The sequence below is a fragment of the Lactuca virosa genome, chromosome 3 (assembly GCF_052849685.1).
Source record: "Lactuca virosa cultivar CGN04683 chromosome 3, Lactuca_virosa_CGN04683_v6, whole genome shotgun sequence".
In the NCBI taxonomy this organism is placed as follows: Eukaryota; Viridiplantae; Streptophyta; class Magnoliopsida; order Asterales; family Asteraceae; genus Lactuca; species Lactuca virosa.
In genome coordinates this window covers 59,036,836-59,108,924 of record NC_136428.1, presented here as the reverse complement: position 1 = coordinate 59,108,924, position 72,089 = coordinate 59,036,836, and the positions used below count along the sequence as shown (strand labels likewise).

Genomic DNA, 72,089 nt, shown 5'->3' with positions numbered 1-72,089 from the left:
TACAAACCGACTGTCTTCCCTTCAAGATCGGTGATATTTACCTTTTTGCCATTGGCTGAGATGACATAGTCACGTGAGGGAGACGCAAGGATGGACCTTAAAGATTGATTCTTTCTAGCTTCTTCTTCTTCATCTTCAATCTCCTTGAACCGTTCTGGTGTAAAGGGGTACACTTCTGCCCCGTATTCCCCAATGATTTCAACCCCACGATAAGTCAAAAGTTTCCCGTTTTCATCAAAGAACGCGAGATGAGGGATTCCGTCGACTTCAAGAGATCCATCTAGACATGCTCGTGTTTTGAAATCAGAGAATGGAACTGCAAGCCATGGCATTTTGGAGAAATACCCATTGAAGGATTCAAGATCTTCATCAGATGAGATGAATATGATCTCTAAATCAACTTTTGGAAGAAGTTCGTTGTATACTTCGACTAGGTTTGGGGTAAACCTTTGACATGGGCCGCACCAGGATGCAGAATAATATAAGCCCAGCTTTTTACCATTCAAGGTGTCGAATGCAACCTGAAAAATCCAAGATAGTTTTGTGTAATTGCTTCAAACGGACATCTCAATCCAAGTATAATGAGGTGTAAGGGAGCAATAACCTAAAGTCCCAATTTTCGTGTTAATAGTTGTAACAAGCAATACAGATCCATAAACACAATCCATTTAAAGTCTATAGGGATGAAAGTGGGTCCGAACATGGCTCGATCGGAGCCGTACCCGGAAAACCCAAAAACCAAAATTGAAGGATTACAAGACCCGAGAACTGGACCAGGGAATCAGTTTCGGTTTGTAAAGTGGGTATGAAACCAGTTGATACCAGAAATTGTTAACTGGAATTAGACCCGTATGAACCCGGAAATATAAATGCAAAAAAACCAGTTGCGATCCAGATAACTGATAAAAGGAATAAAGGACTGAACTACAAGGTGGAAGAAAACTGGATACCTGATCACCGTTGTTGCGAACAAGATAATTTGTTCCGGTAGAAGTAAGGATCGACTTAATATCGTGAACAACTTCAACACTATCCGACATTGTTCAAGCACCAAAGAGATCGGATTGTAGTGAAGGCGTTAATAATGGGAGCTTTTTTAACAAGTATTCGGTGGTTCTAGAAATTCTTGGAGACGAAGTAAATAAATTATGAACGAGAGTGCGTCGCATATTCCTTGCTTCCGGGACACGCTATTGATGGTATTGGTCGAATTGGAATGTCATATTCCTTTTTTCATTTGCTATTGTATTTTAAATATATTTTTTTGGATAATAAATGTATAATCATAAAATCCTACTCAATTTCATTATTTTTGTTGGTTTTAGGGGAAATGACACAAATGCCTTTTTTAAGGATTGGTCAATTTAATCCCGCAATTTTTTTGGTGGCTTTATAGAGGGACAAAATTGTTTTTGTCGGGTCCAAATGGTCATTTTGGAAGATCTGAAGGGGTAAACCGGTAACAATTTTGCCAGCTCACCCCGTATATGTTGACTATCACGTTGATCGATAATTTCTTTGTTGAAATCTTAATTAACCCATACTCACTTACATGCAACCGCATGTGTCCAAAATCCAAAGAGCTTTCATTTGATTTAAGTATTGAACCCTACAGTTTTATTTCAATCCATTAACCAAAATTGTCATCTCGATCGATTCTTTGCTTAAATTGAAGGGTTGAGTGTGAAATGGGGGACAATGGCGACACATAAGATGGATCCGAAAACGGTAGTTCATACGTTGAAAGACAGAAAGATTACTAAAGTGAAGTTGTTTGATGTCGAGTAATCGACGATGAGTGCACTTGTCGGCTACGACATCGAAGTTATGTTTGCAATTCTGAACTATCAACTCACCGCCATGAACGATTATAGTTGATTTCATTTGATGTTGTACCTTGTGCCTTACTTGTTGTACTGTATGCATTATATGTTACATGCTCTACTTAAAATTTTCATTTATTGATACCGACTGCTAGTTATGAACATGATTTTCTAAAAACCTATGGATTTACTTCACTTATATTGAAGTTTTGTATATTATTTTATGTAATTTCATGAGGCATCTGCTTAATCTTAATTAGTTAAGAAGGAAGAAGACCTTTGGAATTATCTCAAAAATAAACTGAGATCTTCATCTTCAATGTATGCTTCAAGCTCGAAAGTAAGTAGGGAGAAAAAAACAAATATCTAGGTTGTAAGTCGAGGACCGGAAACCTTCTTTAAGCTTAATCCACGAGTTGATCAAACTCTCTGAGGCAAAGAATCAAACATGTGGCGGACAAGTCACATATCCCAGAGTAGAGATGTGTAAAATGAGGAAACCTAAGTGGATCACAATCAGAATCAACAAAGATGGTGATAGGAGAAGAAGAAGCAGGCTGTGAAGATGAAGAAGACAAAACAGGTTGTTAAGAGTAAGAAGACGAAGCAACAGGATAAGAAATGATTTATTTTGGTTTCTCTGTGATTTTGGAATAGTCAAGTAAGTTGGTTGCCATGTCATGGATGTTGTGGCAAATAGTGTGGATGTGACACTCCAAACTGGGTAAAACAAGTCCAGGAGACTAAAAAACAGGTTGTCTATGAGTTTGTTTCCTCATAAAGCAACAAAAATAGTTTAGAGACTAAATAGACCAACCCTAGAAACTTCGTAGGCCATTTGGTCATTTCCCCTTTGTTTGAACTAATAAGTGAAATCAGTTTCGTTACAAGTTAACAAATTTCTAATTACGTTACACTTGTAGTTAGAAGATTAACAGCCCCGGTGATTAATGCAAACTGATCTTTGAGCAACAACTTTTTACATGTTGTGGATTTGATGAAGTCTCAGTGACGAGTCTAAAATAGAAAATCATATCATTCATTAATTTTTTTTATATCATTAATTTTTTTTATAAAAAAATTCTATATAAATTCAAAGATTTTATGGATAACAAAAGTCTTTAATTTTTTTTTAACAAAATTACAAAAATGGTTCCTGTGGTTTTTTAAAAGTCACAAAGTCAGTCTCTGCTAAGTTTTTTTGATGCAAATGGTCCTTGTGGTTTGCAAAACTTGCACAGATGACCCTTTTTACTAACTCCGTTAGAATTCAGCCGTTAGGGTAAGGGCATTTTCGTCTTTTTAGGTATAAAGAGACTAAATTCGTGATATATGGTAAACCATAGGAACTATTTTTGAATTTTTTTTGAAAAAGTTAATTTTTTGGCTGAATGAAGGGACTAAATTCGTGATATATGGTAAACCACAGGGACTATTTTTGAAATTTGTTTGAAAAAGTTAATTTATTGGTTGAATGAAAGGGAAAGGGCTCAAACTCGTAACCTCCACCCCTTAAATAATCAAATCCTTAACCAGTTGAGCCGTATTCACATTTGGTTTATACTTTCCAAATACTAATTTATACAATAACGAAAACGTTAAAACATAAACAAATAAATTACAAAAAACATTTTTTACATAAACTTTTTTTAAATAAAACATAATGTATTTTAGTTGTATTATAAAAAAATTTATAAACAATTTGTATGTATTTTTATATATTTATTTACATAAAATGTATTTTTTATGTCTTTAAAAAATACGGTTTCATATAAAAAATACGTTTTCGTAAAATATTTTTTTTATATCTTTAAAAAATACGTTTTCATTTGAGAAAAAGAAAGAAAATGGGGGGGGGGGGGGGAGGGTAGAGAGAGAGAGAGAGAAATGGTTCAATTGAGAAAAAAAGTTAAGAATTCACTCATTTTGAATTTGTCGTCTAAATGTTCCAGCGTACCGGACCGACGGAACATATCATATTCATATATAAATACATATATTCATATATGAATAACTATACACATAGTTGTCAACTCATGACTCGAAATAGTAAATTTTCTATTCGTGACTTGACTCGTAAGAGTCAAGATATTAAAAAATAATATATATATATATATATATATATATATATATATATATATATATATATATATATATATATATATATATATATATTGTATTTTGGGAAATTATATATACTAGTAAAGAAGTCCCGGCTCCGCCGCTTTTGGGGTAATATGGGGAAAATCGGCAAACTTTAAAACATATGTGCTGAAAGTGTAAATCACCACAAATATGAGAGAAAGTCGACAACCCCTAAAATTAAATATCAAAAGTGTACAACCAAAAGAAGGGACACTGGTGGAGAAAATCCAAAAATGTTGTGGCAATAATGTGAAAGTTGCCAAAGTTGGGAAAATATGGTGGCAAAATTCTAAATGAGGTTTTTTGTGTTTTTTTATGTCAAAATGTAAAAGATTTGACTACAAGGACAAAAAGTGTCAAATTTGTTAAAAATTTATGGCAAAAACACCAAAATATAAAACTTTTCAATGCAAGGACGAAAAGTGTCAAAGTTACTAAGATTTGTGGCAAAAACCTAAAGGCACAAAAACTTAATCAAAACACAAAAAAATAAAAGTTTTGACTTTAAGGACTAAAAATGTTTTTGTGGAAAAAACACCAAAATATAAAACTTTTCATTGCAACGACGAAAAGTGTCAAAGTTACTAAAAATTTGTGGCAAAAACCTAAAGGCACAAAAACTTATTCAAAACACAAAAATGTAAAAGTTTTGACTTTAAGGACTAAAAGTGTCAAATTGACTAAACATTTCTTGCAAATACCTAAAGTTATAAAAGTTACTATTGCTAACTTCCTTTAGATTATATATATATATATATATATATATATATATATATATATATATATATATATATATATATATATATAATGAATGGGGACCAAAGTGTACAAAAGTTTGAAGTATTGGGCTTGAATGTAAAATCTGGTTGAGTAGAGGCTAGATTGAACAAAAGATGAAAGAGCTATATTGTAATATATTGCAAAGCTCAAAGCTAGGATGCTTTTATATATATATTGTAATATATTGTAAAGGTGAAAGCTAGGATGCTTTTATATATATATATATATATATATATATATATATATATATATATATATATATATATATATATGGGATAATACCGGTTATAGTAAAAAAAATGTGGGTAATTTCAAAATTTAGACATGAAAAATTATAATTTCGGATATACACATGCATTCCGCGGGGGACTCTTTGCGGACCTCCGCGGAACTATGAATACTCCGCGTAGAGGTTAAATGCTGTACTTTTTTATTAAATTAATATTGGTCCGCATAGATATCTCCGCGGAGACATTAAGCCCTCCGCGGAGGGATTGGTTTGGATGTTGATTAAAGCCTCCACAGAGGAGGTGACTAGGTGCTCCGCGGAGGCCTTAAAGTCTCCACGGAATGGGTGGTTGCAAGGCTTTTAGCGACGGTTTTTTATGATATAAACGGTTTTTTTTTTCATTTTTTTAGATCTATTTGCAATATTAGATCAGTTTTAGTGTTAGAAATTTGTTTTCAAAGAAAGTATGAGTTTTGTTATTTTATGTACAGGGGGTTTTGACAGATAAGTAATGAGATTAACACTTACGTTAGACCAAAGTTTTACAACTTAGGTTTACTGCTTCCGCCAAATTTTGATCGTCGAATATTGTTTGATTTGGTCAAAAGTAAAGCTAATGCGTTCAATAGTAATATATCATTGTCATTTCAACACCCGGTTCATGGGTATGTTATGAATATTGTAGACGAAGCAGATGTTCATCAACTCAGAAATGTAATTTCTGAAACGAAGGAGATTGTGCATTTGTATTTGTAGGTGTTTGAGAGAATGGTCGAACAAACAGAAGTTGTTGACAAGATTGTACCATACAATGTTGAAAACATTGTATCTGATAATGTTGAAGAGTGTCCACAAGAAGAAACCATGACAGTGAATACAGTGGAAGAAAAAAATTTATATGAGTTTGGAAGACTGCGTGACAAAACTTTGTCAGACAATGAAGAGTCAAATGAAGGTTGGTCAGAAGATGAGTTCACACACGGAAAAAAAGCTTCAGCCATCTTTTACGGTATGCCTCCCATACTTGATTTTCCTGATCCTTTTGTTGAACCTGGACCATTTCACTATTTAGGTCCAAATGATGATATGTTTGTTCGTCAAACGTATGATAACAAACAACAACTAATATTTTCTTTGAGTCTTAAAGCAACCAGAGAAAAGTTTCAGTTTAAGACCAAACATTCTAACAAAAACCGTTATGAGGTATATTGTGAAATTGAGAACTATACTTGGCGTTTATAAGCAAAACACATTGATCACACTGATGAATTTGAAATTAGGACTTTCAACAACGTGCACACATGTTCGTCATTACAGATACACCTAAATCATAAGCACACAGATAAAAAAGTCATGGGTACTATATTGCATGAGATTATGGGAAAAACTCGTTCCAAGGTTTGGAGGCCTAATGAAATATCAAGGGATTTGAATGCTTTGCTGGAAATCAATGTAAGTTACAAACAAGTTTGGTGTGCAAAACAATATGCTATGGAACTGTTGTTGGGATCTTCTGAAGAATGTTTTTCCAAACTTCCTATTTATTTTAAAATTTTGAAGATGCATAATCCCGGTACAGTGGCCTATATACAAACAGATTCTGAAGATTGTTTCGAGTGTTGTTTTTATGCCATTGGGAGCACAGTAAATACAAAAAACTTGTTATTTAATATATAATTATTTGTAAAAAAATTTATAGTGTTTATGTGTTCCATTTTAATGTATTGCAGATACGAGCGTTCAAACATTTTTGTCGTAAAGTTATAATTATGGATGGTGCCCATTTGAAGGGTGATTTTAAGGGAACCATATTGCATGCAATAGCTATGGATGGGAACAAACAGATAGTGCCCCTTGCGCATGGAATATGCAAAAAAGAGAGTGGTCTTACTTGGACATGGTTTCTTGAAAAGTTGTATGAATGCGTTGGTGATTGTCACGATTTGACGTTTGTAACTAATAGGGACGATGCAATTCGGGTTAGTATTGAAAATGTTTTCCCACATGCTCATCATGGCGTATGTGCTTTTCATCTACTAGGAAACATAGTACACAGGTTTGGGAAAAATGATAAAACAAAAGTGTTGTTTTGGAGGCTTGTGAGAGCTTACAAAAGAAATGTTTTTGAAGATTTGTGGTATAGATTTAGTACTACTAGGCCGCAAGTAGCGGCGTATCTAAGTGAAATTCCACATGCTAAATGGACTAGAGCATATTCCCCGTCGACACGGTACGATTACATGACCTCGAACAGTGTAGAGTCCATGAATGCTTTATCTGTAGATGCAAGGAAGATGCCTATAGTACCCCTTCTTGAGTTCTTCTGTCGTCTTTCACAGGAATGGTGTAACAAGCATCGCATCGATGGATGTATGACTTTAATTTGGACTTTAATTATGTCGAATAATAAGTTAATTATATATATGTTCTTTATAGGGAAACATTCAACAGTGCTAACGGAGTGGGCTGAAAAAGTAGTTAGGAAAAATGAAGAGCGTACGACAGGATGGTCCGTTTCTGGTGTTTCGGTTGCAATATATCAAGTGCATGATTTCAAACATGGTGGCATAGTTGATCTGAGGCAAGTGACTTGTACATGAAAATATTGGGAAGGAACTGGGTTGCCTTGTGGTCATGTCATAATGGTCTTAAAGCACTTGAAAAAAACTAACTTTGGACATCTGGCTATAGATGCTTACAAAATGGAAACTTACCGAAGTATGTATGAGGAGGCTGTTTACCCCCTTCCAGAACCGTGTGATTGGGAGATTCCTGCTGAGATGATGGTTGTTAAACCCCCGATAATGGATACACGTCAAGCTGGTAGACCGAAAAACTGAAATCTTATCCCGTCACAAGGTGAGGAAACTATAGTAAGAAGGTGCAGTAGATGTGATAGTACAACACATAATGCAGCGACTTGTCCGACATTGGTCCCAATGAAGCAAAATAAGGCTAGAAAAAGTAACGCGACATCAGGTAGTAACACAAAAGGGAAAGGGAAAGGGACGCAAGGGACTCACGAGACGCTAGAGACGGACGGGACACAAGAGACGCGCATGACGCAATGGACGCAAAGAGAAGACTATTGTTCAACGTTTGATTTAAATGATTGGTGTTGTATTTATAATTAATTATGTTATGTTTTGGAAGACGTTGATTGTGTACTTTGAAATGGTGTGGTTACTTTAAAGTAGGGATGAGCATTAGAACCGCCGGAACCGGAACCGAACTGGAACCGGCCCGGAACCGGAACGGAACCGGAACCGGAATTGGTAATAAGGTCCGGTTATCGGTTCTCTATTTTTATGAAAACCGGTCCCGGTTCTAAAAACCAGAACCGGTTTGACATTTTTCACGTTTTTTAAAATGTGCATAAGTCACTCATATGAAGTCAGAATTACTTGATTTTTTTTCCAACATGTTATTTGGAGCTTGTAGTTCTATTTTGACTGTACAAACGTATATTTTGGTTAGATATTGAATCAGAAACATGCCCCGAAAGAAAGAATATTTATGCTACGTTTTTTATATTTCAGCACTTTTTTTGTTTTTCTAAATCTGTCCCGGTTTTTTAAATGTGCATAACTCATTCATATGACGTCGGAATTACTTCATTTTTTTCCAGCATGTAATTTGGTGTTTGTACTTCATTTTAGACTGTACAAACACATATTTTGGTTAGATATTGAATCAGTTATAGACCTCGGAAGACAACATATCAATGTTGCGTATTTTCTGTTTCAGCATTTTGTTTTTATTTTTTGGAATCTGTCCTGCTTTTAAAATGCGCATAACTCACTCATATGAAGTCAGAATTACTTGATTCTTTTTTCATCATGTAATTTAGTGTTTGTACTTCAATTTAGAATGTAAAAAGTTATAATTTGGTTAAATATTGAATCATTTATAGGTTCCGAAAGATAACATATCATCTATAAATTTTAACCGGTTCTAGTTTGAAAAATAACCGAAAAACCGGGACCGGAACCGGAACCGGTGCTAGAACCGGCAGTCCGGTTCCCGGTTCTTATAATATATGGAAACCGGTTCCGGTTCCGAACCAGTCCGGTTCTAAAGCTCATCCCTACTTTAAAGATTATGGGTAATATTATGATTATATTAGTGCATCATTACTAGTAGAATAATAACTAAAACTCGAAGATAATATACACAACAAACCAAAAACACATAATAAACGTACAACAACAGTAATTAACTTAAGGGAATTGCAATGGATATTTTTCTTTCTCCATTGTTATATAGCCGTCCCTAATTCTTATTTTATCTTCAAAACGGTCCTTTTGCCGCCCAAGATCTATCTTTTCTGCATCCTTCTCAGCAAGCCATTTTTCATTCAGTTTGATAGTTTTCTTCGTCTTTTTTATCCATTCCTCATGATCTTTGATTTTTTTATTAATCTGCATCCTTTCCTCAACCTCTTTGCACTCTGCCACAATGAGGTCACGACGTTCTGTGAGAGCCCGAGATGACTCTTTATCTTTTTTTTGTTGTTCTTCAGCCCATTGTAATTGTTGCAAAGTATCATCAGTCATATTCGACTCTCTTATGTTTGGTGATGGGGCAAGAAAATGGTCGATTGGATCACAATAGAAACAATCAAGTTCGTTGCACGAGCACATATACAAATTTGAAGATGAACTCATATTAAATTTCAAAATAATTTGTAACTCTTTACCAAAAATTCAACGATCATCCATGACAATATATTGACCCTTCAACTCCGCAGAGAGTTGTTTGTCAGTCCGCGGAGTTGTTTATCAGTCCGCAGAGCTGTTTGTCAATTTGCATAGTTATGTGTCAAGTCGTTGTCATCCATACATTACAATTATGGGAATACAATTATTTATTAAAAGGTAAACATTATTTATTAAAAACTAAACAACCCCAACAGACCAAAAGTAAGGTTAACATAGAACTGAATACAAACTAATATTCGTTGTGATCCATACATTACAATTCAACTGAATTGTCGTGGAGGTAAGACGACAACACTTTCAACTGTTATTTCCCAATGCCTAAGGGTTGGAATAGGATTGACCATCTCAGTTTGAAAACCATTTCGATACACCGCGGTAGTTAACATTAAACTTATCATTTGCTGGATTTCTACAATTTCAAGCCTTTGTAGTGAAGCTATAGCATGCTCACAAGGTATACCGCATTTTTGCCATTTACCGCATGTGACATCCCCATTTTCACGGCCAGAAAAGACCGATTTTGTTTATGCTTTATAAAAATCAGAGTACCTTTTTTAATAAAAATGTTGCGGAGTTTGTTCCCAGAAAAACATGATAAATACGTTATCAAAGCATTTCCGAAGAAATGTATTTTTATTCATTTTAAAACATTGGGATGTCATCGTCAATACAGAAACATAAGCATAAACAGAACTTACATTCATTATCACTAGTAATCTACACCTCTTTAATCTCTCAGTGTAATGTAACTTCGTATCGGCACCTGTGATTCAAATAAGCTTGAGTGGGTCAGGTTGGGAAACCTGGTGAGTACATAGGGTTTTCAACCCACAATAATATAATTATTATGTTTAAACATCAAAAAATCAACCCAATTACCCATCCCCATTATTTTCTTTACTCTTAAGGATCTACCCTACGAATCAACTATTCCTCGTTCATTCATTCCTAAGGATTATCCTAAGGAATAGGCACGAAATCCATCATTGCTATTGACACATCTGTCAAGCACAACTGCTAATATTATCACTTAGGCGCATCTGCCAGAATTGTGACATTCTTTATGAGGCGCATCTGCCGGTATAGTCCTTTAGGCGCATCTGCCGGGGTTATAAGGTTCTCTATTAGGCGCTTATGCCGGTAGAGTCCTTTAGGCGCATCTGCCAGGGTTATCTCGTTTATTGACAATATCATTTTCGAGAGTTCACTCGCAATACATGTCAATGGGTTTTAGAGTACACCGGTGAACACATCGTTCACAACACCTACAGGTTGCGAGCCTGCTAGTGTTCCACCGGACTGTCTAGAATAGTCCGTGGTTGTCATCCATACTCTGCTAGATGACGGGGCCATCATTTGGGTAAAAGGCTTCTCACATCGTCCACCTCTCACCCTCACCTCATGGTCTATTTCACCTCTCACCTCATCATCCGACTCATATTTCATCTACCCATGTTTTACCCAACATATTTTGTAGATATAATATATATATATATATATATATATATATATATATATATATATATATATATATACAGTTTAAATCATTTAAAACATGTATAAAATCATTCCTTCGGCATAGATAGCAAGTATACAGATAATATGCACACGTAGCACGTAATTTATATAAAATAGGATTGACCATCTCAGTTTGAAAACCATTTCGATACACCGCGGTAGTTAACATTAAACTTATCATTTGCTGGATTTCTACAATTTCAAGCCTTTGTAGTGAAGCTATAGCATGCTCACAAGGTATACCGCATTTTTGCCATTTACCGCATGTGACATCCCCATTTTCACGGCCAGAAAAGACCGATTTTGTTTATGCTTTATAAAAATCAGAGTACCTTTTTTAATAAAAATGTTGCGGAATTTGTTACCAGAAAAACATGATAAATACGTTATCAAAGCATTTCCGAAGAAATGTATTTTTATTCATTTTAAAACATTGGGATGTCATCGTCAATACAGAAACATAAGCATAAACAGAACTTACATTCATTATCACTAGTGATCTACACCTCTTTAATCTCTCAGTGTAATGTAACTTCGTATCGGCACCTGTGATTCAAATAAGCTTGAGTGGGTCAGGTTGGGAAACCTGGTGAGTACATAGGGTTTTCAACCCACAATAATATAATTATTATGTTTAAACATCAAAAAATCAACCCAATTACCCATCCTCATTATTTTCTTTACTCTTAAGGATCTACCCTACGAATCAACTATTCCTCGTTCATTCATTCCTAAGGATTATCCTAAGGAATAGGCACGAAATCCATCATTGCTATTGACACATCTGTCAAGCACAACTGCTAATATTATCACTTAGGCGCATCTGCCAGAATTGTGACATTCTTTATGGGGCGCATCTGCTGGTATAGTCCTTTAGGCGCATCTGCCGGGGTTATAAGGTTCTCTATTAGGCGCTTATGCCGGTAGAGTCCTTTAGGCGCATCTGCCAGGGTTATCTCGTTTATTGACAATATCATTTTCGAGAGTTCACTCGCAATACATGTCAATGGGTTTTAGAGTACACCGGTGAACACATCGTTCACAACACCTACAGGTTGCGAGCCTGCTAGTGTTCCACCGGACTGTCTAGAATAGTCCGTGGTTGTCATCCATACTCTGCTAGATGACGGGGCCATCATTTGGGTAAAAGGCTTCTCACATCGTCCACCTCTCACCCTCACCTCATGGTCTATTTCACCTCTCACCTCATCATCCGACTCATATTTCATCTACCCATGTTTTACCCAACATATTTTGTAGATAATATATATATATATATATATATATATATATATATATATATATATATATATATATATATACAGTTTAAATCATTTAAAACATGTATAAAATCATTCATTCGGCATAGATAGCAAGTATACAGATAATATGCACACGTAGCACGTAATTTATATAAAATACTTCATATCTATGTGTAAGATGAAAGTAACTATGCACTCACCTGGTAAGGTGGTGACTCGGTACTCGGACAACACTTCGTTATCTCAAAACAATTTTCTCTTGACAAAACCTAGTATCAATACCATTAGGGTTTAGTCTAACGTTAACCGCGACAAATTAATAGTCTAGCTATTATTACTATTATATAAGCGTTAAGCAACACTCTTATATAACTCATAATAATAGCCCAAATAATTATTTTAAGGTCCTAATAATGTTACCATAATTAATTAGAAGCTATATTAAAAATAGTGTAGACCTAGCTCAGTTACAACAGGTTTTCTCGAAAAACCGGGCTCCACCGGAGCAGAGTTTCTGAGCCGAAAGGCTCTTTTCTCGGGGCTTCGGGAGCATCGGGGATTCCTTCGGGTGCTAGGGGGTTTACCTAGATTGTATGGGGGGGGGGGGGTTAGGGAGCTTAGAGAGAGAGTATAGAGAGAGAAAGAAGAGGGTTGAGGGGTGAGGAAATGAGGGAACCCGACACTCTTATTTTTAGTCTGAATTCCTGATGGACCCGCCGAGTCGGGTCACTGACTCGCCGAGTCAGTGCCATGTGTCATCACCTGATGGCTTTTCTTGGGGAGAAAGCCTTGGCCCATATTCAGCCACGTCACCCGATTTCGCACATCACCCTGCCGACTTCTAGACCCCGTAACTTTCGCATATGAGCTCCGTTTTCGACGTTTAGTATATCCACGCGTAGGTAAAAACAATATCTACAACTTTCATTTAGACTCCATCGGCTAATTCTTGACCGATCTCAAATTTAACAGTAGGAGGAGATTAGACTGTTAAATGACCGCGAAAAATTCGTAACTCCTTCATACGGATTCCGTTTTCGTCTGTCTTTTCATCGTTGAGTTCCTATTAATGAGATCTTCAACTCTCATTTAGGTTGCATATGCCAAAAACCGCTCGAACTAAAATTCGAGTTTCGGGCCGTGCACCGCTATACCAAATCTTAGAAAATTCATAACTTCCTCATACGAAGTCAGATTTGGGCGTTCTTTTTTTGTATGTTCTCGGTTTAACGTATACTACAACTTTTGTTTAGATCACTAAGGCTAAAAAGTCCTCTATCGTAAATTCACTATTTACGTCTCCCGGTGCCGTGCCGGTTTTGCCGAAAAACTTCGGCGGGTCATAACTTCTTCGTTATAACTCGGATTTCGGCGTTCTTTATATGTACGGAACCCTTGAGACATATTCTACAACCTTTTTAAGATTATTTATTCTAAATAATCTTTTGTTGAAAAGTCGTGTTCGACCCCTATTATCTCTAAATTGACTAGCCCGGATCTACGGGCGTTACAATTATCTCCCCCTTAGGATGATTACGTCTCGGAATCATCAACGAAACAGGGCTCACATGATGACTCCATACGTTATCTCTTCATCCTAAGTAATAACCGTAACTTTGATGTTTCTTTGAACGTGTATCTAACTCTAAGACTTCCTGACTGCAGGTGGTGTCCGATCTTGGACCCGCTCTCTATCTCATGTTAGAATTTCAAATCATGATCTTCATGTTACGATCTCGATCTTTATTGGAGACTCCTTCTTTAACAAACTTGAGATAATTTTTTTCCTTCGATTATCATAATAGACCGATGGGTCATGTTCTAATGACCTCTCATCGTATGATGCATTTCTTGGAATTAGGTATTTTAGAGTCAAATTGTAGAATAGACTATACCTTCCGTCATGTTCTAATCACATCTTAAAAGGTAGCATTTCTAGCTACAAGCAACTATCGCGATACCTCTATTGATCGCTTTAATTAATTCTTCCGGCTTAAGTCTGGTGCTACATCGAACTTGGTTCTCGGAACTACGTAACATACTCGTCGTAGTCGGACTCAATTTGATATGACCACTAGGGTTGAAATGACAATCATCTTCTTAATCATTACCGAAACAATGGTAACGACATACTTGAATAAAACGAAATCAATTACTAGCTTCTTGGTAACCTTGTGACTTTCCCTGATCCAAGTGTGAGTCCTGTGCTTCCGGTAGTATAGGCCTCTACTACCATTCACACCTACGCATACTCGTCCCAAGTATTGTCTCGCAGCTTTCCAAGTCACCATACAAGAAAATCACACAACAACTTAACACATCAGATAGCAAAACGAAGGTTTTATATATTATTCCTTGCATATATTACATAGGCGTTCAAGTTCACCCTAGACTATGCCTCTAATAGGCTACTCCTACGATACTATGGCTACTTCATAACTCGATCTTCGGATATCAATCCTCACTTTTCATTGCGTTGTCAGCTGCTTCGTTAGGGATGCCTCTTGGCTTTGGAGGTGCATCCGCTCTTGCTGCTTTACTTTTCTTCGGGCAATCCTTTGTTATATGCCCCTTGTCCCTGCATCCGTAACAAAACCTCTTGCTGGATGTACAGACATTGGCGTAATGTCCATTCTTCCCACACTTGAAACAAGTCACTTTTTCGTAGTATCTCCCATGGTGTTTCAGCGGTACACTTGGCATTGTAGCTCTCATCAGACATTCTTGCTTGAAGTGTCCCTCTTTACTACACTTAAATCAAACTTCTTCCTCGATTGGGCATTCGTGGGCATAGTGACTAGTCTTCCCGCATTTGAAGCAGGTCACTTCCTTAGGGCATCTCCCGTTGTGTTTTATTCCATACTTGTCACATCATTTTGCTTCACTTACTCCTCCAGACTTTGAGAACATGTTGTTCTTGTCAGACCTTGAAGACCCCTCAAATTTCCTCTTCTTGCCAACATCAACCTTGTTGGCGATACTACCTTTGATCACTTCTTCGACAGACTTAGCAACCCAGATGGTCGCCTCAAGAGTGGGTGTGTGGCGTACTGGCACAGTAAGTTCGTCCTTACTTTGTTGAAGTAAACGCCTTGTTTCTTCCATCTGTTGATCCAACATTATCCGCACCATTGCCTGTACCCATGCCATTGTGATTGGCTCAGGTGCAGCTGCTACTTCTGGTGAATTCTCAATCATTTGTGGTTCGGGCTGCGGGTTTCCACTTCCAAATCCGCTTCGTGTGCTCACCATGTCGATTTATACACCAAGTCAGACGTTTGGTGTGTAGTGACGAGAATTTAGATAGAGAAGATTTTATTTACGATCGACGTGTAATTCTTCTTATCACTCCAAAAAGTTATATGTCAGTTCTAATACCGTAATTAAACGTTTAGAAACCTGAACACATAAAGTTTCCAGATCCGGTCGGCAACAGACCATAGATCCGATCATATAACGCATCTCATAAATCATTTAGCACATAAAGGCATGTTAGGAATTTTCCCTAAATAAGCTAGTTCTTGTGTCTATTCAGGTGCATTACCTAAATTTTATTAGACGTACTCCTCACGATCATCTCCTAGCATTCTAAGTTTAAGTCTAGAAATAAATCCATATTCCTAGTTCGCTTAAACTAATGCTCTGATACCAACTGTGACATCCCCATTTTCACGGCCAGAAAAGACCGATTTTGTTTATGCTTTATAAAAATCAGAATACCTCTTTTAATAAAAATGTTGCGGAATTTGTTCCCAGAAAGACATAATAAATACGTTATCAAAGCATTTCCGAAGAAATGTATTTTTATTCATTTTAAAACATTGGGATGTCATCGTCAATACAGAAACATAAGCATAAACAAAACTTACATTCATTATCACTAGTGATCTACACCTCTTTAATCTCTCAGTGTAATATAACTTCGTATCGGCACCTGTGATTTAAATAAGCTTGAGTGGGTCAGGTTGGGAAACCTGGTGAGTACATAGGGTTTTCAACCCACAATAATATAATTATTATGTTTAAACATCAAACAATCAACCCAATTACCCATCCCCATTATCTTCTTTACTCTTAAGGATCTACCCTAAGAATCAGCTATTCCTCGTTCATTCATTCCTAAGGATTATCCTAAGGAATAGGCACGAAATCCATCGTTGCTATTGACACATCTGTCAAGCACAACTGCTAATATTATCACTTAGGCGCATCTGCCAAAATTGTGACATTCTTTATGGGGCGCATCTGCCGGTATAGTCCTTTAGGCGCATTTGCCGGGGTTATGAGGTTCTCTATTAGGCGCTTATGCCGGTAGAGTCCTTTAGGCGCATCTGCCAGGGTTATCTCGTTTATTGACAGTATCATTTTCGAGAGTTCACTCGCAATACATGTCAATGGGTTTTAGAGTACACCGGTGAACACATCGTTCACAACACCTACAGGTTGCGAGCCTGGTAGTGTTCCACTGGACCGTCTAGAATAGTCCGTGGTTGTCGTCCATACTCTGCTAGATGACGGGGCCAACATTTGGGTAAAAGGCTTCTCACATCGTCCACCTCTCACCCTCACCTCATGGTCTATTTCACCTCTCACCTCATCATCCGACTCATATTTCATCTACCCATGTTTTACCCAACATATTTTGTAGATATAAAATATATATACAGTTTAAATCATTTAAAACATGTATAAAATCATTCCTCCGGCATATATAGTAAGTATACAGATAATATGCACACGTAGCACGTAATTTATATAAAATACTTCATATCTATGTATAAGATGAAAGTAACTATGCACTCACCTGGTAAGGTGGTGACTCGGTACTCGGACAACACTTCGTTATCTCAAAACAATTTTCTCTTGACAAAACCTAGTATCAATACCACTAGGGTTTAGTCTAACGTTAATCGCGACTAATTAATAGTCTAGCTATTATTACTATTATATAAGCGTTAAGCAAAACTCTTATATAACTCATAATAATAGCCCAAATAATTATTTTAAGGTCCTAATAATGTTACTATAATTAATTAGAAGCTATATTAAAAATAGCGTAGGTGTAGCTCACTTAGAACGGGTTTTCTCGAAAAACCGGGCTCCGCCGGAGCAGAGTTTCTGAGCCGAAAGGCTCTTTTCTTGGGGCTTTGGGAGCCTCGGGGATTCCTTCGGGTGCTAGGGGGTTTACCTAGACTTTAGGGGTGGTTAGGGAGCTTAAAGAGAGAGTATAGAGAGAGAAAGAAGAGGGTTGAGGGGTGAGGAAATGAGGGAACCCGACACTCTTATTTATAGGCTGAATTCCTGATGGACTCGCCGATTTGGGTCACTGACTCGCCGATTCAGTGCCATGTGTCATCACCTGATGGCTTTTCTTGGGGGAGAAAGCCTTGGCCCATATTCAGCCACGTCACCCGATTTCGCACATCACCCTGCCGACTTCTAGACCCCGTAACTTTCGCATATGAGCTCCGTTTTCGACGTTTAGTATAACCACGCGTAGGTAAAAACACGATCTACGACTTTGATTTAGACTCCATTGGCTAATTATCGACCGATCTCAAATTTAACAGTAGGAGGAGATTAGACTGTTAAATGACCGCGAAAAATTCGTAACTCCTTCATACGGACTCCGTTTTCGTCTATCTTTTTATCGTTGAGTTCCTATTAAGGAGATATTCAACTCTCATTTAGGTTGTGTAGGCCAAAAACCACTCGAACTAAAATTCGAGTTTCGGGTCGTGCACCGCTATGTCAAATCTTAGAAAATTCATAACTTCCTCATACGAAGTCAGATTTGGGCGTTCTTTTTTTGTATGTTCTCGGTTTAACGTATACTACAACTTTTGTTTAGATCACTAAGGCTAAAAAGTCATCTATCGTAAATTCACTATTTATGTCTCCCGGTGTCGTGTCGGTTTTGCCGAAAAACTTCGGCGTGTCATAACTTCTTCGTTATAACTCGGATTTTGGTGTTCTTTATATGTACGGAACCGTTGAGACATAGTCTAAAATTTCTTTAAGATTATTTATTCTAAATAATCTTTTGTCGAAAATTCGTTTTCGACCCCTATTATCTCTAAATTGACTAGCCCGGATCTACGGGCGTTACACCGCAACTACAAATACCATGGTCTAATTGCACGGATTCGATGGTTGAATACTTACTCACTTCATATCTGTCGCCAACAATATGCCTACTCCTACAACCATCGGAGTGGATAAATCTTTTATGAAGCACCTTAAGTGCATAAGGGGTTAGAAGACCATGAAAATCCCCTGTGAAATGAACTGAATGATAAAACAAAAATTATGATGTCATAATGTATAATAACATATCATTTGACCATTTAAGTTATGTCATAACTTATAATTACCTCTGAATGCAGCACGTTGAACATACATTGCTTGCATCGAGTCATGGACCATTTCAATGATTGTTGTTATTGGAAACTCATGCCTGTTTGTTCTTATCCAATTGACATCATCGGAAATTTCAATGAATTTAACATTGAAACGTACTTTATGGAAAAAAGCCCATACCCATTTTTGCAATGGGAATATTGTCAAGCCAATCAAGATCATTCCCATTCACCTCATTTTGTAAGTTGTTAAAACATGCATGAAAATCAGACATATTATACGCTTTACAAGTCCTCCAGAACAACTGCTCTACAACTGTATTGCTTCCGGTGGAAGCGCGTATTTTCTCAGCTATATTTTTACAACAATAGTCATGATATGAATAAGGGTAGACTCTTTGAACTGCAAAGTCTATGGAATCAGGCATATGGCTTATGAAACCAATTTCCGTATTGTTACCTAAACATTCTTTAAGCCTCCTCATAAACCATAACCATGAATCGTCACAGTTTATGGTTCCCAAAGAAAACCCTATGAGAGGGGTTCATGATTTCCATCTAAAGCAACCGCAATGTACATGGATGTTACGTACGTCCCAATTAGAGGTAATTGACTAACGAATATGATTGGTATCATAGTCATGAGAAACGTACGGATCTTCAAGTGAAGATAAGAATATTAGCCATATAACAACTTCAGATAAGTAAATATTTACTATAAGGGATTACATACCACGCATCCCAATGCCACAAAACAAATTTTGAAACGATTGTACTGATCTTTCGTAATGCACGTGAATGTGTTAGGATTGGTTCTTTGCAGATTATGGAAAAAACTCGGTAGGTTGGAGAAACTTTTTCTTAATACCTGATTAACTGAACTCATTTTCACAACTTTCGACACCTTGTAAAAATGAAAATGGTTGTCCAATTTAAAAGGAATCAGTATACATTATTCCGCAGAACTGAGTTGATAGTCCGCATAACTGACTTGTCAGTCCGCGTAACTAATTTTTCAGTCCGTGTATCCTATCTTTTTATATATAGTAAACCTTGTCATTCCGTGTTACTGACTTGACAGTCCACATGACTGACTTTTCAGTTCGTATAACTGACTTTTCAGTCCGCGTAACTAATTTGGCAGTCTGCGTAACTAACTTGGCAGTCCGCATAACTAACTTGGCAGTCCGCATAACTGACTTTTCAGTCCGCGTAACTGACTTGACAGTCCGCATAACTGACTTGTCAGTCCGTATAACTGAATTCTCAGTCCGCGTAACCGATTTGGCAATCTGTGTTACTGACTTCACAGTCCGCATAACTGACTTGGCAGTCTGCATATCTGACTTGTCAGTCCGCGTAACTGACTTGAAAGTCCGCATAACTGACTTGTCAGTCCATATAACTGACTTCTCAGTCCGCGTAACTGATTTGGCAGTCCGCGTTACTGACTTCACAGTCCGCATAACTGACTTGGCAGTCCGCGTAACCTATCTTTTTATATATAGTAAACCTTTTATCTATATGAAATTCACATCTTTAATTGACAATAGAGATCATTTCACAAAATGGCGTCCAATGTACCAACTTCTTCAAATGCAGCAAATCCGTCAAATGCGTCAGCTCCAACAAATGGTACATCTCCATGGACGACAACAAAGGTGTTGGTCTTAACACGATGCTGGATTACCGTTTATGAGGGTCTACCAGTAATGACCCCCCTTAATTGCCTTGTTGGTGATGAATGGTCCCGCCTAATAGCTTTGTTCAACTATGAGGTGGGACAAGGACAAGAACGACTAAAACCCGATATTGTTAGTAAATGGATGGATTTAAAGAATAAAGTCACATGGTTCAGTCGATGCTAAAATTATGAGAAAATGCGACGCTCTCATGCAGACGATGAAGAACTTCTTGAAGACGTGAACGGATATTACCTGTGCAAGTTTGATGAAACTGATTTCGAGTATACGTACGTTTGGAATCTAGTTAAAAATAAACCTTTTTTTATGTACGCGACTTTTTTATTTGTAATGTTTTATGTAATGTTTGTTAGTCGTACATCTTATTCGTAATGTTAATTTTTCTGTTTTTTTAATGTTATATTATTTGTAATGTTTATTTTGTTTGAGTGTATCGTATCGTAATATTTGTTGGTGCATTATGTTTCAAAAAATAAAGGATAAATAACATAATAAACACGCAAATAAAAACTCAACCATATTACATATAAATAAAGCAATACAAGAACAATACAAAACGCAATACTAGTTAAAAATACGAGAGATTTTTCATAATATTCCAAGGGGCTTCATAGTCGAAACTCTCTCCGTTGCTAATAGATTTGTATTCTTCTTTAGCCGCCCCCAAGATGTCTTCTTCAGTATCATTCACACGTCCGTATTCAATCTTCTTATAAAGATCGTTGAATAACACAACTTCTGTTTTTCAATTCATACCATTTTGCTGCTATATCAAGCGTGTTGTGATGGTTTTCTATGGTGTTTTCAGCGTCAGTGTTGAAGGTATTGGTTAAAAGGAGCCAAAACATTCTATCATTCAATCTGCTGTTCTCGTAGACATTAATATATGCATGAGTTAGAAGCAAATACTCCTTAGCGGTCCATGGTTTTGAACCCATTGTAAAATTTACAAACTAGATGAAGTGAAATAGATTAGATGAACTGATACACATTTTTGAGTCGTTTTATATAGACATGACAGTCCGCGGAAGTGACTTGGCAGTCCATGAAACAAATATAATAACAAAAATAAATAAAAATAAAACACATATTTGTATTAAACAAAATTACTAAAAACAAGTATTTCATATTAATATATACAAAGTTCCTAAAACCAAGTTATATAGTATCCCAAATAATATTTGACATCCTATTTCTATAGAGAAATCCCGCATCTCTACGTGGCTTATCAATCTTCACCGGTACCCCCGAAATAATCATTTCCATAAACATGCATATGAATACTCCATAATCCCCTCTATCAAGAATATATTCCTGTTGTGGCGCGTCTACAATATCAATAAACTCCACCCTTGCTATGTCTTTGTGTCCATCGGGGAAATCGTTCCAGTACTCAATGACATCTAGCTCTGAGATAATACTATCTCCAAAACTTGTGAATTCTCCACCAGTGAAGTACTTTGAGAAGAAATTCATAGATCATGTTGAATCATAAATATCTACTTTCCAGGTATCTAAATGTAGCACTGCCATAAACCAATGGACACCAATAACATTTATGGGGAATAGAACCTGCAAACAAAAAATAAATTAAATAGTCGTAAATTCAGTAATATTATATATATAAATAAATAATTATTAAATTTAACTAACCATATCCACATCCTTCCATTTAGGACGGCCTCCAACACCATTTGCTACATTCCTAAAAAGAAATGATTTTCCGGGTTGCAAATTGAGTTCTTGAGGATATATCGTCCACCTTGCGTTCGTCGGCCGTCTTTCCATGAGCAAGGCACTCCATATCGCAATATGCTGTTCATTTTAAGATAAAAATGTTACAATTATTTATATAAATTATCGTCTAAAAAAGTAGTTAAAATTTAAATTTAACGAATGTTACCGAAGAAATTAACCACCCAGAGTCAGTAACTGCAAGTAACCTCGACCAAAAATCCACGTCCAGTAGGAGTATATACAGCCTATGTTTAGTGTTGAGTTTGGAAGAGATCATACTTCATTCTTTTGAAAAACTCAACGTACTAGCAACATAAACACTGTCCAACAAGAGATGATTTGAAACATCATTACTCTCTTCATTCACAATGTCTTCATTTGCTTTTTCAGGACTCAGCACTGCTTTTTTTTCCTTGTTTTGGTGATTTTCTTCAATTTTGGTGTGGATTGCATCTAAAAGATTAACATGTTAAATTATTATCAATAATGTAATATTTTATAAATATACCAAATTTAAAATGTGAGTTTTGTACCACTGTGAACGGAGTCCGCCACAACGCCTAGTAGACGCTTCACTAATGCCTTTGTGCTCGTCTTCTTCTTCTTTACCAACCTTGTTGATGTGTCGCTTGCCATATAAGTTCTTTCTATTTCAGGATGTTGCGAGGAAGAAGCATTTGTGGCAGATTCAGTTGAAGTTGTTTCCGACTTGTACATCTTTCCTCGAGGAGGCGAGGCAACAACAAGTGGGCTATTTCAGACCAGACTATGTTGCGGTGGGGGAGATTCTGGACTATTTCGGACCGGAGTATGTTGTCGTGGGGGAGACTCTTGATGGTTAAGAGTCCAATTCACGTAGCGAACATAAAATGACAACATCAACTCCGTCAGGTTTGCCACGACAGAAATAGGTTGGTTGTTAGGCTGCAAAAATCAGATTGTTAGTTTAACATGAAAAACCATTGGAATTTGTAAATATATATAATCCTTAATATTAAAAGCATAACACAAAGACGTTGATTATTCGACGACGTTGAAGCCAAGTTAACGGTGTTTTACTTCTCCACGACCTCATCCGTGGCAATTCTGTCGACGTGTGTATATAAAACTGGGTTGCCTCGGGGAACGTCTCCAAAATCCATATCTATGGAAAAAAATGTAAGTATCATGCTATTATAGTATACAAATCAAAATACAACGGTATTATATACTACAAACCAAAGTTCAATGTTTTTATCGTATAAAAAACAAAACTATGATAAATATTTAAATGCATTAGAAACTAACCTTAAACGGAAGCATAAAACCGGCAACGGTATACTTGTGTACTTTCTTGGATTCGGGATTGGCCTGCTTGAATAGTATAAATTCTTCTATTTTCTTAAACATTCCACGCATCAAGCGCGAAGTATAGGTCCAGAAATACGTACCCCATGCAAACCTGCAATTTTCAATTTATTTTTTATAATTATTATTATTGTATTTATACACTATCTTTAAATGTAATACCTGTTCCAATCATCTATATTATCAGAAAGCTTGTATACTGCCGCGGGAATGTCCGTTTTAACGTCCCGTCCGTGGAGACCTTTCAACATAAAAACAAGTTGGATAAGCATTATAGCATATTCATCATGAAGTGACAAATAATTCGGAGACATACTGTAGTCTTCTAAATCTTTCAGCCGCAAACGTGCATAAGAAATGTCTAGGAACAACCGATCATGAAGATTTGAATTTGACCGGCCTTTTCGTCATGGAGTAAATCCACATAAGGACCAACTTTTAAACCACAAATGAGAATATATTCAGTTTCACCAAAATCCAACTGCATCCCCTGTCATGGTTGTAGAACTCGCTACTCGGTACCTGTTCGGCTGACTACCGAGTAGCGAGTACTCAGGAGTACTCGGGGAGTACTCGAATTCGGTAATTCATGTAGAAATATTTTTAGGGAAATTATATATGTCAAAATCATAAGTTAAAACCATAAGTAGATTGAAATATATAACCAAATTAGATACATGTGAATACACAAAAACGGAAAAACACACAATGGTCCCACTTCATGAATAATTATTGAAAATTTAAGATATATATGTAGTAATAATCACATGTGTGTGTGTTAAATAATAAATCAATAATTATATTATACATACTAATCACCGAGTTGGCCGAGTTTTACAACACTGCTCGCTTCAATAAGGGGCCGACCGGGGAGTACTCGGATTCTGTAACTCGCATCGGTAAGGGGCCGAGTAGCGAGTACTCGGAAGAGTAATCGGCCAACTCAGTGAGTTTTACAACACTATCCCCTGTATATCAAAAAGATACCTCCCCATTTCAAATACTTGTTGAGACCTTACTTCGTGCAACGTCATCAAATGCACAAGTAAGGGATCACCATGTGGGATATGCATTCCTAAGAATATTCCAAACGGCGAAGCTTCGAATAATAGTCGTTGTGATTGTGTTAGACGCGAAAAATAGTCTTTAATGATAGTACCCACCACGACTTTTAAAGTTAAATCCGCTTTTTGATTGAGATCATCGTGCTACAAAACTTAACATTTAATTTCATATAAAACGTTAGTAATTGAAAATAAAAAAAGGTTTCAAAATTACTTTTCTAATTCGGTTTATGAAATAAATATCAACATACTTTTTATATATAACTAAATACCTCATATAAAGGGATATAAAAGGGCAGAAAAAAAATTGTGGAAAAAGCATTTTCAGGTCATTCCGCGGAGGCTAGAGGTCATTTCGCGGAGAACCCTCTGCGGAGTGACCTACACCTCCGCTGAGACTCAATTTTGGTCACTTAAATCATTTCACGGAGGGAATACATCACTTCGCGGAGGATCCTCTACGGAATGACGTAACTCTTCGCGGAATGGATATTCCCAAAATCGAATCCTGTGAATCCTAACATCTACAAAATCTAAATCTGTATATATATTCCATGTAATCAATTTGGTTTTCGTAACATTTGAATCATATACGACATTAATCAAAAGAGGTGAATGTGAGAAATACCCGGGAGCCGAATCCATCGGCTAAAATATCGGGGAAATTGCCCTCCATCGGTGCCAGATTTTAAGTCATATGTACTCGATTTTGCCGGAAAATGACGTCGTTTGATGTCGTTGTCGCCAGATTTGAAGTCGTCGCCGGAATCGTCGATATACACAGCCGATGTGGAGAAACGGTTTTTGCCAAAGAGGAATCGGGGAACCAGTGGGGGACCAAAGAGGAGGAATCGTTTTTGTCAAAAAGAAGAGGGTGAAATTACATAAGTACCCCTCTCCGCGGAGGATTCATTGTTCCGCGGAGGTCCGCAGAGGGTCCTCCGCGGAATTTATGTCTATATCTGGAATTGTCATTTTTCATGTCTAAATTTTGAAATTACCCCCCATTTTTTTACTATAGCCGGTATTATATATATATATATATATATATATATATATATATATATATATATATATATATATATAAGATTTCTAGGTTAAAATGGTTACTTGCGCAACTTTTTTTCTTCCTAGACTCATGTTTCCCTGTCATAGCTTCTCTAATTTCTTCATTTCTCCTCTCATACTTTCTATTTTCTTATTTTCTATCTCATTTTCTCTCTAGTTTCTTTTATAACTGGTGAAGATGTTTGGGTTACTCCAAAAGAAAGTTTATTACCTGCTGGATAACATGATTACCTGCAGAAAATATGGCTCGTTCGAGTCACGAGTTGACTCGATTCGTATGAGTCACGTGTAAAGACGAGTCACACTACTGATTTGACTCTTTTAGGGTATAAATTGACTGGACTCGTAACTCATATAAGCTAGAAAACTATGACTATATATATATATACATATATATATATATATATATATATATATATATATATATATATATATAAGTATATGAACAACTGATCATTCATATATGAATATGACGACAATGGTTGGTGGCGGAGGTGCCGGTGATTGGTGGTGGTTGGTGGTAGTTGGTGGCGAAACAACTAATTACCCATCCTCTGTCATGCCAGTATGATGGAAAAACTGATTACCTATCATCCGTCACGCCGGTATGACGGAACCTTTTGCGGGAAAAATGTGACATCCGCTATTTTTCATAACCGAAAAAAACTTTTCTTTACGTTTTAAAAATCATAATATCTTTGTTTGCATAAAATCTCAATATAATAAAATATTTTGCGGAAACTGCCTTGTTTTACTAAAATATCTTGAGTAAAGATGTTGTTTCAAAATACAAATCCCTAAGGATATCGTAATCAATACACAAATATGTTACAACGTAAAGACCTAACGGTCCTGAATACTATTGCAGGTTGTCTCTTAATTACCCATCATCCTAATCAATTTTCAGTAGTCTTAGCCCTGTTACATGTGATGCATATAATTTGAGTGGGTCGGGTTGGAAAACCTGGTGAGACACATAGGGTTTTCAATCCCATAATATTATTATGATAATAATCAATAATTATCAAACCTTCAAAACAAACTGTTACCAAACAATATAGATGTATCTCGTAACTTAAATATATATAAAACATTACACCCATACATACATATCCCAACCGATTCTCACAATCCTAGTCCACAATTATTAAGAGGAATCAACTCACGTGGTGTATCGTTTAGAACAAAGGTTTGACTACACATCTAGCGGCTTCTTTGGTCGGTGTAAGTCATAAAGACAATTCAAGCCATCAGAGTATTTGATGAATATGGTATCTCATCTCATATACGTATGTGGGTTATAAGTCCACACTAGCAACATAATTCACAAGATTGTCTAGAATGATCAATTGTTGTCATCTTACTCTGGTAGATGACGAGACATACCGTTTCATTGCCTGATCAGATCCACCATATTTGGTTGTCCAAAGGAATACAATATTGTACTATGATACTTAAGTTGTATATCGACACCTGATAGTGTCACATAATAGAGTTCTACTTTTCGTTCCTATCACACAGGCCTCAATATGATGCTACCCTATATCCAAACTTAATTGAACTAAGCATCCTCTTTAAATCTTAACATACAACTATACAAGGTTTCAATACCTGGAATCAACTTCCAATTCAATTTTCTGCCTATGTAATATCTTTAAAATACAAGTTACAACTAAATACTCTATTAACTTAATCTGAACTAAATATCCTTGACAACCCTTAGTTTGTACCTAGACCATTTCATTATTCGTAAATCAAATTCAAGGATTCTAGTTTAAATAAGAACATAATCACTATAATAGAATCATAAATAAAATATCAAGTCATATGCTTCAAATCAAACAATCAACATGTTTTGAACAAGAACTAGAAATTATGGTTTCTTAGCCATACATAGCTAAGAAAAAATCAACCAAAAAAAAGATGGAATTGGAAGTGTTTAATTCTTACAAATGGAAATTAAAAGTGTTTGCAATGATTTTATATCTTCCAAAACCTCTAAGAATCGCCCAAAATCGCCCACTGTTGCTCTCAAAGTTATCCATATGTGTTAATTGATGGATCTCCTCCTTTTTAGCACCACAAGTATGCTTGACTCAAGACCATGAGTTTTTTTTAGCATGGTCATGCGTTTTTGGCATGGTCATGTGTTTTGACCATGTGTTTTCAGCATGACCATGTGTTTTCAGCATGTCCATGTGTTTCTAATCAAGGTTGTGCTTTTTGCTAAAACTTAAATCAGAACTCAGAATTGGCTCTGTCTTCGGTCTAGCTTCACCCCGAGTCATGTTGCTCACATATATGATACAAAGGACAAATACAACCCGTGTCGGTGTGACATGGACCATGTTTCAAACGTGGTCCTTTGCTATGATGAAATGCAATGACTCGGTTTGTGTCTTCAAGTTTTTTCCGTGATATGACTGGTCCATCTTCTCTTTATGCTCCAATCCCCCAAGCTCCATCATCCAAGCTCCATGCTCGCCTTCGTAGCTCCAATACTCTGTGCTCCATAATGCCTGCAAAATAAATCAAAAAATAGTGAAGTACCATGCATTCTGAATAAAACATGCAAGTGCCCAAATCTCTAAATATTATTAAAAGAGAACCCTTAATTCACCAATGAAACAATCAGGGTCATTGATTGTGTTTCAATCATATGTTTTCTACCCTTAGATCAAATTGCTGACATCATCTTCCTCAAATAAAATTCAAACACAATTACATTTAATTATAGAATCTGTAATAATTATAGAATCTTTAAATTATTAATTATTTTATCAATCGAAACATATCATTCTATTTATATACATGATATCAGTTTCTCTAATTAATATTGTTTCTAATTTAACTCCCTTATTTATAGCTTTTGATTTCAAAATTCAAACCCGTTTATATTTTATTTATTATTATTTTTTATTAAAAAACTCATTAAACAAGCATATCAATAATTAAGTTATTAACCTATAAAATATAATCTAATCCCATTAAATCAGCAAAGTATTTAAGAGTAAAAAATAAAGTCTATATTATTCATAATTTATCTCCCAGTATATCCCACATAAAATGAATCAATATGAGATAATTGTTTGAATTTTAAAACTGATTAAATAAGAAAGTCAATTAATTTGAAGTTTTAAATTAATATAGCTGATATCTTTCTTTTTTCCCATAGGAATAGCTGAAAATCTCCAAGATGATATCTTAGGATCCCAATTTTTTTAGAAGATAATGATTTTCTTATTCAAAAACACTATATATATATATATATATATATATATATATATATATATATATATATATACGATTACACTGAAATGGTTATTCTTACGATTTTGGATTGAGTCCTATGATTTACAATGTTCTTCTTGAGCAATCTTCTTCTCCAATTCTTTTTTCGAAGCTCTTACTTTACTATGTTCTCCTTATTCTTCTTTAATTTCTTGCATTTACTATGTTCTTATTATTTGTTATTATTGTGTTCTTGTTAAGAGGTCGTGAAAAAAATTAATCAATCTACTTTAAGCATATTAGTTTCATTCATTTAGTTACAGAAACAAAACTATACCCTTTATATCGATTTTTTAATGTGCTGACCTATGTTTGTCTAGAGAAAGCCATAAAAGTCGTTTTAATGCATGATGACAAAGCTAGTGGAACGGACCAAAAGCATGATAAAGAAGTTTTTTATTGTTACACTTCAACGTGCATGAACAAAGACGTATCAGTTATTCCAAGGTTTTCAATAACTCTTTTATACATATTATTATAATCTTCGATTAAATTTTCTAATTTTATATTATTGAATTTGTTTATATCAATGATTTTAGTTTCAAAATCACCATTATAGTACAAGACTTTATCGGCGTGGTGTCACTTATGTTATTTGATCGTGACGCAAAGAAACTTCTGGAAAAAAACACACAAGAGTTGCTTCAAAAGTTTAATGAGGTTATCGATATTAACTTCATTTACATAAAACTAATTTTTACTTTTTGCCTGTCTATTTTTATAACCGTTAATTTTTTCATTTTTAGGAGGGTAATATGGAGATTTATCTGTCTTCTTTGAAATTACTTTTGGATAAAAAGTTAGCGTTCAAAATTCAAATTTCTCATTATAATTTGAAGAACAATGTTGATGGTTATGCAATCTCAAACTTCAATGTTGATAATAAAATCATTGTTGAATTGGAAAAAACAATTAACATCGAACAGGTAACATTCTTTTACGAAACATACTAAAAACACTACACTTGTTAGATTCGTTTTTCTATTTTCGTTGATCAACTAACATATTTCTATGTACTACAAATATAGGCGTCATAATCCGATTCGTTTAATGTTTTATCGGCGAAATTCGGATGTCAAGACACATTAAAGTTAAAGATTTTAAATATAATATAACTAAATCTAATATTTTAAATACTTTAAAATATTATTAACTTTTAGATTGACATATGAATTTATTTTCTATATTTATGATGCAGTTTCGTTTACTGGTGATAATGTCACACCCGATTCGAATATTGATAAAAGCATTGCAACAAGTCCACTAACTAAGTGGACATCCTTTAAAAAAGTGTCCAGACATGAAGAATTAAAACACAACTTGGAAGAGCTTTACGATGTTGATAATCTGGAAGCAATGTCCTCAGCCAAACGATCATTAACATCAATGGTAGATTGTACTTCTGGAGAAGGCCAACCAAAACTGTTAATTCCAAAGAAAGAAAAATAGTATACGATTTTCATTATTTTATATGAGTAGTTGGGTGGTTTGAGTACGGTTGATTTCATATTATGTTTACATACTATTTGGTTTTTGGGTTTGGTTTTTGATTACTTTGTTTCATACTATTCGTTTTTTGGGTTAAAATTTTGATCATTTAAATACATTTTGGGTTTTATGAAATGTTGAATTATTTGTCTATTTTCCTTTTGGGTTTAAACTCATATGAATTTAGAATTTTGATCATTTTTTACTCTATTATTCCGTTTGAATGTGAATTTGTCAGCATTGTTACAATGTTATTTATTACAACTTCAATATAAATATTAGCAAACTACAACTTTTTATGAAATTATAAACTTTTATAAATCTTTTAACCATTCTAAAACAATTATTTATAGTTCCTTGTGAATTTATTGGTAAATTTATTAGTAAACATTTACCATTGAAATATTATTATTTTTTAGATATTAATGATATCCACAATTTTACACATTTAAATAATAAAACAAAATACAATGACGCTATAGAGAGGCAAAGACTAAGACGTTTACATTTTTTTTGGAAAGGGAACTTCCCTAACGAGGGTTTCCGGGCCAGCTTTCGCGCACCGGCTAATCCCCCGTTGCGAACATGAGACTATGATTCATGGTCTGGAGTCACTGCAGGCGAACCGCCATTACCACAGAGGCTGAGTAGTGTCAGGATTTGAACATGGGTCAATAGGTCATCCACCATATCTTCCACAAGTCTTACTAAGTCACCACAACCCAAGTGTAAGACATTTACATTTACAAAATAGAAGATTGAATTCTATGTCTAAAAGAGAAACTTTATTTCATCATCTAAAGCAATAAATATTTTTGAATGTGTTTCACTTATACTTTTTCCACCCTTAGATCAAATTGTTTACGTCATCTTGACCAATGTTTGGTCAAATACGTTGTCCATCAATGTTTCCGCTCAAACCTTCACCAATTTCTGTTATCCCTAAAATAAAATTCAAATCCTCCCCAAATTTAAAGCCATAACTTATGCACTGACCATTAGGGGTGAGCATTTGGACCGTACCGGACCGGTTATGGAGAATTTTGTAGACCATGGACCGGACCGGATGAGTCGTGTCCGTGTCCGTGTCCGGGTCCAGGTCCGGGTTTTTCAGTTTTTTGACCCGTTTGAACCGGTACAACTTTAATTGCATAGAGTATAAGTAATCTACATTGATGTATAATATTATAACTTGCAAAATTAATATGTTTCCGTTTCATGCATAACTAATCTATATTGATGTATAATATTATAACTTGCAATTTGTAAAAATTAATTTTCCAAATAAAAGCAACTAACATATAAATCAAGTTCACCAACAAAAGTTAAACAATTTTAAGACAAACATACAAAAGTATTGCCGTAACAATAAAAATCATAGTTTAAACTTTAAAATCAATCAAACTAACAAACTTCATAAACTCATAATCTAATCTTCCATTGGCCTTTTCCCCATATCATTGTCATCCATATGTAACATATTTAAAGCTTGTGCAATCTCTACATAAACACAAATGAAAATGCTGTTAGTATTTAATAAAAAGTAATAATTGTATAAAAATAGAACAAAGATTGTAATTTTTTTACCCAAAGCTATATCATCATCGTTCAAGATGTCATCAACGTTATCAACTATCGGATTTGTAGACTTTCTCACCCAATCTTGGGTGCATAACAAAGCTTCAACTATCAACGTCGATAAACTAGTCCGATACTCACTTACAACTCTACCACATGTGCCAAAACTCGGACGCTACACTTGAGATTTGTATCGCCAATATGTCTAACAACAAAGAATTAAATTGTAACAACATTAATTTATAAAGAAACTATGAAATACTAAAAAAAAGTAATCACCTTTCGCCATCCGAGCAATTGTTGGGAACCTAATCGCGTTTACTCTCCACCACCCGAGAATTGAGAATTTTTTTTATAATTAACTATATTCTCTTTCAAATAAGTTCGTAACTCGTTATCCGTTGGATCCGAGTTGCTACCTCCCGTACAAAGAAAATCACCGAAAAAATCGTTATCATCATCAACATCAATGACTATTTGACTCGCTTCTTGTTGAGATGATATACCGTTGTCAAATCGTTCCAAGTAGGTCATAAATAAATTCTCCATCCTATTCTCAACCTCTCGGACCATTTGACGTGCTTTTATGTCTATGTCTGTGGGGGTCAATGACGGTTCCATGTACCCGGTCATTTTTTTAAAAGCATGTAACAAAAAAGGTGATTTGGCGGTAGGATCAAGTAAAACCGCAAAGTACATAAAATCGTTCATCTTGTTGTATGCACCCCAGTACTTGTCGTATTTTGTCTTCATATCTTTTACCATATCGAGAAACATTGGTTTGGTTGACCACTTTCTTAGATGTATGTCCACATCTAAGACTTCCAGGATAAAAAGATTTACCAAAGGTTTTGATGTAGCCGAAACAAGCTCCGTTTTTGTTTTGAATTTTTCAAAGAACTTCACCATTTCGGTTACAACTTCAAAGTCATAATTTTCCGGTACTCTACCGAGATCCCTTTCATATGATTTATCTGTCAAAGATACATAAAATTCAGAATTATAGTATAAAATAATACTAAAAAGCTGAAATATTTCAGCTTTGATAGTTCTACTTTGAAAGATTGTAACTCAATGAATATAATACCAAAATAAATAAAATTATAGTCTAAATTCATCTACAAACTGTAAACTAAATGTTGGAAAAAACCGAAGGTCAATCCGACTTAAAACGAATGAGTTATGGGTGTTTAAAAACATCACAGATTACAAAATCTTGCTGAAAAACTGAATTTTTTCAGCTTTGATAACTCTACTTTGAAGGATTGTAACTCAGTGAATATAATACCAAAATAAACAAAACTATAGTCTAAATTCATCTACAAACTGTAAACTAAATGTTGGAAAAAACCGCAGGTCAATCCGACTTAAAACGAATGAGTTATGGGTGTTTAAAAAACGTCACAGATTACAAAATATTGTTGAAAAGCTGAATTTTTTCAGCTTTGATAGCTCTACTTTGAAGGATTGTAACTCAGTGAATATAATACCAAAATAAACAAAATTATAGTCTAAGTTCATCTACAAACTGTAAACTAAATGTTGGAAAAAACCGCAGGTCAATCCGACTTAAAACGAATAAGTTATGGGTGTTTGAAAAAAGTCACATAAATCTTAAACATGTCCAACCGGTTCTAAACCCGGTAAAAACCGGACCGGACCGGATAGAAATCTTAGAACCGAGAACCGGCCCGGAGGTCCAAAAAAGTGTTCTGGTCCGGTTCACCGGTCCGGTCCGGCCCACCGGTCCAAATGCTCACCCCTACTGACCATCCTATATGTTTGCAAATCAACATGATATATCTTCTTAATTATTCTATTTCTTTCTCAGTGTACATCGATGGTACCAAAAATCTTCAACGGCAAAACAGTCACCTTGTATTTAATTCTTATTAATATAGTAAATACTTCCAATTTTGAAGATAATAATCGGTCTCATACATGTTAAATTACAATTGCTCGATTTCTGACTATCTAACTCAATAACTTTATGTAATTATTCTTAACCTTACCTTTTTTTATAACTTTATTGATTAGATTTACTATAATTAAGTTTAAATTGCAGAAATTTTTACTTGAAAGTGATGAGCATTAGTTGATGTTTTTATTGAAGCTTGAGGATGATGCAAAAACTCAAAATCCCTTAGTGGTAATATCCTACATACTTAATAATTGATTATTTCGACAAAAATACTTTCCATTAACTTTGGCAACAAATTTTTTGAATTAAGCATATTTTTATGATTATAAATTTGTTTTCTCTACTCACTTGTACTTATCATCCTGAAGATAGAAAAGATTAACCATGTCTATATTGAAAAGTGTCAAAAAGATCTTATTGGTCATACCTTTCTGACATGATCTTTAAATGTTCTTTGTTTTTTATTCGTTTTTGTGTATTTGATTTGTTTCTTCATGAAACTCAGTTTTCTATTAATTTTGATAACAAATTTGTTGAATTAAGCATACTTTTATGATTATAAATTTGTCCCTTTTCTATTGTTAAATCAAGTGTAAATGAATTTAAACAATCGTTAAATTTCATATTCTATAATGTAATTTATGCAGTAATTAATCAAATAATAGTACATATCCAAGTGGTCGGGTACCTCCAATACAATAAGCAAATATGTAAATTATATGCAATTTCACAATATTGTAATTTTTTTACTGGATTTAAATGAACAATTACTTCTTTCACTTGATTTAGATTCTTGATTACTCATATAATGTTGTAATAAAATAAAATTCTGATAAACTGAAAAAGTTGTTCAGCAAAACCTTAAAATTTTGAAATTTGTTGGAAATTTGGTTATATGCCAAGTTAGGCTTCTTTTTGTGTTGTCATGTTTGTTAATTTGGCTATGTAGGGTTCATTTGAAGTTCTATTTCTCTACAAAAATGTTAATGTTCACATCCAAGTGGAAACAATCACAACTGGTAAGCATTCTAAATGATTTTTTCACTTACATTAATCAAAACTGTTTTATTTTAAGTGGTGCGTTCTCATGGATGTCACACCGGTTGTCACTATATAGACCTTCTAGTGGTATATAGAAGAATCCTAGCGGCTTTATAAAGAATTTTGTTACGTTTTCAATGAAGAATCACTCTATCAACATTCTTCTCTATAGTTCTTTCTCTTATTTTCGATATGGATGTGTGTCACAACAATAAGGCAGAAAGAAGTGTTAGTGACCATTAAAGATGAAAATGTAATATATAATTTAATAATAATATATAAAGTGTAAATTGTAGATTTATGATATTTATTTCAATGAAAAATATGTTGTTTTATTGTTAGGTTACATATCTGTTTATTATTATTATTATTATTATTATTATTATTATTATTATTATTATTATTATTATCATTATTATTATTATTATTATTTGATTTTGACAAGTTTGATCTAAATTTGATAATTGAAGCAGGTACGAAATATATGTGTTAACGATTTTGAATTTGTATTGCCCTATAGAAACCAACCGTAGCCTCATAGACCATTCCCTCATATCTCAGTAGGTCCTAACATTTCCTAAAATTCAGCTACAAGAAGTCATGGATGCACTTCTTGAATCAATCCTCTAAACCAAATTTCATTTGTTAGTTGGATGTAGTGACAAAAATGCAAGATTTGTGAAAGTTCATTATTATTTATTAGTGTTAACCTTTAGCAAATTATGAAACTAATATTATATTTTTGTTCATAACATGTTTTTTTTGTAATAATTTATTTGATCGGAAGATATGTATATATGATTGGGTGTAGCCTGAAAAATCATATTTTAATTTTTATAAGGAAAAAATACTTTGAAATCGACCAAATTACAATGTCTGAATTTGATGTTTATGGTTATGACAATTCACTTTATTTGTAATGTTTATCGAATTTCTTTGCAGAATTTAATGTTGTTGGTACATGTAACAACTTATTGTTGCTTTTGGTTTTACATGATCAATATGAAAAGAGTCATATGAGCCTCCATGGGGATTGGTACACCGAACAACAAAGTCAATTCATAAAGCTACTACACAACATGTTTTAATCAAGAAGTCGCATTATGTTGTGATAAAAAGATCACATATATCATTTATGTTAAAAATTATTGTATTTAAAAACCAAATTGCTCTAATATAAATATTAAATATTTTTATCAAATAAGTTTGGTTCAAAAACTCTAAAAATGAATCTAACTAACATTTTTTTATTAAAATTCAACCTATTAATGTGATTTGTATTTAATTTAAGTTCTCCGCGTTTAATGCGGATCATAATCTAGTCTAATAAACAAAACCAAAAGTACACGTGTCCCTTCAAAACAACTGAATTTTGCCAAAAGTTAAATACCAATTATACCCCTTCATTGTTTCACCTACAAAACAATATCGATTGAACACCCTGTATTGGTTCGATTTTTACTCGGCGATAACAGCTGTACATATTAACTCAAAATTCATTACATACCCGATTAATAGCATATTATTATGGTATCCGATTTTGTATATAAGGTATGATATCAATTGCATTTAATTTTATTTATTAGCTCAATTTGAACATATTCTGCTCAATATATGATTCTATGATATGAATCGTTCCTTTACAGCATCGTCTTTCCAAGTATTTGCATCATCACAGTCCACGTGATCCTTTACAGCATCGTGTTTCCAAGGATTTGCATCATCACAGTCGAAAATTTTCTGTTCAATCAAAGAGTTTAATCCAATCGGTACGTTTATAAAAAAAACCTACTTTCAAACCGGTGGTTTATCTTTTGTTTCTTCTTATGTTTTTTTAATGTCTGTGTTGTTTTTTTCACATCAGTTTCTGCTTCTCAATGTGTATGCGTATGTGTGACTGCTTAACTGTTTATGGTCATGTGTATATGTATTTATTTTCTTGGTTTCTTGATATACCCCTACCCCTGCCATTGTTGTCACATGCTACTGCTGTTAATTCTGTTTAATATTAACCATCATGTTGATCTGAAAATGCATGTGTCTCGCTAGGGTGTGGTTCTTACATGGTTATATTGATATCTATAACGAAAGTATTACTTTTAACATGAAACTTTTAGTAAGATTTTTTTTTAATTGTTGTATACCATTGATCTGAAAATGCATGTGTCTCGCTAGGCTATTCAAGTAGGTATTAAAAGTTGTTTAATACAAATTGTCTTTTTTAATGATTTTTTCGTTTATTAACATTTTTTATTATTTTCAAATATATTTCATCCAGTACAAATCATATCTTATTTATAAAATTAATTTGCAGTGGTCTATACAATTGAATTTCAAAAAAGAGGTTTGTCACATAGTCATATTTGTCTATTTATGCATGCTGACTCTAAGCGGCCTACTGTTGAATATATTGATCCGATTATTTCTGCTGAGATTCCAAATATCAATGAAGATCCAGAATTGTATTCACTTGTAAGTGAATTCATGATACATGGTCCTTGTGGAGCCGAAAATATATGGCAACACTTGTCGGATGGTATTCTTTACAACCAACAATGTAGATTAAAGTCTCCAGGTATCATAATTTTCTATCATTATTTGTAAAAACGGATATTATATATTTTCAATATGCAGGGTACAATCTTTTTTATTACCATTAAACTGTTTAATATTATATTGTTTTTGACATATTGTTCATTTTACAGGTTTATCACTCAATGAGGATCAACTTAAAAACTGACTTTGTTCGAGATCGAATAGATTTTACTTCGTAACAACACCAGTCTTAAAAATTATAAACAAAGGCCTTACCCTGATGTTGATATTGTTTCTTCTTCAACAAATCACCTTATCACGGAGGAGCTAGACTATGACATACTTATTTTAAATAAAGAGTTTGATCGTATGTTTCATGCATTAACAAACGAGCAACACAATATTTTTCTTGATATCATGACGACAGTCAATGATAAGAAAGGAGGTGTGTTTTTTGTGTATGGATATGGTGGAACGGGCAAAACCTTTTTTTGGAAGACAATGTCTGCAGCAATTAGATGTAATGGTGATATAGTTTTAAATGTTGCTTCATGTGGTATTGCATCGTTATTATTGCCTGGAGGTAGGACAGCACACTCCCGGTTTATAATTCCGTTGAATCTTACGGAGGATTCTGTTTGTAAGATACCGCCTGATAGTGAACTCGACAGATGTGACATCCCCATTTTCACAGGCCAGAAAAGATCGATTTTGTTTATGCTTTATAAAAATCAGAGTACCCTTTTAATAAAAATGTTGCGGAATTTGTTCCCAGAAAATACATGATAAATACTTTATCAAAGCATTTCCGAAGAAATGTATTTTATTCATTTAAAACATTTGGGATGTCGTCGTCAATACAGAAACATAAGCATAAACAGAACTTACATTCATTTACACTAGTGATCTACATCTCTTTTAAATCTCTCAGTGTAAAGTAGCTTCATATCGACACTTGTGATACAAATAAGCTTGAGTGGGTCAGGTTGGGAAAGCTGGTGAGCACATAGGATTTTCAATCCACAATAATATAATTATTATATTTAATCATCAAACAATCAACCCAATTACCTGTCCCCATTATCTTCTTTTACTCTTAAGGATCTACCCTTAGAGTTATCTACCACTCATTCCTAAGAAATTTTCTAAGGAATAGGCACGAAGTACATTGTCACCGGGGTTTATACAACAGACACTAAATCCATAGTTGTCAGGGTTCATAGATTATAACTGGTGACCACGTAATTCAAAACATCTGGTGAACACGTAGTTCTAAAATACCTAGTGAACACACTTAGTTAAAAAATACCTAGTGAACACACTCAGTTCAAAAATATCTAGTGAACACACTCAGTTCAAAAATACCTAGTGAACACACTCAGTTCAAAAACACCTACAGGTTGCGAACCTGCTAACGTTCTAATGGACTGTTTAGAATAGTTTGTGGTCGTTGTCTTAGATGACTAGATCATCTTAAACATTGAGACCTCTCATCATTTTATTTCATCACACACCAACTATTTTATCTACCCATGTTTTACCCCAACATTTTTGTAGATATAAAATACATATACGATTTAAATCATTTAAAACATGTATAAAATCGTTCATCCAGCATAGAAAGCAAAGTATTCAAATAATATGCACACATAGCACGTATTTTATATAAAATATTTCATATCTATGTGTAAGATGAAAATAATATGCACTCACCTTAATAGCGTGAGTTGATAGAATCTAACTAAAAATGGTCAACGGTCCGTGATCGTCGGGCTCGGGACGCACTATGCCTTCAGCAAATGAGAGAAAGAAAGAAGATTTGGTGTAAGAAGTGAATGAGGTCGAACTTGCTATTCATAGGCTGATTTCGGCCCATTCACATCGTGAGAATTCATTGCTCACGTCGTGAGCCATGGCTGAATCACCTCGTAGCTTCGCCATCTGCGTTCTAGGCTTGAATAGTGTCTGTTTGACTCCTCACGTCGTGAGAATTCATTGCTCACGTCGTGAGCTTTTGAGTTATCGTTTACGTAGACTTCTAGCTTTGAAATGTGGCATTTTGACTCCTCACGTCGTGAGAAAAGAGGCTCACGTCGTGAGTCCAGTCAGATTAGGGTTTCTGACACGTGTCATGCTCTTAGACAGCTACATCTTCGGAAGGCCATAACTTTTGCATACGAGCTCCGTTTTTGACGTTCTTTATATCCACGCGAAGGTGGAGACGTAATATACAACTTTCATTTAGAATCCTAAGGCTAAAAAGTACTCTATAATAAACTCAGTTTTTATGATTCTCGGTGTCGTGCCGGTTTTGTCGCGAAACTTCGACAGATCATAACTTCTTCGTTATAACTCGGATTTCGGCGTTCTTTATATGTACGGAAACCTTGTAACATATAATAAAACTTAGTTATGATTATTTATTATAAATAATCCTCTATCAAAAAGTCATTTTTTACGCTTATCGTCTCTAAATTGACTAGCCAGAATCTGCGGGCGTTACAGCAGATTAGTAAGAAAAAGCTCATTGATTATCTGGGATGAGCACCTATGGTCCACAAGCATGCATTTGAAGCTTTAGATCGAGCTCTGAAAGATGTATGTAAGTTTGATAATTCTAGCAACTCAAAAATTCCATTTGGAGGGAAAGCGATTGTTTTTGGAGGAGACTTTAGACAAATTCTACTTGTTGTTCAAGGAGGTAGTAGACAAAATATCGTTAATGCTTCTTTAAGTTCTTCATATATATGGAAACAATGCAAAGTCCATAGATTAACAATAAACTTGAGACTAACCGTTGGAAGGGATCCATCTGATATTCGAAAGATACATAATTTTGCAAACTGGCTTTTGGATATAGGAGAAGGAAAAGTTGGTGGTTCGAACGATGGTGAAGCGATTATTGATTTTCCGGATGATATTCTAATTAATGATCCACATGATCCTATAGGTTCATTAATTGAGTTTGTATATCCTTCAATCTTGGAAAAATTCAACGTTACGATTTATTTTCAAGAAAGAGCTATACTAGCTCCAAAAATGAAGTTGTCCAACAAATCAATGATCGTTTGTTAGCATTGTTTCCCGGAGACAGAAGTAGAACATTTAAGTTCAGATAGTCTTTGCCAATCAGAGTTTGTTCATGATCAGTTTGATACCAATTTATACTCCCCAGATATTTTAAATGGTCTTAAAGTATCAGGTTTGCCAAATCACAAGTTAATTTTAAAGGTCGGTGTTCCAGTTATGTTACTAAGAAACATTGATCAGAAAAATGGCTTATGTAACGGCACTACACTACAAGTCAAATCTTTGGGCAAACGTGTTATTGAGGCAATTATCATATCTGGAAGTAATATTGGAAACCGAACCTTTATTCCAAGAATGTCTTTAAGTCCATCTGAAAAAAAAAATCCCTTCAAATTTCAAAGAAGACAATTTCCATTGGTTGTAAGCTTTGCAATGCCAATTAATAAAAGTCAGGCGCAGTCGTTATCAAAGGTTGGTCTGTGTCTCAAAGATCCTGTTTTTTCACATGGACAGTTGTATGTTGCCTTATCTAGAGTTCAAAGCAGAGAATGACTGAAATTGTTAATTTTAGATAAGGATGGTAGACTTACAAACAAAACTTCCAATGTTGTGTATAAGGAAGTTTTTAGAAATTTATAAATGCTTCGTAGTTTTTAAATTCAAACAATTGTGTTTTTTTATTTTTTTATTACATTTTTTTATTTTATTTTTTATATAGCATTGTAATTTATATTATTCATTGTGTTTCTCTTTAACATCTATTCAAATTTATATACTTTTTTACAAATATATATTAATATTAATTTTAAATAATCAATACAAAAAGTGTTAAACAAACTTAACTCTTATTAATAATATAATTTTTTTGTAAATTTTTTACCCGTGGTTCCCACGGGTTGTAACCTAGTAGTTAACTAATGCAAGAACTAGAAAGTAAAATACAATGGAAAGTCGGGAATAGACGTGCAAAATAGGTGCACAAAATACACCTAACATCTTTTCACAAGGTACTTTAGTTACAAAAAGGGGGATTTGTATGCAAAATCTCAAATAATGTAAATAACAATCTACTTTGAAAACATACATATAACTAAACAGATTTGTGAACAAGTTGTTGAAATGGTTATAGTTCTAGTTCTTAATATTTTCGTTTAACTTGATTATGACTTGATGTAATTCATTATTGTTATTCTAAGTTGGTACTGATATTAATACGCTCTAATACATCTCGCTTGCCAAATTATCTAATCAAAACAAGCTCTTTGACTAGACCTAGCTTTACTAATTCAACTTAAACACGCTCTTAGATTGTATTGAAAATTTGCATTAAGTTTTGTACAAGCTTCCCAACAATGTTCATTTCTTCTCATATGCTCGGAAGTGTGAAAACATGTGATATATGTTCTACAATAAGAAAAGCTATTGTTTGTTACCAATCATTAACTTTATAGAATGATTAGGTGCCCTAAAAGTTAATTAACCACACACGAATTCAATCCATATAAGTGGCCAATCAAACATAAATCAAATTCAATGATTCTAGTTTAAACAAGAACATAATCACCGGAATAAAATTATAAATCAAACATCAAGCCATATGTATCAAATCAAATAATCAACATGTTTTGAACATGAACTAGAAATTAGGGTTTCTTAGCCACACGTGGCTAAGAACAAATCAAACAAAAAGATGGAATTGGATGTGTTTAATGCTTACAAAATGGAAATCAAAAGTGTTTGCAATGATTTTGTATCTTCAAAAAAACTCCAAGAATCGCCTAAAATCGCCCACTGTTTCTCTCAAAACTGTCCATATGTGTAAAATGATGGATATTTTCCTTTTTAGCACCACAAGTAAATTCTCACGTGCTTGACTCGAGACCATGCGTTTTTTAGCATGGTCATCCGTTTTTGGCATGGCCATATGTTTTGACTATGTATTTTCAGCATGGCCATGTGTTTTCAGCATGGTCATGTGTTTCGAATCAAGATTGTGCTTTTTGCTAAAACTCAAATCAGTCTCCAGACTTGGCTTCGTCTTTGGTCTAGCTTCACCCTGAGTCATGTTGCTCAAATATATGATGAAAAGGACAAGCACGACCTGTATCGGTGTGACATAGATCGTGCTTCAAACGTGGTCATTTGATATGATGAAATGCAACGACTCGGGTTTTGTTTTCAAGTTTTCTTCTGCGACATGATTGATCCATCTTCTCTTCATGCTCCAATGCTCCAAGCTTCATCATCCAAGCTCCATGCTCGCCTCTGTGGCTCCAATTCTTCATGCTCCATAATGCCTACAAAATAAATAAAAAAAATAGTGAAGTACCAGACATTCTAAGTAAAACATGCAAGTGCCTAAATAGTTAACTAAATGCAAGAATTAAGATGTAAATTGAAATTAAAAGACAGGAATATAAAACTTCTCAGAGCAAACACACTAGGATTGAGTGAAGTGTGGAGTATTCATTTTAATAAATTTATACAAAATTACATTAAAAAAAATTAAAAAAAAATAAAAAAAATAAAGATAAAGATAAAGAAAAGCAAGGATCATGCATGAAAAAGATAAAGGTGGCAAGAGGAATCAATTCTTCTGCATGTACATTGAATTGTCAAAAACACATTTACTTCACATACATGTACATAACTCACAGCTTCACCAACCTGATGGAATCGAATAAAGGCTCCAAACCACTACACCCGCAATTTAAGGTAACGGAACCGGAACCCGACGGTACCCCCGACATCGCCTTAGCCCATTTCCAAACCACCTCACGATTCCGTTTTCCCTTAAATGTCATGCCAACATTAAAACATGTGATTTATAGAAGTTGAAAGCGCTTGTAATAAAATAAAATTAAATTAAAAAAAGTTCAAAGTTGGATGCTTTAGAGGAATTTGCAATGGTTAAATCATGGTCACAATATAAAAGCTTTTATGAATGTTCCTTAAAACATGTGATCTATAGAAGTTCAAAGCGATTGTAGTAGAATAAAAAAAATTCAAAGTTGGATGCTTTAGAGGAATTTGTAATGGTTAAATCATGGTCACAATATAATGCCTTTTACGTAAATGGCATATTAGTTTTGTTTAAAAAAAAATGAAATCATTAACTTAACCCACTACCAACTGAGGTGGCCTGGTTGGTTAATGGAATTTGTAACTCTCTAACCAACTGATCTCTGGTTCAAAAAAAATGAAGTCATTAACTTAACTCACCACCAAAAGGCATTTTAAAGGTAAATGGAATTTGTAATGGTTAAATCATGGTCACAATATAATCCTTTTGGAATACAATCCCCAGGGGCAAGACGTTTTAACTTTGGTGTTTAGTAACTCTCTAACCAATTGATCTCTGGTTCAAAAAAATAAAATAAAAAATAACCTAACCCATTATGTCATGCCAGCAATAGGATGCAAAAATGGCCATAATAAAAAAAGATTGTCAAAGTAGGATGGTTTTAACCGAACAAACTGATTTACAACTAACCAAACAGAAAATATTGTAACACAAACTTACATCAGCCTACATTCAGTTAAACCTTTCTATTTTATTGTGTTAGGGGTAGTATAATTTTAATTTCACAACCGAGTAGAGCGGAAAATAATGGAAACAAATAAAATTAGAAAGTATCAAACTTGATTACAAGTTTTGGAACTATTATTATTCTTACACAACGTTATAGTTGGCAATTTTGAATAATTTCACTACAATAATTTCCTAAAAGCCAAGATCAAGTTGAGTGACTTGATGGATGATAATTTATTTGGCAGGTTTGTCCATATAATTTATTTGGCAGGTGGCAATACTTAGAAACTAAAAAACTAAAAACTTTACAACATAAAACATGCCAAGCTTTTTACAAAATAATTAAACCAATAATATATATATATATATATATATATATATATATATATATATATATATATGTGTGTGTGTGTGTGTGCGTGTGTGTGTAAATATGTGTATTATTATTTACACGAGTTATATTATATAATAATATATAGAGAAATAAGGTGAAGCAGCAGTAAAAATAATCATCTCCAATATTGTGCCCAACGATGAATAGTTTCAACCATCTGCGGGAACAAAGCACTGACACTTTCGTTTATAAGATCTTGAAAGAAATGGATACACTCTTCATCATCCAAATCCAACCGAAATTTCTCTTGAAGCTATACATACAACAACAGAAAATATATATATAAATAAGCTCTGAATAATAATTATTATTAATTATAGCATTTATTTACCTTTAAAATGCCTTTTTCAGGATCAGAAGCTATATCTGGAATATTAGACCCCGCCATTAAATGAAAAAGGTTCAATATCAAATTACTTGATTTCCGCAGGATATTATACGCCTCACAGCAATACGATTTAAATCGCGTATAATATTGGCTGCACCAGAAAAAAACAAAATAAATAAAAAGTCACCACAGGCTTTTTAATATTTATTGGAAATTACCTTTCTGCCCCTCCCATAGCCTCCACCATTTCTTTACAGAGCTTCATAGGTGGTGGGAAGGGTTTTGGATCGCGACCCAAAATAAAACCAAAATCAACATGAAAAAGACGCCCATCGTCCCTAAGCAGAAGATTGTCCAGATGCCTGTTGATTTAAAATAAATAATTATATATATTATATAAAATATATGGAAGGATTGAGTGAGAGTGACACCTGTCTCCAATGCCGAGTATGTAGGTGATGACTGAGTAGCCAGCACAGCTTTTGATGAATGTTTCAAGACAGGTGGCGGTAATCCCAAAGGGTCCCTCTTCGTCTGGATGAAACTTCTGTAAGTAGCTTGTTATACTTCGGTGTTCTGATAGGATCTGTATAATATATATCCAATTAGTAACAACCTATATTTCTTTATTTAGTAAGAAAGATATGCAGCAGCAGCACCTGAGCTAGAGATTTGGATGGTATGAATTCCATCATGCCTTCATCATGTCCGGTGGCTAACACTCTGTATGGTGTTAAATGCAGATCAAGATTTTCCAGTTTAAGCAGTCGATCCATGAGCGATACCATCTGAACAACCTACATTACATGAATATCATCACCACATTTAATTAATAATGAGATGAACACTCACCTGTATCGGTTAGGGCTTGTTTTTTTTTTTTTTTTTTTTTTTTTTTTATAAAAATAAATACCATACCAATTGATCTTGACGAAGATCATCCCCTTTCTTGAAAATGATCTTTAAACATCCACCATTGGCTGTTCTAAAAGCAAGGCGTAAAGGATGCAAAGCACTTTTGAATATTGATGAGTCTGATGGAATAATCCCCGTGATAAGAACAATCGGTGCCAAAGGTGATCGTATAGGCTATAAATATAATACACAATAAATCTCTCTAACTATTTTAATAACAAACTTCTTCAGGAACTTATAATAAATAATACACACTTGTATCATGTTTTACGAAGGACTGGAATCTGACAAAGGAACTGTAATCCGTCATGTGTTTGGTTGGCAGGAAATAAATAGAGTGGAATTCAATCCCATTACATCTTTTCTTGTTTTATGTTTGGTTTGTAAATCTATCAAAGAAATACAAATGTAAATTGTGTTAAATGACCAAAATACCCTTCATTAATTTGGTTTGTAATGGATTTAGGAGGCCAATACAGTATGACAACGTCCATAAAACATAAACTTGGAAGGAACTCCCCCCAAATTCATTTCTGTTGGTTCGACAACCAAACACACCACGGAATGGAATCCAAGATTCCAATTCCTTTTATATTCCGCAAACCAAACACATATTACCTCCTCAAAATACGTAAGTTCGGAAAGAAGGCCGGAAAGCAGATGCCGGAGTTTTTCAATCTTCTTCTGAGTTCCTCCCCTTACATTCCTTACATCTCTCATTATAGAACACAGCTGAGCTGTCAGTTCAGTCTGCCGAACCAAACTCTGCCACAATTTAAACCCATCTCCACCATCACCCGCCCCCATTCCCAACTGTAAAAATCAAAAACAAATCCATTCGTTCATGTATATCATATTTATTCAAAAGAATTAGTATCCACACCTTGATCATATTCTCTTCCAGCATCTCATATGAAGAATAAAAACGTTTTGCATACGCAGGATCATGAAGCTCAACAGCCACATACCATCTAAGGAAGCTTGCAAGCTCAATGTTGGACAATGCTGCAAAATTTTATAAACAACAATGTTCAATTCTAGAAACAAGTAAATTATTGAAAAAAAAAAAGTTATTTAAGATTTTTTTTCTTCATACAACGTTGCACGAGGAATTGAGAAAGACGGGATTTATCTGAGCGTTCAAATCTCAAAGCTTGAACCAATTGAAGTAAATAACATTGTAGTTCTTCATCATCTGCTCTTTCAAGAACACGAACAGCATGTGCACGAACCTGTTGAAAAAGTCAAAAGTCAAAATAAAACTGGTCAAGAATTGAAGTTTAATAAAAGCAGAATCATTTATTAATTATTGCATACATCTTCACTCTCGAAAACAGGAGACAGGAGCTCTAATGCATCACATACATCAATCATTTCCCATCTACCCATCAATTCAATCGCCTGTTTTGCTTCCTGAAAAAAGAAAAAGATTTATGTATTATACTAAAATACAGGAGAATAATATGATATAATATAAATATCATAATATGCATATGTACCTGAACATCACTCCACTCAACACATCGAAGAAACTTTGTTAGAGCTCTTTTTTCAGACATTAATGAAAACCGGAATTTCCATAATAATTGTCTTTCATCACCACTCAATGTTCGTGTTGGTGGGTATTTAAGTATCCTCTGTATTGACCTAAAAAACAACATTTTGACCAATTATATTCCATACATAGTACATTTAGAAAACTAAAGGGGTTAGAAGGAATAAAGAAGAAGGGCAAAAAGGTAAAGGGTTAGTGTCTTAATACATTAAGTCAAGTTTTTGGCTAGACCCATTTAGTCATTCTGTCCAGATTACATCAAAAAGAAACAACAAAGTATAGATGTCCAGATTTAGTGCTTAACCCATTAAGTCAATTAAGTCAAAAAGAAACAGACCCTTACTTTCTTTCAGTAGAACTGGGCTTAAGATCTCTATCAATGATACCACGATTCAAACTCCTTGCAAGCTTTAATTGCTTGTGTTCAGAGGGGTTGATTTTTCCAAGTTCCGGGTCCCACACAGTAACTAGTTCATTAGTTGAAGCTATAGATGCGGGTATTAACAAATTTGGCCCGGACTCCTAACATGTCAAAACAGAAAAAGTCAAAAAACCAACATAGTTTTGGGTCAAACTAACATAGAATTGATAAAACCACACACCTGAAGAACAACTCGATGTTCAAAACTACAGAAATCAATGAGCACAAACAAATGAGAACTTCCATTTTTACTGCTTTCAAGATCCTTAATCTTATCCATGGATTTAAAAGCAAGACGATCCAACCAGTCAACTCGCTGTATTTGACCCCTTTCATACTTATTCACAAGCTTCTCCAAACGCTCCAACTCCCCACGTTCATCTTTAGGAACCTACACAGGGTAAAAACAATGGACCAATGAGCAATTTTGAGCAGTAAAAAGTAAAAAGTAAAAAGCTAAAAACATAATGTTGTGTTTGAAGATCATGGAAAGAAAAACAAAACCTTTCCAGGAGTTGTAGAGTGAATAGATCCATCTGCTTCCTTTCCTTGCCAAAGCCTAAGTTTGTGTTTCCCTGTTTTGAGTTGTTTTTTCATATTAAAGAGATGAATGGTAGCTCCACCAATTAGTCCCTCATTTTTCCCACATGAAACATCCCAAACCTACAATAAATGGGATTGAACAATAAACAAATTGGAAAATCTTGGTTTTACCAATATGAAAGTCGTATAAATCTTGAAAAAATAATGAAACTGATAGCTTACAGTTACTGCAAGTTGAGAGTTTGTAGTTAAGTCTCGATATTTGGTACTCAATGTAATGAGTTCACCCCAGCAGAAAGGTGGGCCAGAAGACTCTAGTCTGAACATAGTTTAATCATTAATTTAGAATGAAGTTGAAAAGAACAGATAAATACAAACAATAATACATAGAGCTTGCTACAGAAACCTTGTTCTCATGGGAAGCCCAAATGGAGCACCATCAATGTACAATGCACATTCAACATATAGCTCTGGTTTTTTGTCTTCAACGATGTTACCTATATCAGCTGCATATTCAAGCAAGGGTACTCATAAATTTGACATATGAATACTTTTTTGGTGGGGGCATGGGGTAGATTTTGATGTTCAAGTTCAAGCACATCAAGTAGGTTTACCGAATTACTCAGAATTTATTTCCTTCCTAAACAAAAAGGAAACTTACTGATGATCAAAAAAAGAATTCAATCTCCTTTCTACCTATATCCTATTATTGTCAAAAATGAAAAATTCAGTAGCGTGAACTCTTCATAAAATACGTCTCCCATAAATATCTGGTCCCTTCAATTCGTGCGAAATTGAATGAATAATGAACTCTAAAAGATACCAAAAAATCCTATTAGGGCTTCGTAAACGTTAATTGAAATTAAATGACGGGAATTGCAAAGAAATTCACCTGGATTAGTGGAATTAGTCGAAGGTAAATGCCCTTCTAACTTTTCGATTCTGAAAGTAACCGGAAGATTGATATCGCAAGACAAGAAGAATCGAAACTCGTTCCCAGTCATTATTTTCGCAAAGGGTTCACCAAATCAAAATCATCTCATCAATAATAGGATTAGGGTTTGGCCAATTTGATAAATACGAGACTGTTTTCTTGAATCAAACATGCGATCTACAGCCAATTATGTGCCTTCACTTGTACTACAGCTTGATGAACTCACGACTGGATCAAAGTGAAAGAAATCATAATATGCACATCAGCACATCTTATATTCGCTTGTATCTATCAGTATGCGTGAAAGAAGATCATTCATCGGAGTGCTTCACCTTCGTATTCTAATTTTTTTATTAAAAAAATAAGATAAGATAATTAACTTTTGACAAAAAAAAAAAAAAAAAAAAAAAAAAAAAAAAAAAAACTAAGAAAAATCCTCCACATTATTTATCGAGGGTGAATGGGATGAGGTTTAGTGTCAATTTGAGTCAAAATCAAACCAGAAACTACATCCATAAGGTTGTGCAGTATGGAGTAATGGTGGCTACGCGTGGGGCTTACGTGGCAAGGCCACTTACGTGTGTACACCGCCCCAGGAGCGCATAGGTGTCTGGTGGCGTGGTGCATATCACGGACGAAGACGACTAATGAAAACGAGAGAGAGAGTGTAACGGCTATGTTTTTGACCGTTTGGAGTTTACAAAAAAAAATTAAGTTAAATTTAAATTTAAATAACACCACCTTTTATATATATATATATATATATATATATATATATATATATATATATATATATATTAAACTTTCACTCTTCATTTTACACTTCTAAATCCAAAAAAATACTCCTACTTTCTTTCACTTTTCTTAAAAAGAAATGGATCCCAACCAAACTACTTCACCCACTTCAAACACCCCAAACACCCTAAACACTCAAAGTGATTATCAAGCATATATGCAATTGTTGAATTCTCTAATTCAACAACAACCTTTATTCATTAACCTTCTCTACAACCCACAATTTTTCCAACAACAACGACCACAACAACAGTTCATTCCCCGATTTCAAGGTTTTCAACAACAAGTTTCTCCAAATTTCCAAACACAATCATCTCAAGTCCCATTATCTCAATCTCAAACCGTGAACCTCGACAATGACGATGAACTTGTCCAAGAAACACCACAATCATCTCGAAGAAGGCAACCAAAAGGAAAAGGGAAAAAGAAAGCAACGGCTTGGAACGTAGAAGAAGAAGAAGCTTTAGCAAAAGCTTGGATTTTCATATCCTGTGACTCGAGGAGAGGCAACGCACAATCTGGAGAAAGTTTTTGGAATCGTGTTTCGGACCACTTTCACGCGCTTCTTGGAAGGAAAACGGATCGGTCATACGACGCGGTCAACGGAAAATGGCGTGATCTTCGCGCAATTTGCACAAAGTTTAATGGCATATTTGAAAATCTTAAAAATATGCATAAAAGTGGTTCTAACGATTTCAACATTTTATCAACCGCGTGCTACCAATTCAAAGTGACCAACAACGGTAAACCATTTGGTCACCAAAAAGCGTGGGAAGTGTGCCGTCAAGGTCCAAAATGGGTCCTTAATCCAGAGACATCGCATTCAGACTCGACCACCGGCTCCAACAAAAGAACAAGAACTTCTTAATCGGAAGCGGGTTTTGGGCTAGACCTCAATGATGACGTCGATGTGCCGAGGGAGAGGGTCCACCTGAAGTCCAACTTCGTCGACCACTGGGAAGGGACAAAGCAAAACGGGCGGCGTCTTCAAGCGGGAAAGCAACCGCAACTAGCGACGACGGGCTTGTGGAATCCATAGATAAAACTTTAAGTTTTCTAGAAAGAAAATACGAATCCACGGAGGAATCTCGTCGCTAAAAAATCGCTCTTACCGATCTTCAAATCATAAACTCGAAGCCCCTACCGGATCTCGACCCCGAAAATCTCGCGACATTTCTCAAAATCCAACAACGTGTCCGTGCTAAGTATGAGGATTAGGTTCTAATATTTATGTTTTAGTTGTTATGTTGTGTGTTTTTTTAAGTATTTTAGGATAAATAAGTAATTTAAGATTTTTTTTAAGTATTTTAGGATAAATAACTAATTTAGGATTTTTTTTGTTGTATTTTAAATATTTTAGAATTTGATTTTGTGTGTTTTAAAATTAATGCAATGTGTTTTAATTTCGTGTTTTTAATGTGTGTTTTATTTGAATTACTTTTTTTAATTTAATCAAATATTGTCAAAAAAAATAATAAAAAAGAAAAAAAATGATGTGGAGTGGTAACCATTTCCAAGGGTTAGTGGGTTGGTAGTGGCGCTGATGTGGCGTCACTTTTTGAGTAGGTTGGGTGTGACCATACCCCTTAGCCTAAGGAGGAGGGAGTCGTTCCCTCCCAACCCACTGGACTCACTATCACATCAAATTTTGTCTGTTCTTTTTCTTCATCTTTTCCAACCCACAACACACAGAAATACTATCTTTCTCAACCTACTCAATTAAAAAAAATACAAAACAACTAAGGTACAAGTTTTAAAACACATGTTACAAAAGAAAATGAGAGAGAGGAAGTAAAGAGATATGATGAAGTGGGTTAGTGAAACCAATTAAATATCCTCATGCTGAAGAAGGAGTGGTATCGACGGTAACTCTATTGCTAATTAAGATTTTACCTTGATTGTTTGTATTTTTTTTTAATTGAATGAGTTGAGTGATTTGAAAAAGATAAGGTTTTCGTGTGTTGTGGGTTTGAAAGATAAAGAAAAATAAAAGAGAAAAACTGATCTGACAGTGGGTTCAGTGGGTTGGGAGGGAATGACTCCCTCCTCCCTAATGCATCTGAATGTAATTTTAAAATCATGATGTGCGGTTTTCAAGCGATATTGTTTTGCGGTTTTACAGCGGTAGAGTTTTATGTGGTATGGTTTCGGTTTTAAATCGCATAAAGAAATAATGCGATTTTCTATAGTGGTGCGGTTTAAAACTGCAAGTGACCACCCAAAATTCTTACAAGAACAATGACAATAACAATTTCAATGACACAAACATAAATTGCTTTAATCGTAACAATGGAAGCAAACAATGAATCAAACAAGTAAATAGCCAAATCAAAATGGAATTTCCGGCTTGGTGGGAGTTGCAACAACTCAACAAGTGTTACGATAATGTTTAATCTTCGAACTGATTAAGACGAACTAAATTATCATGATTTATTTCAGTCAAAGTCAAATAAATATCAATAAGTAAATTATATATATATATATATATATATATATATATATATATATATATTAACTGTTTAATATTTTAATATATGATATTATAGTGGTGTGGTTCGGTCTTTGCCAAATTACAAATTGCACCATGATTTTTGTATTTGCTTTCGGTTTTTTGGTTTTGGTCTATTGTAGTTTTTTGGTTTCTTTTAGATCGTTTCAGTTTTTTCTTACTCCTAATATTATATTTTTGCAAAAGTTACTATATTATTATTTTATATAATAAAAAGCATTTTATTGATATGATAACCGGAAGTGATTCGTACAACAGTTTTTTGTCATACACAACAATTCATGCATTATATAGTTGTACAATACAACATTTTAAAGCACCAATTGTTATGTATGGAGAAAAATTATTGTGTACAGATCAGCTCCTATTATAACTAATATTATCTTTGTAACTTGCATAACCTTTGATAGTCGGTTACTTAGAACTCGTGGCTTAGAAAACATAAATATTATCCTTAAATATGTTAAAAACAAATATTATATTATTATTTTATACGAAGAAACTATTTTATGTTATGATAATGCCTAAAATAATAAGCCATAACCGTCAAACTATTTAAGTAAGTCAATAATATCGACACATAAAGATTAAATTTAACTTGTTAACAAATATGTTTATAACTCTCGACAAATATGTTTGAATTTCTTAACATAAATTTAAACTTTTACATAAAGATTAAAATTTATATTTATAATTAATTAATATCATTTAATATATTACATGATATCGAAAATATTAATTAGTGTATTTAAATTATAGCTGGTTAATAAAAATAAATTAGAATCATATAAACGATAAAGACTAAAACTGACAAAGTTCAACCAAATTTTAATAGTATTACTTCGTATTTGGAGTAATAATATTATTTACACCAAATTTGAATGAAATGTGGAGTGGGTTGGAGAAGAGAGAGTGAAATGGGCTTTGAAGTTGGGTTGAAGGTCTTAAGAGAGGGGGTTACGGTTACCTAGCTTATATGACTTTAAAAGAAATGAGATAACGTTATTTATTTTGTTTTTAAACTTACGTGGAAATTAGATGTTAATTTATAGCCTAATATATCATTTAATAGCCATTAATATGAGTTTCTTTAGGGATTTAGTAATCGTTGTAGTTTTTTGCAGCGATAATTGAGTTAATCTTCAATAGTAACATCTATTTTTCTTTATATCGTATACATATTGTTTATAAAATTTTGTTAAGAAAACCTTTTATTGTCTCAGTGAACCAATGTCTAATTTTGTGCCATGTTGTATTTTAAAAAATCTTTTAAGTTTTATACTCGACAAATCTTCTATAATTTTGAAGTATAGTAGGTTCACTACAAATGTACAAATATGAAATTTGTAAATTTCATGTAATGTTTGATTCCATTGTACACATTATTATGAGATGTCATCAAAGTGATTATGCTCAACAATGGAATAATCATTTGCTTTTAACACTCATAACACATTGCAACCATGCTACGAACAAGCAAGAAATTACTTGACAATGTCATATATAAAAAAATTAAGGGAAGGTGTTTGAGGTGGTATGGACATGTCCAAAGGTTGATACCATCAACACCGATAAGGAAGATCGATTCCATGCAAGTCAATGGTAAGATGAGAAGATGGCGTCTTAGAAGAAATAGGAGGATATTACGAGGTTAGACATGGAAAGGTTTGCTCTTTCCAAGGGCATGACCTTAGATAGCAGGTTATGGAGACTAAAAATTAGGATAGATGAGTAGCATAGCATGTGTGTACTTTCTTTTTTATCTTTATTGTCGTTACATGCTACTTATTCATAAACTTGTTTTTTGAACTATCCTTTTATTTTCTTACTGATCATATTAACTTACTTTCTTTTGTATTTTGTCACATCATATGATGGTTTTAGGATTTATCTATTTACTTATAGTACTGATCATTTTGACCTACCTTTCACTTTTTTGCCTATTTTGCAGGTTCTTGTTATACACTTGCTAAAGGTCTTTCATGTGACGTAGCCACTCTACCTCCTTCGGAGGCATAACTATCGACATCTACCTCCCTTACATCATTCTAATGGGATTTATGGGTTCTGTTGACATTAATAATTTCACAATTTCAAATATGGAAGCCTCATACTCTATTCAATGCTCTCACCTTTTTGTCCATTCTTTTCACCTGTTGAAAACCTAATTATAAATTGATTCTCGTATAAATTAGGTTCAATCTATCTGATGGCCATCTTCCCTCTCTACGTATTAGAATGATCTAATTGTCGATCCCTTCCTTTTATACTTCCCTTGTTATAGCCTATATTGACGTATTCTTCCTTTTTAGTTATCATGATTATAGGATCGGTTTTAGCTTCTTTATATATACATACATACATACATACATACATACATATATATATATATATATATATATATATATATATATATATATATATATATATATATATATATATTCCTATGTACCCATGTTTCTATAAATCATAAAATACAGAAAATTATCTCCCAAAATTGTTTATGATATCAGAGCGGGTTACAGGTCGTTATAGAAAAATCTAACTACCACCTACGACCACCATGGCTGGCTGGTGAAGAAGCCAATAGCAGCGGAGACCAACCAAAGAAAAACGAGACATCTGGCCATGCTTCTCCTTACTACCTTCATCCTTTAGACTACCCAATACAGATGCAAGTAAACGAGACGTTGAACGATAACAACTATTTTGACTGAGTTCAAGAAATGGAGAACTTTCTATTCGCAAAAAACAAAATAGGGTTTGTTGACAGAACCCTTCAAAAACTGGAGAAAACACACGCTAATCACATGGCCTGGCTTCGATGTGATGCCATGCTAAAGGGGTGGCTTACCACAGCCATGGAAAAGGAAATTAGGTCTAGTGTTAAGTATGCCAACACAGCCCAAGACATCTGGAACAAACCTTCGTGAACGCTTCGGTAAAGAAAGCGCACCTAGGGCGTATGAACTAAAACAACTTCTCACTACCACCAAACAAGACAGGGCTTCCATATCTGCATACTAAGTTCGTTTTGGGATGAGATAAACTCAGTTTTCACGGTACCAAGATGCTCCTGTACTATATGCAAATGTGGGATCGGCAGGAAACTCATGGAACTAAGAGACAAATAGAGACTATACGGGTTCTTGCTTGGACTCAAAAATGAATTCTCCACAATCAGAACTCATAATTAGCCGTGAAACCTACCCCTACCTTAGGTAAGGCATATCATCTGGTAGTCGAATATTAACAATAACAGGCTATTTCAACTGGGAAGAGAACAACCAATGAGACAGCCCCCTTTCAAGCCTACACAAAACATGATGGTACCAACCGGTCACAAACCAAAATGGCTCCAAGAAACAGCAAGAGGGGATAAACGAGAAGATTGAACACTGTGAATTTTGTGGGAAGGATGGGCACAACCATGATGGCTGCTTCAAACGCATAGGGTACCCCGAATGGTGGTCCGACAAAGGAAAACTAGAGAAAAGTAAGCAAAAGGCTGATTTTGTGGAAACAGAATGTGACTCGGCATACAAAAAACACAATACAGATGAACAAAGTCCAAAAGCGAGCCTAAGCAATGAACAATATGAACAGTTTGCTACTCTATTCACTGTGAAAGCTTTTCAAAACATAGACATTGTTCAACCAATGGCAAACATGGCAAGTAGATTCAAGGAAGGTAACAAATGGTTTGTGAACTCAGGTTGCACCGAACACATAACTCACATCCTTGATCATTTTCAAAAAAATCATGAAGCATCACGGGAATTACCCGTCACCATACCTAACAGTGACTCCATTCCCGTCAAGGGAAAATGAATTTGCACCTTACCAAATAAAACTGAAATTCATGATGTTTTATATGTTTTAGACTTCACGTGTAGCCTATTGTCAGTTAGCAAGCTAACGAAGGACCTTAATTGGTTTGTAACTTTCTTTCCCGATATTGTTTTCATGCAGGACTTGAGTTCGAAAAGATTAATTGGGATGGGTAATTGCCAACAAGGTTTATATCGGACGAAGGGCAAAGGAAATAAAAGAAGAGACTTAGCAACCACAGAGTGAAGTGTGGCATAAACACTTGGGACATGCTTCACATAGTAAATTGTCACAAACCAAACAACATGGTTCGTAATTCTTATGCAAGGGAAAAAGTTACTAGATTACCATTTTCTACTAGTTCATTAAATCAAATGAATGTTTTAAACTTTTACATTGTGATATATGGGGAAAGTATCGAACTCTCTCGCTTACTCGTGCTAATCACTTCCTTACGATTTTTGATGATTATAGTCGGCCAGTATGGGCTTTTTTTACAACATAAGTCTGAAGCAAGTGATTGCTTGATCGATTTTTGCAAAATGGTTAAGACTCAATTCAATAAAGTCATTAAGAGAATGGGATGTGACAATGGAGGGGAGTTCATGTCAAACCACATGAAGAACTTTTACACAGATCAAGAACTTCTCCTTGAAACTACTTGTCCTCATACCTTTTAACAAAACGGGGTCGTCGAGCGAAAGCATCAAAACCTTCTCGAGACTGCAAGAGCTTTACGTTTTGAGGCAAAATTTCCTTCCACTTTCTAGGGCGAGCGCATTCTAACAATAGCACACGTCATAAATCACCTCCCTTCCAAGTGATGGGTTATGAGCACTACATCAATCCTATGGTGTACATGCTGTTGGATTAATGTCTAAGTCCATAACTATAATTGGTAAGACTTGACCCGACCCGACATGGTCCATTTGGGTTGCATGGCATCATGCATTTGGATAGACTATAATGAGAGAAATAACACTTAAGGTTGGTTAATATATTATAAGTTCTAATATATTAATAAGGATATTTAATTAGTATTGATCAAGAATTAATTTGGAATTAATTAAGTGATCAAAAGGAGACTAATTAAATATATGGGTTGATTGTGTAAATCATTCATTCTTATATATGTGGGCTTGTGATCCAAGATTCCTTATGTTGGACTAAGTCCATGGGGTGACCCATGGATACTCCATGGAGGTTAAAATCCATGGAGCATAAGGAATGGGTAAAGTTATGAGTTACATGGTGTAACCCTAATAGCCACCATATAAAAGAATCCCATGGCTCAAGAAATCGTGCACTAATGTGTGAGTGTGAGGGCTAGACGATTTCAAGGAGTGTTCAAGTTTCTCTCAAGTTATTCCAAGTGTATTTGGTGTTGTGTGAACCATTTGAGGTGTCACACTTGGGGCACTAGGCACTCAAGCTTTATGAAGACATTCTACATTAAAGAGGTATGTATTCTATCTTGTTATATTTATTATTTTGTATGCTAGATTAGGATAATACCTTGGATGTTCATAATTGTATGTATAATAGAGAAAACATAGATCCAAGGTATTTAGGGTTGCATGTACACTTAGGAGTGTTAGAATGCTCAAAACCCAACAGTGGTATCAGAGCCTAGGCTTGTTTTCTTGTTATACTTGCAAAAGTAGCTGAAAAATCGAGTTGGATGCATATATTCGATTGTTTTGGCTGGAATTGGACTAGGAACATTACCCTAAGATGTTTTTGGACTTATAAACTTGTTTTTGATGTGGTAATGTCATGCTAATCTAATTTCTAAGATAATTGTCATAATTTCAAGATTTGTATTAGTTTGTATGTTCATGCTAATTTCTTGAAGATTGATGATTTGAATTATCTTGTTCTTATGAGGTTCTTAGATTAATAGAAAAGTTGTGTGAAATAGTTGTTTTCAATCCATTTTAATTCAAGAGTTGATTCCAAAGTGTGTTTTTGTAACTTGTCCTCAAGTTATATGAAAAGTCACATTTAAGAATCATAAAACTCATAAAAGTTGGCAAAGGTTACAAAATGAAGAGTCTAGTTCTAATTAAATGGTTTTATCACTCCATAACTTGTCCTCAAGTTATGGAGGTTCAAGAGTCTCTTCATTAAATTAAAAAAAAAAGTGTAACCTTAATTAGTTCCATAAGTTACAATAAAAAAAAAGTTATTTTTTTTATTAATTAGTTTAAAGTCTTCCATAACTTGTCCTCAAGTTATGGAACTTGAAGAGTTTTTTTTTTTAATTAAAACTACTTTAAACTCATAAGTTATGGAATTAATTAGTTTTGAATAGTTTCAAAACTTGCCCTCAAGTTTTGGAATTTGAAAAGTTTTCACTTATGAATACTTTAATTCCAAGTTAGCCCTTAGAATTTTAAAAGTTAAAATTCAACCCTTATACTTTATAATATTATAAGTTAATAATATTTATATATATGTATAAGAGTAAAGTCAGTCTTACCGTTAGTAGGCCTCATTCACGAAGCCGGTCTATAAGGGGGGTATAAGGTTACTGCCTATAAAATGGCAGTTTAATGGGTGTCCACTCTCACCCACCGCTTCCTTGACTGGTGGAGGGTCGTTAGCCGAACGGGTAGGACAAGGACTATAATTCTCCTTTCATTAAAAGTATTAATGATAAATACTAAGTAACTAAACTCTTATTAATACCCAATCTTAGTTACTTAGGAAAATGTGAATTTGGTGCTAACCCATGAAATTACACTTTGCACTTTGCTTAAGTCGTTAGTGGAGCGTGTGTGGTTAACCGGCACACTAACCTGGACTTAACAAGGTAGGCAAAGGGTAACTTAATATTTATCATAGTATCGGTGGAGTGTGTGTGGTTAACCGGCACACTGATTAAGGGGTAAATATTAAGGGTACCAAGTATATTTGCATGGTTATTCACACCTTGTTTTGTGATCCTCGGCATCCCAGTCACAAAACCTGAAGGGCACACTCAAGATTGAAACATGCCTTTGAACAGTTCAATGAATCTCAAAGATCTAGGACTTTCAAATCCAATTAAAACCTAATAAATTATTTCGTTTTTCATGGTGGAAATTGGTGAATCGTCATTCACCTACCTTCAAATATTTTATAGCTTGGATTACGGCATCCCTCTTCTAAGTTATAAAATAGTTTGTTGGGTCCTAGCCTTAATATTTCATATTGGGTGTCATATTAAGGACTTTAAAACAACTATCTTGAATATCTCCCAAAAAGATGTCTGGTCTAGACATTTATGATCTTCCCAAATCTCTTGAAACAAGCTTTCCTAAATGAAGATGATGTCCCATGGATATCATACTTCTTTCACCTCCTCCAATTATTCTCCCTAACCCACAAGTTCCTAAAAATTTTAAGGTCACTCAAGCCCTATTGGCAAGGCAAGGTCTAGGTGTGATCACATCTTGGAGATGTAGTCACATATTGACAAGCCGGGAGAGTTGGGTGTCAAAGTCTTGAGAAAGTTGGTGGCTCAACTACTTTCTAAGTCACATAGTGAGTTCTTTTGGGAATCCTATGAAACAGACTAAGACAAGACCCTTAATGATCTTATCTATTTGCTAAGATCAACTTCCTAAAACGCTATGGACATTGACAATGATGACATTGGATATCCAGTAAAGCTCTCTCTTCCCAATGGAAAGGGATCGGCCATAGTCAACTCGGTTGACCCAATGGTAAAGAGAGAAGCGAAGTCTGAGATAGTCCCATTATCAAGGGTCCATAGGTAACTATTGCCAAAGGAAGGGGCATTGGTTACGAAGCTGCCAAATTTACCTAAGGATGTTAAAGTCAATAAGTTTGGCTCTACTTCAGGTAAATTCCATTGTCTAACTCTATTAAGTACATGCTGATTCTGATCGCGAAGATGGATTTCAATCGCATGGTTCGGTGATCAGAATTTTGGGCTATTACTTAAGAGTTATGATATTTATATTGCTTAGGAATAGATAACAACAAGGTTTTCATATGGATTGTAAGGATAAGTTTTTCCGCAAAGTTTTAAAATAAAAGAAAAAAGTTTTGATTTTATTTATTTTAAGTATCCTTACAATGGTATTTATGAAAAATTGTTGCTTATAAGATTCCATTGATAGCAATATTGGAAAAATGGATTTGATTCTTTCGGTTGTGGTAGTGTCTAATATTACCAAATAAGGAAAGATTCTCATCACCCAAGGTTCAATTGGACCGAAACTTGGAATCATGCAAGTTGTATAGTATGATGAATGAGAACTTTCAGCTTGGAAAATTAAGACTAATTCCTTATGTGAATAAGGAAAGGACTAAGGGATCGAGTACACATTCTTGTGCACTGGTCAAGTCCACCACAAAAGATCAAGAAGACTATTCGTCATGATTTACTTAAGTTCAGTAAATATGGTTATACTAATAAGTTTAAGTATAAGTCTGTAGCATTGGAGAAGTTTCAATGTGAGACAGAACGAATAAGAAGAATCAAAGTATGGCAGAAAGATAAAAGTTTCTCAAATCTGAAAAGATGGGAGAGTACTTTAGCATCATGTTTATGATCATCTTAATGGTTAAGATACCATATCACAATTGGTCCTCTAAAGTCATCTTAGTGCATTCTTATGACTAAGAAGAGGAGTCATGAATTGTTGAAATGGTTAAATCAAAAAGATGAGTCATACTTCGTTCCAAAACAATTCTTAGAGTCATACTCCAAGATTGTAACTTGAGTGACATATCTTAAAGAGGGTTTGTTAACACTAGTCAAATGTAAGAGTAAAAGGTTATCTACTCTTGTACATTTGAAATTGGTAAGTTGTGATGTTTTGGATAAAACAGAGACCAACTTAGGCCAATTGTGTAAAGTGTTAGTCTTGATAAAGAATCCGCACTATCTCTTGAATATTTGACAAGGGAGTCTTATATGCCAAGAGGACAGTGGGAGTCTTAAAGATCCTAAAAAGAATTTCAAGAACTAATCAAGAATAAAACCTAAAGTCCTTCACTAGCACATGACTTGAGGTTTATAACCTATCGTGTTGAAATTTTTGTGCCTATTCAAGTTGGCTTTGCATAGGAGTTCTGAGAGTTCTCCATTGGTTGCACAACTACTTGGAAGCAATGGCAGGCACCTGAGCTGCCAAATGGCAAGAATTTAAGATTGCACAAGTTTAATCAATATGAGTTTGGATTTGTCATTATCCTTGTCTTGTGACTATGGTTTTGACGATTCACATGGATAAGAACACATACACCATAAAATCTAAGGGTCATAAGGTTTCTCTCCGATTCATGAAAATGATGGTGAGGAAACACTTACACCAAGTAGATTTGAAGCAGATGGCAAAAGGTCTAAACAATTGAGACTATGATTACGGCATCCCTTTTCATAGTTCTGAAATTATTTAGACACACATGCATGCTATCTAAGGAAAGGTGTATGATTTTGATAAAGTTTTATCAAAGCATCTCGTATCAGAAATCTGAACTTTGGTAAGAAAGTCAATAAAGTATTGATTTCTAGAAGTCCAGTTGATTTCTGAGTACATGTCAAAGCTAGTGGGAGCATAAGTGTTATGCTAATAATCATCATGTTAGTGGGAGCATGATAATTATTGTTAGTGTTGCAAGTTAGCAATGTTAATTATAGAAAACAAAAGTTTCAATTCGTGAGGCTGCAGGAATTGAAAAAGTTGTTTTGCTATAATTAAGGGAGAGGATATACTTCATTTCAGTTCTAAAGGCTTAGATTGAGACCTTAATCATCTTTAGTCAAGAATATATATATATATATATATATATATATATATATATGAATTTCATGTTGGATTGGTTCAACTTAAGGAAATTATATATATTGCGTTCTCAAAATTCGATTATGATTACGGCATCCCTCTTCATAGTCAAATTTTGAAAACATGGCAAATAAAAATATTGTAGCAAAAGACTGGTCTAGAATCATGTCTTTATATGAGACATCATGAATTGTGTACCATTTGCTTTGGGTACAGGATCGATTGCATGTGCTATAATATTTGTCATTTCTAAATTTTTCCAAATGCCCAAAGACATTAAGAAGGGAAAAGGTCTAGAATTGAATATGACTAAAATGATTAAGCAATTGTCGAGGACAATCTGAGGTTTACCAAAGATTGGTTGCTCAGGGACAGTTGGAAGTATAGTGCTAATTTTGGAAGGACCATATTGACATATTCTGAAAAGAGGCATCTCTTATTCAGAAGTGATAGTCAAAATGAGAATATGGAGTTGTCTCCATAGGTGGAAGTTATCTATGTAAGATTAGAAAACTTAATGCAAGAAGCATGTCCAAAGCAATGTACTTTGAATATGAGACTTAGTTTCCATGGAGTTGATCTCCATTGGAATACCTTATAATGATTGTTGACAAGTCTTTGTGACTTTGTACATATTCATTGCAGGAGGTTCAGTGCATATAAGTTTAAAATCTAAACAGATTTCGATAAATGATAGGAATTTGAAATTCTCACATTTTTCGATAAGGATTTGGGAGTGTGAAATTAGAATCATTGAAATCATGTTCAATTGGTTTATTTCACAAAGTAAGGATCATAGACAAACATAGAGTGCATACTTGGTGTATGGTAAAGCTATTGTTTAAGAAAAACATAGTGTACATGCTTGGAGCATGTGACAACTAGTGTTTTTAATTCAAGTATAAAGTTGATAAAACCGAAACAATGAATAATGAGTAATCAGTATGGTGATAAATAAAAGTGTTTATTTATATTCATAGGGTTTGATACCATATTTGATTCATTTATTCTTGTGTTTCACTTTGCATGTTTTGACTTCCAGAATAACTAAGTCGCTCTTCCTGGATGATTAAGTTATTCAAACCATCCACAGTCGGTCATATGTTGGAAGTAGATATGAATCAAGACTGTCATGGGTTGGTTTGTAGAGGTCCAAGTTAGTGGACAAAGTGGTGCTACAACACTCATGAGTGCTCATAAGTTCTGAGTATTGGATTCAACCCACGCTCATTTGAATCACTTCATGGATTTTATCACGAGTGATCATGAGACGATAATATCTTATATTCTTAAAACCTAGAGATATGAGTTGTTACTATGAGTTGGTTATACATTGATTGCACGAAAACGCATTGGTAACTCGATGTTATAAAATGTGCCTTTGTGTATGATTCAACAAGTAGTAGAACAAGCGATATGAGTCAAAGTTTATCCATTCCTTTTACCTTCGGGATAAAAGCGATATCTGTGGGCCCCTCAATGATTTAAAGATGATACATGTGAGTGCTTGGCCAAGCCAGGACTGATTTGATTTGTTCAATCAGTCAGTCATCATGAATCGGAAATTAGGAAACAACAAATGGACAGAGAGAATGATTGATAATCCATCTCTCAGTCCATATGATATCTAGAATGGAGGAATATATGATCCCTTATCTAATGGACAAGTCATTGACAAAGGTCAGAGTTCATCGACAAGGTCAGAGTTCGACAGAAGCTTTTGAGAGCTACGATTGCTGATCGGTTCCTGAAGTCATACGCAATAATAGTTTTAGACTTATCCAAGTGGGAGACTGTTGGATTAATGTCTAAGTCCATAACTATAATTGGTAAGACTTGACCCGACCCGACATGATCCATTTGGGTTGCATGGCATCATGCATTTGGATAGACTATAATGAGAGAAATAACACTTAAGGTTGGTTAATATATTATAAGTTCTAATATATTAATAAGGATATTTAATTAGTATTGATCAAGAATTAATTTGGAATTAATTAAGTGATCAAAAGGAGACTAATTAAATACATGGGTTGATTGTGTAAATCATTCATTCTTATATATGTGGGATTGTGATCCAAGATTCCTTATGTTGGACTAAGTCCATGGGGTGACCCATGGATACTCCATGGAGGTTAAAATCCATGGAGCATAAGGAATGGGTAAAGTTATGAGTTACATGGTGTAACCCTAATAGCCACCATATAAAAGAATCCCATGGCTCAAGAAATCGTGCACTAATGTGTGAGTGTGAGGGCTAGACGATTTCAAGGAGTGTTCAAGTTTCTCTCAAGTTATTCCAAGTGTATTTGGTGTTGTGTGAACCATTTGAGGTGTCACACTTGGGGCACTAGGCACTCAAGCTTTATGAAGACATTCTACATCAAAGAGGTATGTATTCTATCTTGTTATATTTATTATTTTGTATGCTAGATTAGGATAATACCTTGGATGTTCATAATTGTATGTATAATAGAGAAAACATAGATCCAAGGTATTTAGGGTTGCATGTACACTTAGGAGTGTTAGAATGCTCAAAACCCAACACATGCAAACCCTAAAGCTTTGGATCTAGTTTGTCTAATGAACATGCAATAATCATCCAAAGCTCATACACCCTAGATCTATCATACAATAATCGAATTAACATATGAATTAGGTTTTAGATCTTACCTTGATTGTTATGTAGCAATAACAATCACAAATCTCCTTGATCTTGACTCTTGAAAGCTTAGTGCCTCAAATGTTGCACCTCTAATGGAGTCACAAACACCATGAGCAACAAGATGACTTAGGAGAAGGAGGAGGAGCACCAAAAACGTCTAAGAACCCTTAGGGATCACTTCACCACGTTTTTGGGGCCTTAGGGCTTCCTTATATAGGTAGACTATTAGGGTTTTCAACTAGGAAATCCTAATTTGACTGCTTAGGCCCTAAGCAGCCCATGAACTCCCTCCTTAGAAGCCTTGGACGAATTCTTATGGGTTTCCCCATAGATTTCGTCCACTCCAACTTCTATGGAGTCCATTAGCCCATTTATGCAACTATCTTATAATTACACAATCAGTCCCCTTTATTTAATTAATCTCTTTTAGCCACAAAATTAATTCTTATTAATTCTTGACTAATATTAATTAAACAATATGATTTCTCTTTTAATATATTATTCATATAATATATTAATAAATCATAATTAATCCTCTTTCTCCTTAGTTCATCCTATCAGTTGCTATGGTGAAGGCAACCCAAAAGGACCATGCGCACAATCGGGTCAAGTACATACCAAAATAGTTATGGGCTTAGACACCTAATCCAACAGTCTCCCACTTGGATAAGTCTAATAACTATATTGCGTATGACTTCGGAACCTGATCAGCAATCGTAGCTTTCAAAAGCCGTTGTCGAACTCTGATCATGTGATGTTTCCCGATTTCCGATTTATGACAACTGATAGCAGGCTACAATTAAACACATCAACTCAGTCCCGGCTTGGCCAAGCGCTTAGGGTGTCATCACTAAATCATCGAGGGGCCCACGGATATCGCTTTTAACCCACTTTGGGTAAAAGGAACGGATAAACTTTGACTCAATGTTCGCTTGTACCTACTCATCAAATCACACACAACAATATGTTTTATAACACCAAGTTACTGGTGTGTTTACATATTATCAATGTGCAACCGACTTGCAGAATACAACTCACACGTCTCGGTTTCAAGAATATAAGATATTATCGTCTCACCAATCACTCGTGATAAAATCCATGAAGCGATCCAAGTGAGCGTGGGTTTAATCCCATACTCTAATCTTATAGGAGCACTCATGAACCCTGCAACAAACTTTTGTTATGTCTAAAACACTTTAGACAATCTACAGTCAGCTTCATGATAGTCTTCTTTCATACCTACTTCCAAAGTATGATCGATTGTGGATGGTTTGAATAATCTTATTATTCGGGAAGTCAAAACATGCAAAGTGAAACACAAGAATAATACTAATCCCATATGGCCCCAAACTTTTGAGTATAAATAAGACACCTTTATTTAATCACCATATTGATTACTCATTATTCATTGTTTCGGGTAATCAACTTTTTACTTGAATTATAACAACAGTTGTCCCATGCACCAAGCATGCACACTATGTTTACCTATGGTCCTTACTTTGTGAAATAGATCAATTTAACACATTTCCAATGATACTCATTTCACAACTCCTAATTCTTATCATTAGTGTAAGAATACCAAATTCTTGCCACTACTAGAATATGTTAGATTCTAACATTTTATGCAATGACCCTTTTGTAATCTTATTGCACAAAAGTCACCAAGACTTTGCCAATGAAATTACAAAGTTCTCTTTTGGCGATTGTTACAAGACAATTCCATAGATGTGAAGTCTCACATTCAAAGTATATTCCTTTGAACATCCTTATTGCATAAAAGTTTCTAATCTAGACATAGATTCTCGATATCCAACTCCCAATATGGAAACATTTCCATATTTGCCATACGACAACTCATTATTAATATAATCATATCTAATCATAATAATGCCATTATGGTCCATTCGTTACTATACTTCCAACTGCCCACAAGTGACTAATCATTGGCGAACCTTAGATTGTACTTGACAGTTGTTCAATTATTTTAGTCAATCCGGTTCTAGTCCCTTTTCCCTCTTAATGCCCTAGGCATTTGGAAAAAATTTAGAACGGTCGAATATTACAGCATATGTAATCGATCCTATACCCGAAGTGTATGGGACATGATTCGTAATGAAAAACATGATACTTTACCAGTTCCTTACTATAATATTGCTATATATAGAATTCCTTTATGCTGAATCTTTTCAACATAACATCCATATATGTCCTTTGACTAAATTCAATTAAAATTTCTCGATCCAAGCTTTTAGATTTCGAAACGAAGTATAATATTCTCTCCCTTAATTATAGCAAAACAACTTTTCAACCCTTGCAACTTTGCAAAGTGAAACTTTTGTTTTCTATAATTAATATTGCTAACTTGTAACACTTAAAATAATAATCATGCTCCCACTAACATGATGATTATACCCATACCAGCATAACATTTATGCTCCCACTAGCTTTGACACGTATTCAGAAAACACTTGGACTTCTAGAAAGCAATACTTATTGACTTCCAAAGTTCATATTTCTAATACGATATGCTTCGATAACCCTTTATCTAAGCTTCTCAACCTCATACACCTTTCCTTAGATAGCTTAATGTGTGTCTAAACAAATTCAACACTTATAGAAATAAGTCTTAAATGTTTAAACTAATTGCCAAATCTCACAATTCGAACTATGAAGAGGGATGCCGTAATCATAATCGAATTTGAGAATGCAATTTACACAACAACTAACTCCTTAAAATCTTCCTAGCGAAAGCGTTTCCTCACAATCATTTTCATGAAGGAGAGAAACCTTATGACACTTAGATTTTATGGTGTATGTGCTCTTATCCATGTGAATTTGTCATAACCATAATCATAAGATAATGTTTATGTCAAATCTAGACTCTTATGGAACGAACTTGTTCATTCTTAATTTCTTGCCATCAAGGGTCCCACCATTGCTTCCAAGTTATTTAGCAGCTCACCTATACTAGTCAACGTACTTTTATTGAACAAGGTGCTTGCCCTTATGCAGTCAATTGAGAACTCGTAGAACTCATATGCATATGTAACTTTACTGGAATGGCATAGAAATAAATTTTTTTGCCAACACGATAGGTTGCAAACCTTAAGTCGTGTGCTAGTGTTTAATAATAGGTTTACTCTTGATTAGTTCTTGAACCTCTTCAAGATCATTTAGACTCCCACTGACCTCTTGACATATAAGATTCTCTTGTCAAGAAACATTTCATGACAAACAAATATTCAAGAGTTAGTGCGGATTCTTATCAAGACAAACTACTACACACAATTGGTCTTAGTCGGTCTTTGTCTTATCCAAGACATCACAACTTACCAATTTCAAACGTGCAAGAGTAAGAAAAACAATTTTCTACTCTACATTTGATGAGTGTGTTAAAACTTCTTAAGATGTGTCACTCAAGTCACAGTCTTGGAGTATGACTCTAAGACTTGATTTTGGAATGAAGTATGATTCACTTATTGATTTAACCATTTCAACAATTTTCGATTCCTCTTCTTAGCCATACCAGTGTACTAAGGTTTACCTAGAGGATCAATTGTGATATGGTTTCACAATCAATAAGACGATCATAAAAATGATACTAAAGTACTCTCCCATCTTTTTAGATTAGAGAAACTTTTATCTTTGTGCCTAATTGATTCTTCTTATTCGTTCTGCTATTATTGAAACTTTTCAATAATTCATAATTATACTTAATCTTGTAAGCATAACCATATTTACTATACTTTTAGTAAATCATGACGAATAGTCTTATTGTTATTTGTGGTGGACTTGACCAATGCACAACATTGTTTTCTAGTCCTTTAGTCCTTCACTTGACTCACATACTTGTGTGATCAAAGAATTAGTCTTAATTTCCTAAGTACCAAGATTTCCATACATCACATGATTCAAATCATATGATTCCAAGCTTCTATCCAATTGATACTTGGGCGATGGGAATCTTTCCTTACTTAGAAAAATTATGACACTACCATAAATAACATAACTAAGAGTCACATCCACTTAATATTGCTTACAATAGAAACACACAAGCATCAATTTTCGTAAATAACATTGCAAGGATATATAAATAAGACAAAACTCAAAATTTATTTTTAATTATAAAAAAGTGCGGAAAAACTTGTCCTTACAATGCAAATTCAAATGAAAACTATGCTATTACATATTCCTAAGCAATCTATCATAACTCTAAGTAGCAACTTAAAATCCAATCATCGAATCATGCGATCGAAATCCATTTCTTCGCGATCAGACTCAGCTCACTTCTTCCTTTAAGCTTCCTCTCTTTTCTTCGATCCTACAACACATCAAAATGCAATCTTATCACATTATGTATTAAGAATCTAAAATAGAAAACTTAATAGAGTTAGATAGTGGATTTTACCTGAAGCAGAGTCATACATCTTGACTCTCCCATCTCTTAGATCTCTCAGGTAGTCAGGACAGCTTCGTAACCAATGCCCCCTCTTTTGGCAGTAGAAACATATGGATTCTTCTGGAATGGTACACGGGACTATCTCAGACTCAGCCTTTCTCTTGCATAGAGAAAACTTTTCTGGACTTCTAATGTTGCCATTTCCCATAGAAGGATGGGACATTGATTTACCAGACAAATTTGCTTGACCAGTGTGCCAAATCATCGCTGATTCAGCAGCAATAAGCAAATAAGTCAAATCAATGAGGGTCACGTCGTGTTCCATCATATAGTACTCTCTAACGAACTTACCATATGAATCGGGAAGTGAGTGAAGAATCAAGTCAACACCCAACTTCTCCGAGACATCGACGCCCAACATTCCCAATCTATCAATATGCAACTTCATATCCAAGACATGAGCGCATACCGACTTTCCATCTTCGTGTCTTTTCGCCAACAGGACTTGAGTGACCTTGAACTTTTCAAGTCTCAAACACGTGGGTCAGGGAGAATTATTGGAGGAGGTGGAGGAAGCGAAGAATGATTTCCATTTCCACAATCCAATCGTGGAACATCAACTTCAAGTGGAAAACTTTTTCCAACGGATTCAGGAAGACCATAGTTGTCAGACTTTGACATCTACAAAACGGGAGAAAATTCAAGTTAGTTGATTGAGTCCTTAATAAAACACCCAAATGAGATATTAAGGCTAGGACCCAACACAATATTCTACAATATGGAAGAGGGATGCCGTAATCCAAATTGCAGAATATTTGAAGGTAGGTAAATGATGATTTACCAATTTCCACTATGAAAAAACGAAAAGGAAATTTAGGTTTTAAATGAATTGAAACTCCTAGATCTTTTGAGATTCATTGAACTTTTCAATGGCATGTTTAAATCTCGAGTGTGCCCTTCGTTTGTGACTGGGATGCCGAGGATCACAAACAAGTTGTGGATAACCATGCAAATATACATGGTGCCCCCAATGTTACAGTCACCTAATCGACGTGTCGGTTAACCACACACGCTCCATCGATCTATGACAAACATCGAGTCACCCTTTGCCACCTTTGCTTAGAGCCCAATTAGTGTAATTTCATGGAATAACACCAACTCCACATTTTTCCTAAAGTAACTAAGATTTGGGAATTTATAAAAGTGTTTAGTTACTTCGTACTTCATTATACTTATAATGGAAGGTTGCGTCCTATCATACCCGTTCGGCTAACGACCATCCACTAGTCAAGAGTGCGGTGGGTAAGAATGGATACCCAATGACGGTTATTTTACAGGCCGCTTCCTTAAACACCCCTTATAGACCAGCTTCGTGAATGAGGCCTACTAACGGTAAGACTGACTCTTTACTTATACATATATAATATATTAGACTTTTAATTTTATATAGTATAAGGGTGTATTTTACACTTTTAAAATACTATGTGGTCTAATTTAATAAATTATACCTTTTAATTTAATTAAATATAAAGCATATCATTATGGATTTATTAACTCTCATTTAATTATACACTTAATTAATTTAATAAAACCATAAGGGTGTAATTTGAACTTTTCAAAAAAGTAGGGTTTTAGAATTTAACATTTTAAAACTAAAACTTTTAATCAAAATTTTAAATTCCAAAACTTAAGGGCAAGTTTTGAAACTTTTCAAAACTATCTAGATCAAATTACAAATAATTCAATTAATCAAATAATTAGGTGATTATCTAAATATGACCTAATTCAATTTCTTGCAAGATAATTCATCAAATAATTCAAATAAATCAAGTTTATCAAATAAGGCAATGATTATCTAATTAATTTGACAATAATCTTCTATTTTAGTAAGGATAATCATTCAAAATTAATAAAAATCGGATTTTATCAATAAAAAACGTTTATGGTAATTATCCACAGCCAAAACAGGTCAGAATCCCGCAAAATCAGCAATCAGACCTACAAACTCGTCGAGTCAGGGATGGACTCGTCGAGTTCCCAGTGAACTCGGCGAGTTCACCTATGAACTCGGCGAGTTCAGGCTCCATAATGCAGTTTTTCGCGATTTTCAGCTTGAACAATTATGTAAAGCATCAAATACATCAAACAAACAGTCTAGGCTCTGATACCACTGATGGGTTATGAGCACTACATCAATCCTATGGTGTACATGCAAACCCTAAAGCTTTGGATCTAGTTTGTCTAATGAACATGCAATAATCATCCAAAGCTCATACACCCTAGATCTAGCATACAATAATCGAATTAACATATGAATTAGGGTTTAGATCTTACCTTGATTGTTATGTAGCAATAACAATCACAAATCTCCTTGATCTTGACTCTTGAAAGCTTAGTGTCTCAAATGTTGCACCTCTAATGGAGTCACAAACACCATGAGCAACAAGATGACTTAGGAGAAGGAGGAGGAGCACCAAAAACGTCTAAGAACCCTTAGGGATCACTTCACCACGTTTTTGGGGCCTTAGGGCTTCCTTATATAGGTAGACTATTAGGGTTTTCAACTAGGAAACCCTAATTTGACTGCTTAGGCCCTAAGCAGCCCATGAACTCCCTCCTTAGAAGCCTTGGACGAATTCTTATGGGTTTCCCCATAGATTTCGTCCACTCCAACTTCTATGGAGTCCATTAGCCCATTTATGCAACTATCTTATAATTACACAATCAGTCCCCTTTATTTAATTAATTTCTTTTAGCCACAAAATTACTTCTTATTAATTCTTGACTAATATTAATTAAACAATATGATTTCTCTTTTAATATATTA

The 72,089-nt window shown here is 34.5% G+C and overlaps 2 protein-coding genes, 1 long non-coding RNA gene and 1 pseudogene across 3 annotated transcripts in view; 1 reads left to right on the top strand and 3 right to left on the bottom strand.

Annotated features, from left to right (window-relative positions):
• The window catches only part of LOC145165783 (putative nucleoredoxin 1), a 2,248-nt gene extending 1,116 nt beyond the window's left edge, over positions 1-1,132 (bottom strand). The window contains exons 1-2 of the mRNA XM_079084671.1: positions 951-1,132; positions 1-521 (exon numbers count right to left, since the gene is read on the bottom strand). The exon at positions 1-521 is cut by the window's left edge and continues 1,116 nt beyond it. Coding sequence (XP_078940797.1) covers positions 1-521; positions 951-1,040 — 611 coding nt within the window. The 5' untranslated portion in view covers positions 1,041-1,132. The remainder of the gene's footprint in view (positions 522-950) is intronic.
• Positions 1,133-38,027: 36,895 nt separating this feature from the next.
• LOC145163565 (uncharacterized) lies at positions 38,028-41,192 on the top strand (annotated as a pseudogene).
• Positions 41,193-42,191: 999 nt separating this feature from the next.
• On the bottom strand, positions 42,192-43,419 carry LOC145162340 (uncharacterized). The gene is made up of 2 exons (XR_013739045.1): positions 43,308-43,419; positions 42,192-42,937 (listed from the first exon to the last, which is right to left on the bottom strand). It is a non-coding gene; the product is annotated as an uncharacterized LOC145162340 (long non-coding RNA).
• Positions 43,420-44,266: 847 nt separating this feature from the next.
• Positions 44,267-49,592, bottom strand: VPS34 (vacuolar protein sorting 34). Its single transcript, XM_079084670.1, has 17 exons — positions 49,221-49,592; positions 48,735-48,834; positions 48,551-48,647; positions 48,290-48,448; positions 47,967-48,176; positions 47,708-47,886; positions 47,309-47,456; positions 47,127-47,222; positions 46,906-47,041; positions 46,693-46,814; positions 46,428-46,622; positions 45,813-45,983; positions 45,554-45,691; positions 45,326-45,480; positions 45,113-45,256; positions 44,898-45,045; positions 44,267-44,819 (listed from the first exon to the last, which is right to left on the bottom strand). Exons 1-17 carry the CDS (start codon positions 49,330-49,332, stop codon positions 44,682-44,684), a joined length of 2,448 nt encoding a protein of 815 aa, XP_078940796.1. The 5' UTR covers positions 49,333-49,592; the 3' UTR covers positions 44,267-44,681.
• Positions 49,593-72,089: the final 22,497 nt, after the last annotated feature.

Coding starts and splice junctions, on each gene's coding strand:
- VPS34 (XM_079084670.1), bottom strand. CDS start 49,332: ATGACTGGGAACGAGTTTCGATTCTTCTTGTCTTGCGATATCAATCTT. Junction 48,177..48,289: donor ACTCTACAACTCCTGGAAAG/GTTTTGTTTTTC, acceptor TACCCTGTGTAG/GTTCCTAAAGATGAACGTGG. Junction 47,042..47,126: donor CTGTTTTCGAGAGTGAAGAT/GTATGCAATAAT, acceptor CTTTTTCAACAG/GTTCGTGCACATGCTGTTCG.